Genomic DNA, 72,089 nt, shown 5'->3' on the forward strand with positions numbered 1-72,089 from the left:
AATTGTAACTCAGTGAATGTTTGGTGAATGTAAGTACATTCCTCGTCAAGAAACTCAGGACTACAAATTCGGTATGCTCTTAGGAAAAACCCGATGATGATGCCTCTTTTGGTCTTGGTATCTTGACTGGAATAGAAGTGTGTGAGATCATTTTTATTGGTGGGTTTCCGATAAACTTGAAATCTTAGGTTGTTGTCTACTTTGTGAATGAGGACGTCGAGGAAAGGTAGCTTGTCATTGGACTCTTCTTCTAGTGTAAACTGAATCGCTGGTTCAACTGCGTTGAGCCTTGCCTGAAGATCCCGTACATCAAAACGTTTTGGAGTTATTACGAGGACATCGTCCACGTAACGTAACCAAGTGACGCTTGAAGGGATGATGTTGGCGAAGTGTTCAGACTCTAGGTGTTCCATGTATAAGTTGGCTAGGACGGCACTTATTGGGGACCCCATTCCCATGCCGTAGGTTTGTTTGTAGAGCTTGTTATTGAAGGAAAAACAGTTGAAGTTAACACAGAGTTCAATCAAGTCAACAAAATCTCCGGGAGGTAAAGGAAGATTAAGGTCCTGGTTGACTTTACGTCGTAGAACCTCGATGGCTTTTTTGGTAGGTACTTTTGTGAAGAGGGAAGTCACATCCAAACTGCTTAGTTTCTTGTTACGGATGGAGAGGTTACGGATGCGGTTGAGAAGGTCGCCTGAGTGTTTAAGATGAGCGGGGCTGATGGTCCCCAGAAGGCAGGAAAGATGTTTGGCAAGAACTCCGGCTAGTTTGTGTGGAGCACTGCCTATTCCTGACGTGATTGGTCTGAGAGGAATATTGTGTTTATGGGTCTTGGGTAAACCATACATGTGTGCTGGTTTAGGGTTGCTTGGTAACAAGTACAGAAGTTTCTTCCCTTCTCTAGTGCGTTTGAGTATTTGTCTGCTTTTGTATAGAAAGTCTTTGGTGAGCGTCTCCCACTGTTGAGTGCTGATAGGTTCGTATGTAGAATGATCATTCAAAAGGTCCATCATTTTAGTGTTGTAGTCACTGGTGTTGAGTATGACGACTCCACCTCCTTTGTCGGCGGTGGTGACGATAATGTTGGGGTCGTTGGCGAGGTCCTTAAGGGCAGTGATGTATCTTCTAGGAAGATTAGAAGAAGAAGGTTCACATAAAGCTGCAGTGAGAAGGCCCTGTATATAACCCTTCTGGAAGTTGCTGTCACTGTGTCTATGGTTCCTGGTAACAAGATTGAGTTGATAGTTAGGTTTGCGTATGTTGGTGGTAAATTTGAGTCCCAGACTCAGTGCTTGTTTCTCGTAGTCGGTTAAGGTGCGTGACGATAAGTTGTTTATCAGGGATTCGCGTCCCATATCCTTCCACCGACTGTTAGTGCAGAGGTACTGAAGTTTGCGATTGAGTTTGATCTTCTGTTGGAGGTTAGCTGTGGTGACTGTGCTGAGAATATGCTCAGCAGTGTGTTGGTCAATCTGAAGATTGGCCCTCATATTCCTTGCAGTTTCAAAGGTTTCCTTAGCGATGTTAGAAAGTTCTTCGGCACATTCAGTTAAGTAAGCTTGGGTAGCTGGAGAGAAGGGGTGCTTGGAGTTGGAGAGTTGTGCAGGAGTAGACTTAGGGATCACCTTCTCTGCCAGGCAATCTTGTAGGAAGTTGTGTCTGTTGCGATAGCTGTGAGCACGAAGAAGGGTGTCCAAATAACGTCTGCATGAAATGTCCATTATGTTGCGGTGTCCGACAGATTGTAATAAAGTCTACTCCTGCACAACTCTCCAACTCCAAGCACCCCTTCTCTCCAGCTACCCAAGCTTACTTAACTGAATGTGCCGAAGAACTTTCTAACATCGCTAAGGAAACCTTTGAAACTGCAAGGAATATGAGGGCCAATCTTCAGATTGACCAACACACTGCTGAGCATATTCTCAGCACAGTCACCACAGCTAACCTCCAACAGAAGATCAAACTCAATCGCAAACTTCAGTACCTCTGCACTAACAGTCGGTGGAAGGATATGGGACGCGAATCCCTGATAAACAACTTATCGTCACGCACCTTAACCGACTACGAGAAACAAGCACTGAGTCTGGGACTCAAATTTACCACCAACATACGCAAACCTAACTATCAACTCAATCTTGTTACCAGGAACCATAGACACAGTGACAGCAACTTCCAGAAGGGTTATATACAGGGCCTTCTCACTGCAGCTTTATGTGAACCTTCTTCTTCTAATCTTCCTAGAAGATACATCACTGCCCTTAAGGACCTCGCCAACGACCCCAACATTATCGTCACCACCGCCGACAAAGGAGGTGGAGTCGTCATACTCAACACCAGTGACTACAACACTAAAATGATGGACCTTTTGAATGATCATTCTACATACGAACCTATCAGCACTCAACAGTGGGAGACGCTCACCAAAGACTTTCTATACAAAAGCAGACAAATACTCAAACGCACTAGAGAAGGGAAGAAACTTCTGTACTTGTTACCAAGCAACCCTAAACCAGCACACATGTATGGTTTACCCAAGACCCATAAACACAATATTCCTCTCAGACCAATCACGTCAGGAATAGGCAGTGCTCCACACAAACTAGCCGGAGTTCTTGCCAAACATCTTTCCTGCCTTCTGGGGACCATCAGCCCCGCTCATCTTAAACACTCAGGCGACCTTCTCAACCGCATCCGTAACCTCTCCATCCGTAACAAGAAACTAAGCAGTTTGGATGTGACTTCCCTCTTCACAAAAGTACCTACCAAAAAAGCCATCGAGGTTCTACGACGTAAAGTCAACCAGGACCTTAATCTTCCTTTACCTCCCGGAGATTTTGTTGACTTGATTGAACTCTGTGTTAACTTCAACTGTTTTTCCTTCAATAACAAGCTCTACAAACAAACCTACGGCATGGGAATGGGGTCCCCAATAAGTGCCGTCCTAGCCAACTTATACATGGAACACCTAGAGTCTGAACACTTCGCCAACATCATCCCTTCAAGCGTCACTTGGTTACGTTACGTGGACGATGTCCTCGTAATAACTCCAAAACGTTTTGATGTACGGGATCTTCAGGCAAGGCTCAACGCAGTTGAACCAGCGATTCAGTTTACACTAGAAGAAGAGTCCAATGACAAGCTACCTTTCCTCGACGTCCTCATTCACAAAGTAGACAACAACCTAAGATTTCAAGTTTATCGGAAACCCACCAATAAAAATGATCTCACACACTTCTATTCCAGTCAAGATACCAAGACCAAAAGAGGCATCATCATCGGGTTTTTCCTAAGAGCATACCGAATTTGTAGTCCTGAGTTTCTTGACGAGGAATGTACTTACATTCACCAAACATTCACTGAGTTACAATTTCCTTCTTTTTTCATCAAAGACTGCAAGAAAAGAGCTCTTCAGATCATCAATTCTCCACGCATCAACACCGCTCCCAACAAAGTTATAATTCTTCCCAACAGCCAGGTTGCACTAAACGTCTCAAAAGTACTTTCACAAGCTAACACCAGAGTCGCCATCGCTTCTACCACTTCAATAAAGGATCTAACCAGGACAAAACCCAAGCACCACGAACCAGTCAATGCAGGAGTTTACACTATACCCTGTGGAGGCTGTGACAAGATCTACGTAGGTGAAACAGCAAGAAACCTCGACACCCGCCTCAATGAACACATATACGCATGTAGGAACGACAACTTAAACAACGCCTGTGTACAACACCGAAATTCCACCAATCATCTTATGAAATTCAGAGACGCCCAATTAGTGATAAAAGAAACTAATTTCCGCACACGCAAGTGCCTTGAATCAGCACTGATCGCTGTTTCGAATACAATTAAACAAAACAACGGCAGCTTCACCATCTCCGAAGTCTTAGCAAGAATCCTCCTGAAAACAGTAAACCCTGCCATCACATAGTCTCTCCTGTTATACTACACAAAGCACAGAGAGTGAACACTGAAACAACCTGTCTCATTCCAGTTTATATTTGTCCAACCTATTTTTATGTTACCCAAGTAATAGCTTTTATATCCTTTTACTCATGTACGAATTAATTGCTCACTACCATACTACTACTACCACTAGTGAACATCGAAATTTTAGTATTCACCTCACTCACTACATGTATTGTTTGTAATGGCTTGATAAACTGGAGAGCGAAACGTTACTACTACTACTAGTTGCACTAGTGAACATCGGAAATTCTACAACTCACTAGTATTCACCTCACTCTGAGCCTTTATATACCCTCTGTGTCCATGTATTGTTTGTAATGGCTTGATAAAGCTCCCCCTGGAGAGCGAAACAGTTGCCCCACAATAAACGTGCTGTCACATTAGTTGCACTTGTGTCCTTTTGCTTTTACATATTGTCGGTACTAGTTCTACCAGGTATATTAATCATGTACTGCGTACATTTTCTAGGTCAGCAATTTCACCTGCCCTGAAAGGTGCTGTTAGTGTGCAGCAATATTCCAGCCTAGATAGAACAAGTGACCTGAAGAGTGTCATCATGGGCTTGGCCTCCCTAGTTTTGAAGGTTCTCATTATCCATCCTGTCATTTTTCTAGCAGATGCGATTGATACAATGTTATGGTCCTTGAAGGTGAGATCCTCCGACATGATCACTCCCAGGTCTTTGACGTTGGTGTTTCGCTCTATTTTGTGGCCAGAATTTGTTTTGTACTCTGATGAAGATTTAATTTCCTCGTGTTTACCATATCTGAGTAATTGAAATTTCTCATCGTTGAACTTCATATTGTTTTCTGCAGCCCACTGAAAGATTTGGTTGATGTCCACCTGGAGCCTTGCAGTGTCTGCAATGGAAGACACTGTCATGCAGATTCGGGTGTCATCTGCAAAGGAAGACACGGTGCTGTGGCTGACATCCTTGTCTTTGTCGGATATGACGATGAGGAACAAGATGGGAGCGAGTACTGTGCCTTGTGGAACAGAGCATTTCACCGTAGCTGCCTCGGACTTTACTCTGTTGACGACTACTCTCTGTGTTCTGTTAGTGAGGAAATTATAGATCCATCGACCGACTTTTCCTGTTATTCCTTTAGCACGCATTTTGTGCGCTATTACGCCATGGTCACACTTGTCGAAGGCTTTTTCAAAGTCTGTATATATTACATCTGCATTCTTTTTGTCTTCTAGTGCATCTAGGACCTTGTCGTAGTGATCCAATAGTTGAGACAGACAGGAGCGACCTGTTCTAAGCCCATGTTGCCCTGGGTTGTGTAACTGATGGGTTTCTAGATGGGTGGTGATCTTGCTTCTTAGGACCCTTTCAAAGATTTTTATGATATGGGATGTTAGTGCTATCGGTCTGTAGTTCTTTGCTGTTGCTTTAGTGCCCCCTTTTTGGAGTGGGGCTATGTCTGTTGTTTTTAGTAACTGTGGGACGACCCCCGTGTCCATGCTCCCTCTCCATAGGATGGAAAAGGCTCGTGATAGGGGCGTCATAAGTAAGTTTATTCAGGTACAGGTGCACATAAACACAGTTACATAAATTATCGTGCATAGCATATGTGTAGATTATCTGGTTTAACTCTCAAAAAAGTCAGTGACTTATTTCCATTGCATTGCGGATCTTGAATGTTACTGTCACCGAGGACTGTCTCTCTTATTTCCATTGTGGTCCTGTCCTCCATGACGCTACCCACACCAGTCCACTAACACCCAGGTACCTACTTACCTCTAGGTGAACAGGGACGGCAGGTGTAGGGTAGCAAACATCCGGGTACGCACTTACTGTTAGGTGTACAGTAACAGCAGGTGTAAGGTGACTAACACCCAAGTACCTACTTACTGCTAGGTGAACAGAGACATGTGTAAGGAAACCTGCCCAAGGTTTCACCCGTGCCCGGGATTGAACCAGGCACACGTGAGGCGAGTGAGTTACAGACCCGTCCTATACCAACTTAAATTTAAACCAAGGACTAGATATTAGTAGTTAAGAAACCTTATTATTAATTGATTTGAATTGTATTAGTATAATTAAATGTCTTAACTCTACCTTTCTGATAACCAACCTAGGCAAATTACTCCAAGACACTACCAAAATTACCTTCAGACTACATAAGGAGACAGCTATTAATACCTTTATAACAGCAATGACGAACATAGACTGACACAACGAGCTAGAAATCTATACAGACACTGATGTGCACTTAACAAACTCATGGACAAGGGTAACACTGTTGACATTGATAAGGTCTGCCATTTATATGAACAATTTTTTCATTATGCTGAGAAACTCAACAAGATCCCAGGACTACTATAATGGATCAAAAATCTTATAAACTTTCTATATTAAGCTGGAATATTGCATCACTTAGAAAAAGACTTCCTGACCTTCATCACAAAGTAACCACTGAACCCATTGATGTTGTGTGTCTACAAGAGTGCAGAGTCCCTGAAAAATCCCAACCCCCTAAATTACCATCATTTGTTGCATATAACCTCAAATCTACTAACTCTTGTGTTCTATATATTAAAAAATCACTTCCACATCAACTTCTTGCACATAAGAAAACAGAGGGGCTACAATACCACGGTGTTAGGATTTATATAGGGAACTCTGCTCTCAACATATTTAACTTGTACGCTCCAGCTGATAAGTTTAATTACTTGGAGCTCCCAACTTGTGCTCATTCTGAACCTTCTCTTATTATTGGCTATTACAATGCGAGACACAAAAGCATTGGAAACTCACAGTTTGGTAATCGTAATGGCAATCAACTGTTGTCACTCTTAAACAGTCATGATAATGTGCAAATTGTAGGTGACCTTGAACCCACACATATCTATGGAGGTGTCCTTGATCTGTACGTGGGCTTCAACATTACTTCTGCCAGCTGTGAGTCTTCCATTGTAACAGATATAGCGTCTGATCATTTCCCTAGGCTAACCTCACTAGATATTGGTAATACTACCCTTCCTGGTGGGATATTCAAACGGAAACGTTTTAATGTTCCCACTGATCAGCATGATGACTTTGTTGAACATGTGACTGACTGGTATAATTCCTATGAGTGTTCCTCTGTAGAGACCTTTAACAATGACAAAAAAAATGCAGATGTAATATATACAGACTTTGCAAAAACCTTCGACAAGTGTGACCATGGCGTAATAGCGCACAAAATGCGTGCTAAAGGAATAACAGGAAAAGTCGGTCGATGGATCTATAATTTCCTCACTAACAGAACACAGAGAGTAGCCGTCAACAGAGTAAAGTCCGAGGCAGCTACGGTGAAAAGCTCTGTTCCACAAGGCACAGTACTCGCTCCCATCTTGTTCCTCATCCTCATATCCGACATAGACAAGGATGTCAGCCACAGCACCGTGTCTTCCTTTGCAGATGACACCCGAATCTGCATGACAGTGTCTTCCATTGCAGACACTGCAAGGCTCCAGGCGGACATCAACCAAATCTTTCAGTGGGCTGCAGAAAACAATATGAAGTTCAACGATGAGAAATTTCAATTACTCAGATATGGTAAACATGAGGAAATTAAATCTTCATCAGAGTACAAAACAAATTCTGGCCACAAAATAGAGCGAAACACCAACGTCAAAGACCTGGGAGTGATCATGTCGGAGGATCTCACCTTCAAGGACCATAACATTGTATCAATCGCATCTGCTAGAAAAATGACAGAATGGATAAAGAGAACCTTCAAAACTAGGGAGGCCAAGCCCATGATGACACTCTTCAGGTCACTTGTTCTATCTAGGCTGGAATATTGCTGCACACTAACAGCACCTTTCAAGGCAGGTGAAATTGCCGACCTAGAAAATGTACAGAGAACTTTCACGGCGAGCATAACGGAGATAAAACACCTCAATTACTGGGAGCGCTTGAGGATCCTAAACCTGTATTCCCTGGAACGCAGGAGGGAGAGATACATGATTATATACACCTGGAAGATCCTAGAGGGACTAGTACCGAACTTGCACACGAAAATCACTCACTACGAAAGCAAAAGACTTGGCAGACGATGCACCATCCTTCCAATGAAAAGCAGGGGTGTCACTAGCACGTTAAGAGACCATACAATAAGTGTCAGGGGCCCGAGACTGTTCAACTGCCTCCCAGCACACATAAGGGGGATTACCAACAGACCCCTGGCAGTCTTCAAGCTGGCACTGGACAAGCACCTAAAGTCAGTTCCTGATCAGCCGGGCTGTGGCTCGTACGTTGGTTTGCGTGCAGCCAGCAGCAACAGCCTGGTTGATCAGGCTCTGATCCACCAGGAAGCCTGGTCACAGACCGGGCCGCGGGGGCGTTGACCCCCGGAACTCTCTCCAGGTAAACTCCAGACATAATGAGACTAGTCACGAGGGAGCATTCACCAAATTAAACTTCAATAACAAAAACATAAAGTGGGACCAAGTAAACCAAGTCCTAACCGATATAAACTGGGAAGATATACTAAGCAACACAGACCCCAACGTATGCCTAGAACAGATTAACTTGGTGGCACTCGATGTATGCACAAGGCTTATTCCTTTAAGAAAAAGAAGGAGTAGATGTAAAATAGAAAGAGACAGGCGCTCCCTTTACAGGCGACGGAAAAGAAAAACAGAGCGGCTAAAAGAGGTCAATATATCTGAAATGCGTAGGGAGACACTGGTCAGAGAAATAGCAAGCATCGAACTCAAGCTAAAGGAATCTTATAGGAGTCAGGAATCGCGGGAAGAACTAAAAGCCAGAAATGAAATCGAAAGAAACCCAAAGTATTTCTTCTCCTATGCCAAATCAAAGTCGAGAACAACATCCAGTATTGGGCCCTTACTTAAACAAGATGGGTCCTACACAGATGACAGCAAGGAAATGAGTGAGCTACTCAAGTCCCAGTATGACTCAGTTTTTAGCAAGCCGCTAACCAGACTGAGAGTCGAAGATCAAAACGATTTTTTTATGAGAGAGCCACAAAATTTGGTTAACACAAGCCTATCCGATGTTATCCTGACGCCAAATGACTTCGAACAGGCGATAAATGACACGCCCATGCACTCTGCCCCAGGGCCAGACTCATGGAACTCCGTGTTCATCAAGAACTGCAAGAAGCCCCTATCACGAGCCTTTTCCATCCTATGGAGAGGGAGCATGGACACGGGGGTCGTCCCACAGTTACTAAAAACAACAGACATAGCCCCACTCCACAAAGGGGGCAGTAAAGCAACAGCAAAGAACTACAGACCGATAGCACTAGCATCCCATATCATAAAAATCTTTGAAAGGGTCCTAAGAAGCTAGATCACCACCCATCTAGAAACCCATCAGTTACATAACCCAGGGCAACATGGGTTTAGAACAGGTCGCTCCTGTCTGTCTCAACTATTGGATCACTACGACAAGGTCCTAGATGAACTAGAAGATAAAAAGAATGCTGATGTAATATATACAGACTTTACAAAAGCCTTTGACAAGTGTGACCATGGCGTAATAGCGCACAAAATGCGTGCTAAAGGGATAACAGGAAAAGTCGGTCGATGGATCTATAATTTCCTCACTAACAGAACACAGAGAGTAGTAGTCAACAGAGTGAAGTCCGAGGCAGCTACGGTGAAAAGCTCTGTTCCACAAGGCACAGTACTCGCTCCCATCTTGTTCCTCATCGTCATATCCGACATAGACAAGGATGTCAGCCACAGCACCGTGTCTTCCTTTGCAGTTGACACCCGAATCTGCATGACAGTGTCTTCCATTGCAGACACTGCAAGGCTCCAGGCGGACATCAACCGAATCTGTCAGTGGGCTGCAGAAAACAATATGAAGTTCAACGATGAGAAATTTCAATTACTCAGATATGGTAAACACGAGGAAATTAAATCTTCATCAGAGTACAAAACAAATTCTGGCCACAAAATAGAGCGAAACACCAACGTCAAAGACCTGGGAGTGATCATGTCAGAGGATCTCACCTTCAAGGACCATAACATTGTATTAATCGCATCTGCTAGAAAAATGACAGGATGGATAATGAGAACCTTCAAAACTAGGGAGGCCAAGCCCATGATGACACTCTTCAGGTCACTTGTTCTATCTAGGCTGGAATATTGCTGCACACTAACAGCACCTTTCAAGGCAGGTGAAATTGCTGACCTAGAAAATGTACAGAGAACCTTCACGGCGCACATAACGGAGATAAAACACCTCAATTACTGGGAGCGCTTGAGGTTCCTGTACCTGTATTCCCTGGAACTCAGGCGGGAGAGATATATGATTATATACACCTGGAAAATCCTAGAGGGACTAGTACCGAACTTGCACACGAAAATCACTCACTACGAAAGCAAAAGACTTGGCAGACGATGCAACATCCCCCCAATGTAAAGCAGGGGTGTCACTAGCACGTTAAGAGACCATACAATAAGTGTCAGGGGCCCGAGACTGTTCAACTGCCTCCCTGCATACATAAGGGGGATTACCAACAGACCCCTGGCAGTCTTCAAGCTGGCACTGGACAAGCACCTAAAGTCGGTTCCTGACCAGCCGGGCTGTGGCTCGTACGTTGGTTTGCGTGCAGCCAGCAGCAACAGCCTGGTTGATCAGGCTCTGATCCACCAGGAGGCCTGGTCACAGACCGGGCCGCGGGGGCGTTGACCCCCGGAACTCTCTCCAGGTAAACTCCAGACGGTGTGCCTGGCAATTTAAGTTATAGCACAGTCTTTCCTGTACTGAAGAGGGACACATTTCAGGGTGAAAAAGCTTACAGGAAGGGCGTTTGCATTTTCCTGTTGTTATATGGGCACGGCATTTTCTAGGGTGTGGTCATAGTTGCACGTCCCATCTGTTTTTCCAGATTTCCCATGCCAGCAGATACCAAGTGCATAGTATGTGCACAGGCTTGGTTTCCGTTTGCCTTGGGTTTCTGTGACTGTATTCCCTGTTGGTGCATGTTTCCCTGTCTTACTTCTATCATCCCTAGCACCAACAATGGAGCTCCCACCAGTTGTTTTTGGTAATATATCCTCACTATTGCTAGTGGAGTCCTCTTGTTTGCTGTTTCCTGTGGTATTTCTAGTTTGCAATATTGGTTTTATCTTATCTTTGACTACACTTGTTTCCCCACTACGGCTCCTGCCCCTTATGAGGTCATTTATATGTATTCCTTCCTGCGTATATATATATATATATATATATATATATATATATATATATATATATATATATATATATATATATATATATATATATATATATATATATATATATATATATATATATATATATATATATATATATATATATATATATATATATATATATATATATATATATATATATATATATATATATATATATATATATATATATATATATATGTCGTGCCGAATAGGCAGAACTTGCCATCTTGGCTTAAATAGCAACGCTCATCTTGGCATATAGGACAAGCGAAAATTTGTGTATGCAATAATTTCGTCAAAATCATTCTGAACCTAACGAGAAAAATATATTTCACTGCGTTTGTTTAGTATTAAATTATTGTAAACAAATCTAAAATATATTTAGTTGGGTTAGGCTAAAATAAATTGCGCTTGTAATAATAAGGTTAGGTAAGTTTTCTAAGTTCCTTTTGGTGCAAAATTAAAAATTTTTACATCAACATTAATGAAAAAAATATATCTTTAAACGTATAAGAGAAAATTTTAGAAAGGACTTAATTTTGAATGAGTTCTTGCTAATTGACCAGTTTTACATATTCGGCACGACATATATATATATATATATATATATATATATATATATATATATATACTTCCTACAGTATGTCAACTACATTGTAAACTTGCAAAGAAATGAAAAATCTAAATCCTGGTGGTTAACGCTCTCGCTTCACACGGCGAGGGTCTGGGTTCGATTCCCAGCCAGAGTAGAAACATTGGATGTGTTTCTTTACACCTGTTGTCTATGTTCCCCATCAGTAAAATAGGTACCTGGGTGTTAGTCGACTGGTGTGGGTCGCATCCCGGGACACTGACCTAATTTGCCCGAAATGCTGAGTATAAGAAGGGACTTTCTATATAGTAGTATGTCATTGTTGTCAGCTAGGACTGTATACCTTGTTCATGTACTTGTAGTAAATAAAGATATATTGTACAGTCAAATTATAATCTGAGTTATATAATCATCAAACTCAAATTGTATTCATTTTGAATGCAACTACTGTTTTTATATGGCTCTTAAAAACAAGTGATTTAAGTTATATTTTACTTTTTCATTACTAAAAAAATAAGTAATGAAAACAGGTTGAAATTCAGCTAATGTGAAAATTTATATATGTGATCCCTCAGAGAGGCGGCAGCAGCAGCAGCCTGTGTCAACACTACGGTACCTGCTACCATCTTTATGGTAGGTATGGTGCTACCATCTTTATGGTAGGTATGGTGCTACCATCTTTATGGTAGGTATGGTGCTACCATCTTTATGGTAGGTATGGTGCTACCATCTATGGTAGGTATGGTGCTACCATCTTTATGGTAGGTATGGTGCTACCATCTTTATGGTAGGTATGGTGCTACCATCTTTATGGTAGGTATGGTGCTACCATCTTTATGGTAGGTATGGTGCTACCATCTTTATGGTAGGTATGGTGCTACCATCTATGGTAGGTATGGTGCTACTATCTTTATGGTAGGTATGGTACTACCATCTTTATGGTAGGTATGGTGCTACCATCTTTATGGTAGGTATGGTGCTACCATCTTTATGGTAGGTATGGTGCTACCATCTATGATAGGTATGGTGCTACCATCTTTATGGTAGGTATGGTGCTACCATCTTTATGGTAGGTATGGTGCTACCATCTTTATGGTAGGTATGGTGCTACCATCTATGGTAGGTATGGTGCTACCATCTTTATGGTAGGTATGGTGCTACCATCTTTATGGTAGGTATGGTGCTACCATCTATGGTAGGTATGGTGCTACCATCTTTATGGTAGGTATGGTGCTACCATCTTTATGGTAGGTATGGTGCTACCATCTATGGTAGGTATGGTGCTACCATCTTTATGATAGGTATGGTGCTACCATCTATGGTAGGTATGGTGCTACTATCTTTATGGTAGGTATGATACTACCATCTTTATGGTAGGTATGGTGCTACCATCTTTATGGTAGGTATGGTGCTACCATCTATGGTAGGTATGGTGCTACCATCTATGGTAGGTATGGTACTACCATCTTTATGGTAGGTATGGTGCTACCATCTTTATGGTAGGTATGGTGCTACCATGTTTATGGTAGGTATGGTGCTACCATCTTTATAGTAGGTATGGTGCTGCCATCTTTATGGTAGGTATGGTGCTGCCATCTTTATGGTAGGTATGGTGCTACCATCTTTATGGTAGGTATAGTGCTACCATCTTTATGGTAGGTATGGTGCTACCATCTTTATGGTAGGTATGGTGCTGCCATCTTTATGGTAGGTATGGTGCTACCATCTTAATGGTAGGTATGGTGCTACCATCTTTATGGTAGGTATGGTACTACCATCTTTATGGTAGGTATGGTACTACCATCTTTATGGTAGGTATGGTGCTACCATCTTTATGGTAGGTATGGTGCTGCCATCTTTATGGTAGGTATGGTACTACCATCTTTATGGTAGGTATGGTGCTACCATCTTTATGGTAGGTATGGTGTTACCATCTTCATGGTAGGTATGGTGCTACCATCTTTATGGTAGGTATGGTGATACCATCTTTATTGTAGGTATGGTACTACCGTCTTCATGGTAGGTATGGTACTACCATCTTTATGGGAGGTATGGTACTACCATCTTTATGGTAGGTATGGTGCTACTATATGGTAGGTATGGTGCTACCATCTTCATGGTAGGTATGGTGATACCATCTTTATGGTAGGTATGGTACTACCATCTTTATGGTAGGTATGGTACTACCATCTTTATGGTAGGTATGGTGCTACCATCTTTATGGTAGGTATGGTGCTGCCATCTTATAGTAGGTATGGTGCTACCATCTTCATGGTAGGTATGGTGCTACCATCTTTATGGTAGGTATGGTAATACCATCTTTGTGGTAGGTATGGTACTACCATCTTTATGGTAGGTATGGTACTGCCATCTTTATGGTAGGTATGGTACTACCATCTTTATGGTAGGTATGGTGCTACCATCTTTATGGTAGGTATGGTGCTACCATCTTATGGTAGGTATGGTGCTACCAACTTTATGGTAGGTATGGTGCTACCTTCTTTATGGTAGGTGTGGTACTACCATCTTCATTGTTGGTATGGTGCTACCATCTTCATGGTAGGTATGGTGCTACCATCTTTATGGTAGGTATGGTGCTGCCATCTTTATGGTAGGTATGGCACTACCACCTTATGGTAGGTATGGTACTACCATCTTCATGGTATGTATGGTGCTACCATCTTCATGGTAGGTATGGTACTACCATCTTCATGGTAGGTATGATGCTACCATCTTTATGGTAGGTATGGTGCTACCATCTTATGGTAGGTATGGTGCTAGCATCTTCATGGTAGGTATGTTACCATCTTCATGGTAGGTATGTTGTTACCATATATGGCATGGTGCTACCATGGTGGTAGCATGGTATGTATGGGGTAGCATGGTATGTATGGGAGTAGCATGGTGCTACCTTGGTATGTATAATGGTAGCATGGTATGTATGGGAGTAGCATGGTATGTATGATGGTAGCATGGTATGTATGGTGGTAGCATGGTACATATGGGATAGCATGGTATATATGGTGTTAGAATGGTATGTTTGGTGGTAGCATGGTGTGTATGGTGGTAGCATGGTACGTATGGTGGTAGCATGGTATGTATGGTGTTACATGGTATGTATGGGGGTAGCATGGTATGTATGGTGGTAGCATGGTATGTATGGTGTTTGCATGGTATGTATGGTGGTGGCATAGTATGTATGGTGTTTGCATGGTATGTATGGTGTTAGCATGGTATGTATGGGGGTAGCATGGTATGTATGGGGGTAGCATGGTATGTATGGGGGTAGCATGGTATGTATGGTGTTACATGGTACGTATGGGGTAGCATGGTGTGTATGGTGGTAGCATGGTATGTATGGCGTTTGCATGGTATATATGGTGGTGGCATGGTATGTATGGTGTTTGCATGGTGTATATGGTGATTGCATGGTATGTATGGGGGTAGCATGGTATGTATGGTGGTAGCTTGGTATGTATGGTGTTACATGGTATGTATGGGAGTAGCATGGTATATATGGTGTTACATGGTATGTATGGTGGTGGCATAGCATGTATGGTATTTGCATGGTATATATGGTGTTAGCATGGTATGTATGGTATTTACCTGGAGTTTACCTGGAGAGAGTTCTGGGGGTCAACGCCCCCTTCGGCCCGGTCTGTGACCAAGCCTCATGGTGGATCAGGGTCTGATCAACCAGGCTGTTACTGCTGGCTGCACGCAATCTAGCATAGAAACCACAGCCCGGCTGGTCAGGTACATGTGTGTTTGTGACAATATAAGAACTTAAGAACATAATAACGAAGGAACACTGCAGCAGGCCTACTGGCCCATGCAAGGCAGGTCCAAGTCTCCTACCGGCTTAAGCCAATGCAACCAACCTAGTCAGGTCAGGTCACCTTGACTTAAGGGAGGAACACGGCAACCGTCCTGGTAGCACAAGCTAATCAGGTCCAACTCACACCCACCCACACCCACTCATGTATTTATTCAACCTATTTTTAAAGCTTCATAACTTTCTGGCCTCTATAACTGTACTTGGGAGTTTGTTCCACTCATCCATAACTCTGTTACCAAACCAGTACTTTCCTATATCCTTCCTGAATCTGAATTTTTCTAACTTAAAACCATTGCTGCGAGTCCTGTCTAGGCTAGATATTTTCAGCACACTATTTACATCCCCTTTATTTATTCCTGTCTTCCATTTATACACCTCAATCATACCCCCCCTAATTCTACGTCTTTCTAGAGAGTGAAGATTCAGAGCCCTTAGTCTATCCTCATAGGGAAGGTTTCTGATACATGGGATCAACTTTGTTATCCTCCTTTGTACATTTTCCAGAGCATTTATATCCATTCTGTAATACGGTGACCAAAACTGTGCAGCATAATCTAAATGAGGCCTAACCAAGGATGTATAGAGTTGAAGAACAACCTGAGGACTTCTATTATTTATGCTTCTTGATATAAAGCCAAGGATTCTATTAGCTTTATTGCGAACACTTATGCACTGTTGTCTTGGTTTCAGATTACTGCTAACCAGAACTCCTAAATCTTTTTCGCAATCCGTAATATTAAGATCTACATTATTTAGTTTATATGTGGCATGGTTATTGTCCTGTCCAACATTTAGAACTTTGCATTTGTCTATATTAAACTGCATCTGCCACCTCTTCGACCACTGCATCAGTCTACTCAAATCTTCCTGGAGTGCTCTAATGTTAATTAATTATTTATTTCATACATAATATTTGTGTTGAACAATAATTGGCTATCAAATCAAAAGATCTACTATAAAACATTATTATCATACCATAAAAACTGTGAAAATTAAAAAAAAATGGAAAAAACGATAACTACAGTAGACAGTCGTTTAACACAGTTACATTCCTGAGAATGCTGTGTTAGGCAAAACTGTGTTACACAAACTGAAGAACTTATGGGTAAAATAGGGTTGCGTTCCTGGGATCTCCCAAAAAGCCAAACTTTTTTTTAGACCTCCAGATCTTACAAAAATAAAAGGAATATGGAATTGTAGTTCATTGTCGTGATGTATTATGTTGTATTTACTGCTTAAGACTACAAATGCAACAGAAATAATAATATTTCTTACCTTAAATTGTGGGGGCTGGTGTTTGTCGATGATTGTGAAGAGACTTTGTCAATGGTCCAAGTCGGACCGAAACGTCGTCGTAAGCTACTCTCTTTTATGTGCGGGTTATTTGTGTATTGTGAAGAGAGTGGAGAGTTATGCTGTGGCCCTACTTGGCTAAGGTTGATGGTAGAGGTTCTGGTACTGAAGTCGATGGTTGTACTGGAGTGTGCATAAATGAGTCAAGTCATTCAGTTCAGTAAGTCAGTCACTCAGGTAAGTCAGTAAGTCAGTCAAATCAGAAAGTCAAGTTTGTCAGTCATATCAGTAAGTCAGTCAAGTCATTCAGGAGGTCAGTCAGTAAGTCAATTCAATAAGTCAGTCAAGTCAGTATGTCAGTCAAGTCAAGTAAGTCTATAAATCAATCAAGTTCTTAAGTACTGACTCTTAAATTTTTTTTTTTACATTATGTAAAAAAAATATCCTCTTCATTTAATAAAAAAAAAAATTCAAAATATTCGGAGCGCTGGGTGAGAGAATGTAGATCTACGTTTGGACAGTTAAGGAGTTAAGGGCAGTTCCATTGTTCCAGTCTGCTACATTCTTAGCTATTTGCTAGTATGTCTTCCATTCCATTGATTGAGAACAGGAAACTGCCCATTCAACTACGTATTTGAAAGTGATTAGAATTTGGTAATTTGGCCAATTTCACACAAAATTAAAAAAATGCCTTAAAATGATCTATTGTAAATATTGTAGAAATTCCTGGCACTAAAACATCATTTCTGTTCATTAGTCATGTCGCCAGGCTTGTCTTATATTATACTTGCTTTCCATTTTGAATTCTTATTCACACAAAAAAATGAAAGATTTGCTTTATTTCTCAGATAATAATGTATAACTAGGAAAGATTGTTCATAGTTGACAGCATCCCAATAATTGACTCAATCCTAATGAAAACTCACAAAACAGACTGGAAGTTGTAGGAGAGCTCTATCTGTTCTCTGGAATATCATAAAAAATTTTATATGTCTGTTGCTATGAGCTCAATTTCAAGTCCTGAATCCAATCAAAATCATCTCTATATTAGTAATATGCCTTCCAGTCTATGAAAGGATACCAAAAAAACTGAGAATAAAACCATAGAAACCATCATAAAATACACCACAAAATCGTTGTTTTAAACCATATACACAATCACGTGTTTTACACCATGAACTACATGGGGCAGGATTTTTTTTAACCCTTTCAGGGTCCAAGGCCAAAATCTGAAGTGGTGCCCCAGTGTCCAAGAATTTAAAAAAAAAAAAATTGTTATTTTTTCTTATGAAATGGTAGAAAATCTTTTTGTTAAGGTAATAAAACAAAAATTACGAAATTTGATGGAAAATTGACGAAATTATGCTCTCGCGAATTTTGATGTGTCAGTGATATTTACGAATCTGTGATTTTGCCGACTTTGACTCCCATTTTAGGCCAATTACATTATTCCAGTCGGCCAAATTCTTAGCTATTTCACTAGTATTACTTCTATTCTATCGATTGAGCACAAGAAATCGCCAAGTCAATTGTTTCAACTACAAAATAAAGTGACCGGAAATTGGTAATTTGGCCAATTTAACACAAAGTTCAAAATATTCCAATTTCAAAATAGGGTTCAGAATAAACAATGTAGGCAGTCCTGGCACTAAACTAACATTTCCTCTGTTCATTAGTTACGTTTTGAGGCTTTACAAATAAATTCCATTTGATTTTTTATTCACATAATGAATTTTGATTCAAAACAAAAAATAGAAGATTTACTGTTATGCAATATTGTAATAATTGTATAAATATCATCACCACATTTGTGAATACATATTAGACCCACCAGCTGGCGTGTATTAGACGTGTGAGGTCGTTTGTTTACTCTAGAACGTCGGCAAAAATTTAACATTTCCGCTACTTTGAGCTCAGTTTCAAGCTATTTCCAGTTATAAAACCAATCAAAATCATCTCTATTTCTGTAATATATCTTCCATTCTATCAAATGAGACCAAGAAATCGCAAATACAACTATAAAAAACATAAGAAAAAACACTGCAAAGTCGCTGTTTTAATCGAAAATCATGGTCTCAGTTTTTTTTCTCTCATTATACACAGTGTGCTGCAGGATTTGTTTTATGTGGTGCACACATACCACATAGATGTATTCTCTCATATCTAGGCCCAAATTTACCACTCACAGTTTATCAGAGTGAGCTGAGCTCATGGCGTAGATCTACGGTTTGGACCCTGAATGTAAAGCCGTAGATCTACGGGACAGACCCTGAAAGGGGTAAATGGTGCACACTCACCACACACACACACACCTATTCTCTTACATCTAGGCCACAGTTTACCGCTCACAGCTTCTCTGAGTGAGCTGAGCTTATGACATAGTATTATGTGATGGACCCTGAACTCAAAGCCTTGATACTACAGCATGGACCCCAACAGGGTTAATGTTTATTCGCATTCATTTGAGTGTTCTTCTAATCTCTTAATAGTTCTTGTTTTTATAGTGTTTAATTTCGTCTCCACATGTCATAAAAGACTACTAAAAGGTTGGGAACAAGGGGCTAGTAACCCCTTCTTATACATAGGTTACTGAAAGGACGAGGAAACTAGTGTGCATGAACAAATATGAAAACATTAAATCTAGTGTGCTTATTTTGCCAATGGTGCTGATGAGTGATCAATTTTTGTCAGCTTAATCACATCATAGAATAGTAATTTATTTTGTCTCATTTCAATTTTGTTTTCTTAACTTAGAAAAAAACATGCTCTTCAAAATTGAAAGAATTGTTTTTATCAAAATTTTGCCATACACAGGAATTCTTAATTTGCAGGTATGCCACAGTGAAGAGTTAATAACCATTTCTGGCTGACAGTGACCTTATGCCTGGCTATGATCATCATCAGTGAAGGAGGTGTGTTTACACCTGCTTCTGCCACCATCACCAGTAAAGATATACATTTACACTTGCTGCTTGTTGCATGAAACCTCTCAGCAAGTACAGTGGTCCCTTGAGGTACGATGTTCTTGAGTTATCATAATTTTGAATTATAATTTACTCTCATAAAGGAATTCAGTTTTTAGTTGTGATGAGACATTTGAGATAGTACCCAATGATGGTTGGTGGTCTTCAACCCGGAGACAAGACAAGGTAATGAAGCTTTTAGAGTGATGGTGGAGGGTGTGTTGGTGAGTGTGAGGGAGGAGGGGTTTGATGGGTAGGAGGGAGGGTGGAACTGAGGAAGACAGGCAGAGGAGGAAGACAGTCAGGGGAGGGAGGAAGACAGGAAGGGGAGGGAGGAAGACAGGAAGGGGAGGGAGAAAGACAGTCAGGGGAGGGAGGAAGACAGTAGTGTACCAGACATAGGTGGTGGGAGACTGCAACACATGTAAATATTAAATCTACACTTCTTGACTAGTCTCTGCCTGCCTGGCTGCCTGCCTGCATGCCTTCTGCCTGCCTGCCTGTCTTCAGCCTGCCTTATGCCTGCATGCCTTCAGCCTGCCCTGCCCTGCCCTGCCCTGCCCTGCCCTGCCCTGCCTTGCCTGCTCTGGCCTGTACTCACCTAGTTGTGGTTGCAGGGGTCGATTCATAGCTCCTGGCCCTGCCCTATCTGTTCTACCTTGCTCTGTAATGCTTAGTCTGCCCTGCCTGCCTGTCTTCAATGTAGGGATGGTGGAGGGTGTGTTGGAGATGAGTGGGAGAAAGGGTGGCAGTGGGGAGGAGTAGGAGGAAGGGAGGAGAAGCAGAAGGGAGACAGTACATATATGTATTAGGTGGTGGGAGACTGCAACGAGGATGGAAATATTAAGTCAGCAATCCTTTAGTTGTCCGATAGCTTAATCACTAGCGCACTCAGCTCACACACTGAGGTCTGGGGGAATCAATCCTTGGTATGGGTGGAAACATTAGGACATGTTTCTTTGAGATACCTGTTGTCCATGTTCACTTATCAGTAAAATAAGTACCCTGGGTGTTAGTCGACTGATGTAGGTTGCATCTTGGGGACAAAATTGACCTAATTTGATTGAAATACTCTGCATAATAATGGGTTTTTTATATAGTATGTCATTGATGTCAGCTCTGCCTGTATACCTTGTACATGTACTTGTAGAAATAAAGATTATTATTATTATTTTTATTGTTATTATTACAGTGGTACCTTGACTTACTAGTGCCCCAACTTATGAGTTTTCTGAGTTACAAGCCGTTGCTCAGTCAATTTTTAGCTTTGAGTTGCAAGCCAAAATCCGAGTTATGAGCGAGCTTCATATGCTGCCACTAGTTGGCGCAGCGAACGCTACAACATTTGCCCAGCATCCTGCGTCTCAGTCGTTCAGTGCACGTGGTTACCTTGCCAGGGAAGCAGCTCTCTTGTGTTGTGCTTGCATTTTGTGCTTTTTGTGCAGTTGTTTTGCCAAATTTCTTTTTTCTAACCATGATGCTAGGCCACAAACCCATGAAGGATAGGTTAACTCTTGCACTGTGCACCACTGCGAGTGGTGACTGCAAAATCAAGTCGCTGCTCATATATCAACGAGAAGCACTCCAAGGCACTGACGACTGAGGAGTTAAAGGAACTACAGACTCAGTAGTATACGGAGGTTTTGCAGGAAATTGGTACCGTGGCGGAGCCAGATGTGGAGGAGGTTATCTCTACAAGTGAGATAAAGGAAATGTTGGGAATCTGGGAGAGACTTTCATAGTTTATTGAAAGGAAACGCCCAGAAAAAGTTGCAGCTGGTATTGCGTCGGCCCTATTTAACCCCTTGACTGTCACAGTCATATATATACGCCATAGGAGATACCGTGTTTGACGTATCTATACGCATAAATTCTAGCGGCTTCAAATCAAGCAGGAGAAAGCTGGTAGGCCCACATGTGAGAGAATGGGTCTCCATGGTCAGTGTGCACCATATAAAAAAAATCGGGGAGCCAGTGGTGCATTGTGGGAATGCCATTTCAGTCGTCCTTTTTCAGCATGTCCAGCGGTAAGAAATATGTGACTCCCCAGCAAATCTGGGACTCTTCTCTTCCCAAGTGATGCTCTAACACAGATGGAAGTGTCAGTGAAGATCAATTTCATGGTTTCGAGGAGTTTGAGACCAAAAGCAATGGAGGAGGAGGAGGGAGGAGGAGGAGGAAGGAGGGAGGAGGAGGAAGGAGGGAGGAGGAGGAAGGAAGGAGGAAGGAAGGAGGAAGAGGAAGGAGGAGGAGGAAGGAAGGAGGAGGACGGAGGGAGGAGGAGGAAGGAGGGAGGTGGAGGAAGGAAGGAGGAGGAGGAAGGAGGGAGGAGGAGGAAGGAGGGAAAAGGAGGGAGGAGGAGGAAGGAGGGAAAAGGAGGAAGGAGGGAGGAGGAGGAAGGAGGGAGGAGGAGGGAGGGAGGAGGAGGAAGGAGGGAGGAGGAGGGAGGGAGGAGGAGGAGGAAGGAGGAGGAGGAGGGAGGAGGAAGGAAGAAGGAGGAGGAGGGAGGAGGAGGAAGGAGGGAGGAGGAAGGAAGAAGGAGGAGGAGGGAGGAGGAGGAGGAAGAGGAAGGAGGAGGATGGAGGAAGGAGGAGGAGGATGGAGGAGGAGGAAGGAGGAGGAGGAGGAAGGAAGGAGGAGGAGGAAGGAGGAGGAAGGAAGGAGGAGGAGGAAGGAGGAGGAGGAAGGAGGGAGGAGGAAGGAAGAAGGAGGAGGAAGTAGGAAGGAGGAGGGAGGAGGAGGAGGAAGGAGGAGGAGGAGGAGGAAGAGGAAGGAGGAGGAGGAAGGAGGAGGAGGAGGAGGAAGGAGGAGGAGGGGGAGGAAGAAGAAGAAGAAGAAGAAGAAGAAGAAGAAGAAGAGGAGGAGGAAGAGGATGAAGAATAATAATAATACCTAATAATAATAATATAATATGTTGCCTTGAAGCATGAAAAACAGTTCACACCATGACAGTGACAAGATAAGGTGAGATAACATCTGATAAGAGCTGACGTTTGATGAGCGTAAACGAGGGTGGGGGAGGGTGCGGCTGATAAGAAAAGATTAGATGACCATCCCCCTCGCTTTGTTTTTGCTGGTACACAAGCATTTCTGTCTGTCTATTTGTCTGTCTGCCAAGCTCCCTGTCTATCCGTCTAGCTCTCTGTCTCAGAGAGAGCCACAAGACTGTGTCATCATCACGTTTACTCACATCTTCAAGCAGAGTATAGCACTTTGTCTGGATTTTTTGGGTTATCCTAGGTAATTTACACTATGTATACTTGTATTTATGTGTACCTGTGAGACAGAGAGAAAGAGAGAGATAGATTGAAAGAGATAGAATGAGGGAGAAAGATAATTAGATAGAATGGAGGGGAAGCAGCATCCGACCCCATTATTTTGACAGGCGGGAGGGGGAGTGAGTAAAGAGACAATATGTCATTTTGACAGCTGCCGACTCCTGACTCAAAACAATTATAAGCCACACACTCGCACCCAAGACAAGCTTGCTGAATGGAGATAATAGCAGTTATATGAAAGTATCTAGTGACTATATATGTGTATATATATTATAGAAACCAGAAGCAAGAAGGGAAGGCAGGAATGAAGGAAGGACGAGATGAAAGGAAGGAAAACAGTAAGGAAGGACAGGTGAAGGAATGTAGTTAGAGAGGTAGGAAAGGAATGCAGGAAAGGAATGAAGGAAATTAGGAAGGAAGGAATGATGACACACGAACATTTACCTAGGATAACTGCATAACACAACTGCTTGCTAATACTTTGAAAAAACTGCTCAGACGAGGTGTTTTGTCTTTGCACATAAAAAAAACTTCCACAAAAATGCACACACACTGGTTTTATGTGTGAGGAGTGTAAAACACCATTTTGTATGACACCATGTTTCAAAGAGTTACACAAGCTGCAGAACTTCTACGAATATGTCCAGTGACTGTATATTGTATATATATTATAGAACAATAGTAATAAAAAATTTTTTGTATTGTTTGTTTTGTAAACAAGTTTTGTAAACAATATATTGGTAATTATGTTTGTGTGTTTATTGTGTTGTATACAACGAGTGTATATATGTACATTGCATCTTACTTTGGTCTCACAGGCCACATAAGTTATGTGAAAAAATAAAATAGTGAGAAAAACAACAAACCTTTAAATGCAAGTAAACCAAAGTTTACCGGGTGAGCGGCAGTCGCCGCTGTTGCCATATGCGGCTCATTTTCTGCAAACTTCATGCCTCTATATCTGGGTAAGTACTGATGGGAAATTTTTTTTTTTTGGACTAAAACAGTCAGAAAAATAATCTTAACATTTTCATAAGAATTTTTTTTGTTTTTTTTTTTCGAATATTTTGCAACACCAGGAGACACTTCAGGATTGGGCCTTTCGACAGTCAAAGGGTTAGTGACACTTTCCTATCTCATTTCTGAAACATTTAGAAAGGAAGGATGAAACAAACCTCTTTGGACAGGTTTTTCTTGAAATGCCCTGCAGATGAAAGTAAGGAAAGCATGGCAAAAAAGGCAGAAATCAGTGAAAGTGAAGTAAAAAAAAATTGTAGCAATAACTGTAGCATTGAAAGTGTCGCAAGTAAGTTAAGCGATTAAATGATAGAGTTTATGATGAATGAAAGCAACCGAAAAAGCATAAAACGAAACAAACTCCAGTCTCCTCTGCCTATCTTTTCCACCCTCCACCTCCGCCAGCATCTTCCGTTAGCCCAAGTCGTCTGATCTCCAAGGTAAATACACTGTATAAAACCAGTTTATTTCTTTACATTCTCTTTTATAATGTTTTTATACAATATTTCTTATTTATAAATAAATTTTTCTTATTTAAAAACCCGTAACAAAAAAAATTTGGGTGTTTTTTTGGGGATTGGAACGGATTAATGGCATTTCAGCTAATTTCAACGAGGAAAATTGATTTGATATATTAGCAAATTGAGTTACGAGCTCGGTCACAGAATGAATTAAACTCATGTCAAGGTACCACTGTATTATTATAATTTCCAGTTGGACACAAGAGGTGTGTCTTTTCTACCATAGTGTAAATGGACTGGCCTGGACAAAGCCTGGACTTTACAAACTTGGGATTAAACAGTGTTAATCTTGGTACATGTGACTGCACCATGGCAACCAGTTCTTCACTTTTCTGTTTTGCAGTCAACTGAGGTATCCTAGTGCCCCTGTGATGGCATAGCAAAGACACACATAACACTAACATACGTGGAGACCCATAATGACATTAATCAACTGCAGAAACCAACCAAACAGATTTTTTATTGTCGACTAAGAGGACTGTCTGTCACCCTACCTTCTGCCCCTCTGCCAGGCGAAGTGAAGCTTATTACTCATATACATCTGAAACATCTGAAGCAGCAGTCTGGTAAAGGGCCAGCCAAGAAGATGCATCCCTCAACTCTTACTGCCCCCACAACTCTCCCCAAACAGCAACAAACGTGGACACTACCCTTTGTGATGATGACTGCCCCTTCCTCGGATTTAATGCAGTCCTTACAGAATAATTAAGGCTCACTGATATCTTCAGAGCCCAAGGTGAGAGAATAAAAATGCTAACCAAAGACCTTCAGTTGCTTCAAGCTTTCAATGCAGATCTTATGACCACACAAGCCCTCCACTTAAGCAAGATTACTGACTGGGAACTTAGCTTACAATCTGGAACAAGCCAGTGATACCCATATAGACACATAGGCAGCTGTCACCAGTCTCAAGTAATGATTACTTAGTACTAAGGTTGATACAAGCATTTAGGAAGAAGAGTCATGTGTGAACATGCTACTCACTGGCTTGCATCACTATCAAGACCAAAGTGATCAACAACTATTAGATGCTGTTGTAGTTAACAAGCAACTTCTCCCAGATACTATAGCTCAACACTAGTGTTTTGTGACCACTCTCTAAGTGACCAAGGAAAAGCTTCATTTACACAAAAATAGTGGTGAAATTAAAGAAGTTGGTTTGATACATAAACCATCAGGGAAAACCCATGTTGTTAAAATTTCACTCGTGCTCTATAAGGAATGACTTATTACAGTCATGTATGACAGGTAACATTTATATTAATGAGTGCCTTAGAAGGGGAAGACAAAACTAAGGAAACTATGTTAAGAGAAAATCCACCAGTGCTGTGCGAGAGAGGGTAAAGTTGTAGTAAGAAAATCAACCATGGACAAGAGATAATACATTGCTAATAAACATGTTTTTAACAAAATTCTTAGGAGATGCTGCAGCACTGTATGACCCTAGTAGGTTTAGCGCTTCTTTTTGGTTATAATAATTAGGAGATGCTGTCCTATCTGAGATGCAGTTTGTACCAGTAATCTCCACAAACAGTGTTATGCAACCTCACTCTGCAACTGTTATTTTATCATGTTGTATCTTGTTTCAACACTTTATTCTTCTGATACTATTACAGTGGACCCTCCCCTTCCGTTGGGCTCTGTTTTCGCTCATTTCTGTTGTCGCCAATTTTTTCCATAAAATTATTGGCTCCGTTTTCGTTGCTTTCCTTCATTCTCATCGGTGATGTGGTAAAAATATTGGCTCCGTTTCTGTTGCTTTCCTCGGTAGTACAGTACATTTCCGAGTGTGCCATGTACACAACCTCCCACATGCATTCTGAGGAGGCAGTGTTGCTTTATTTATGGATGAGTGAACATTATCCTGCGAGGCCATAGGAAACACTTCGTAATATGTACAGTGGACCCTCGGTTATCGGGTGCAATCCATTCCAGAAGCTCGGCCTAAGACTAAAATGGCCGAAAACTGAAATAATATTTTCCATAAGAATTAATGGAAATACAATTAATTCGTTCCGGACAAAAATATTCACAAAAAAAATTTTTTTTTTAACAATTATGTAAGTATTACATACCTTTATTGAAGGCTATCGCTGGCTTCTGGAAGATAGGGAGGAGGAAAGAGGGAGGAGTTAGTGTTTGGAAGAGGAATCCCCCTCCATAAAGACTTTACATAGCAAAGCCTTCTCTGGGGTTACCTCCCTTCTTTGTCTTTTAATAGTGATATTGACTGTGATTTCCTAGCTCTTGACCATTTGAGTAGCAGTAAGTGAAGAGGAACATTCACCAGTGAAGCGTCAATTTATACGATGCCACGTGCATTCTGGTAGTGTGCCACATGCTATCCCAAGGAGAAGGAGTACATCTTATGGCCCTACACAAGGAATAGACAGTGAAAGTGATGAGGAAATTTCTACAATCAGGATGGATAATATTATGCATGTGGCAGTTGGTGATGGTGTCACACGGGATGAGGTACCAGCAGCACTTCAGTGACATGGCCAAGTTAGCCATGTCACTGACTCGACACGTCCACAACCCAGGTCAGCCTCAACCACACACACACCACAGCATACACAGCCACAACCACCTATCAGTATTCAGTAACCAACGGCAGACCGCATCTGGGATTGGCATGACAGTGCCATTTTGTTGTCACTCCCCATCAATTTGGCAAAACTCAAAGTGGAATCCAGCCATCTTGTACTCTTGGGAACAATGCTTGTGAACTGGAATGAATTTAACTTATTTTTGATCAACCCCCGATGGAAATTATTGTCAGGGGAAAGTAATAGATACTTCAATTTTACCATGGTAAACACACTTGTTTCACCAATATCATAATTACACTAGTGGTAGGAGGCATCTGTGGCTGAGATGTGTCTGTTCCTTGGCACAATAATGCTTATGCAACATATGCATAAGGACAATATCAAATCGTATTGGTCAACAGACCACCTAATTGCAATCCCAGCCTTCATTGATAATATGTCAGTGAACCAATTTCTGTTACTATTACATATGCTACACTTCTCAGACAAAACAAAGCCTGACAGAAATGACAGGTTATACAAGATTAGGAATGTGTTTATGTATCCGAAACAAAAGTTCAGCCTGTATTTTTATCCCTTCAGGAAGCTTGTTATTGATGAGTTTGATCCCCTTCCAAGTTAGATTGTTGTTCAAGCAATATATACCAAGCAAGAGGAAATGCTTTGGTATCAAGCTGTTTGTGCTTTGTGATAGTGATGATTGTGAAAGTGGTCTGTGTTATGCAAAAATGTGGGATAGCTGGGGGCTTGAGCCTGGTCTAAGGGCAAAGGTAAAAGTTACTCACATCTCAAGCCCAAACCGGCCACCCAGGGCTATCCCAATCAAAACAGAAAGCGCTAAACTAGTATGTGTACTTAAAGGGGTTGGGTAACAGAGGGTTAGGCAAAAAAATCCCAATTAGGAAAATATATCTATTTAGTCACCATAACATAACATAACAGAAACACCTTAATCCTAAATGCCCAAATGAGGGTACACAAGCAGCAGCTGGCTTGGTGTCCAGCCACCATAACACCTATGCCTCGTCAGCACCAGGCCCACTTTACTCCACTCCCAACCTCATTTCTTATTTCCTCACTCCTCCCACAGCACCCTGACCATGTCAGAGCCTGGGTGAACATACAGGTAAGCCATATGAGAGCCTATGGCTTGAGTTGGATAAACAAAATGAGTGCACAACTACAAACTTATCTTAAATACACAGCATCTCCGACGCCAGCCTCTACACACCATGCTAACGTCACGTGACCCCCCCAAACCACGCTTACTCCACGTACCCAAACATCCTTGGAAAATAAATCATTAACAGAATTTCTTTATAATTACAGATAGAGTACTTTACAGTACTCCCAAATGCACATTATCAATTATAAAATTACTCTTTACAACTATAATATTCATACTATTATGGCACACTTCTCACATTACGATGTCATGCAGAACTCTGCATAACAGTCTGGTATTAGACATAAGTGTGTACACTCGAAGTGATACAATGAAAGATACCAGGAGTTTATTGGGTATCTCGGGTGATGTGGTTAGAACAATGATGGAACCATATCTTGGTAAGGTGCACAAGCCCCTTACTCAATGATTTCTTGCGAGTGTGGGGTACAGTTCATGTCAATTGTAAACATATGCCCAGGTTCAGTGTTGGCACTTGTAGTGGTGAGGTGCAGGTGTTTACTGCTAGTGACATCATGGCATTACAGTGGCATGACAAATGAAATGTCATATTGTTAACATCAGTTCACCAAAATGAAATGGCAGTGGCAGGCAGAATAGAGACCAACGAACCCATCGTAAAACCTGTGGCTGTGATGGACTACACCCTCAATATGCATTTAGTGGACAAATGTGAAATGCAAATTGGGTTTGCTGATTGTGTTCACAAGAGTTAAAAGTGGTACATGACTCTCTTTTTCCATCTTGTGGACATTTCCATGCTTATTGCTAATGTATGAGATGAGGACCGGAAATAGATCACCATATGGAAAATTTTGTTTGTCATCGGATGAATAATATTCAAGTACCAGGTAACAACACCTGCAATACAAAACTGCCTAAGAACTGATCACCAAATACACTCTTGTTTGAGGCATGGTGATCACTATTTAGTAACACTTCCTCCTAAAAGGAAATGGGCTCAGAAGAAATGTTTTGTCTGTGCATATACAACAAAATGCCCACAAAAATGTAGAGACACTCGGTTCATGTGCGAAAGTGTAAAACACCACTGTGCATGACACCATGTTTGAAAGAATTCCACAGACTGCAGCAGTTCCAGGAACATGTTCAGTGATTGAATATGTGTAGTATAGCAGACCGTCATTTAGCACGAGTTTATTTGGCACAATTTGGGTATTGCATGATTGAAGAATTGCAGCACAATTTTATGTAACACGTTGTATAATTAATTTAACATGGTTCAGTTTGTGGGAAGGAAAAAAAAATTTCTCTTTTGTTCAAGCTTCTGCCTTGTTGTGGAGCAGCCTGGGAGCCCTCCCGCCATCCCCTGCCACTCCTCGGCACTACCCCACCATTCCAGCGTTCGTAATTCACACATGTCCAGTCCAGTCTTCCTCTGCTACAAGGCAGCTGTGTTTGTGAATTATGATATTTTAATTACTATATCTTGTATCTAGTAGGTAGTAGGTTGGTAGACAGCAACCGCCCAGGGAGGTACTACCGTCCTGCCAAGTGAGTGTAAAACGAAAGTCTGTAATTGTTTTACATGATGGTAGTATTGCTGGTGTCCGTTTTTCTGTCTCATAAACATGTAAGTTTTCAGGTACGTCTTGCTACTTCTACTTACACTTAGGTCACACTACACATACATGTACAAGCGTATATATACACACCCCTCTGGGTTTTCTTCTATTTTCTTACTAGTTCTTGTTCTTGTTCATTTCCTCTTACCTCCATGGGGAAGTGGAACAAAATTCTTCCTCCGTAAGCCATGTGTGTTGTAAGAGGCGACTAAAATGCCAGGAGCAAGGGGCTAGTAACCCCTTCTCCTGTAAATATTACTAAATGAAAAAGGAGAAACTTTCGTTTTTCCTTTTGGGCCACCCCGCCTCAGTGGGATACAGCCGGTGTGTTGAAAGAAAAAAAGATCTTGTATCTGCCAAGCAATCATGACACCCAGTAGTCATACCAGTGTTGCTGAAAGTGGCACGAAGAGGTATAAGCACTTCAGTCTTTGAATTAACTAAGAAACAAAGATATTAGACAAGAGATAACCTGTAGCCATAATGAAGTGTTACTTTGTACACAGAAAAGAGGTAAACATAAGTTTGTGACTGACTGAATGACTGACTGACTGAATGGCTGACTGACTGAATGACTGACTGACTTACTAAATGACTGACTTACTGAATGACTGACTGGCTGAATGACTGACTGGCTGAATGACTGACTGACTGAACTGACTTACTGAGTGATGTGACTGACTTGGCTGACTTACTGAGTGACTTGACTGACTTACTGAGTGACTTACTGAATAACTTGACTGGTTTGACTGACTTACTGAGTTACTTGACTGACTGAATGACTTGACTGACTTACTGAGTGACTTGACTGGCTTAATGAAGGGCTTGACTGACTTACTGAGTAACTTGACTGACTGAATGACTTACTGAGTGACTTGACTGATTGACTTACTGAGTGACTTGGCTGACTTACTGAGTGACTTGACTGACTTACTGAGTGACTTACTGAATAACTTGACTGGTTTGACTGACTTACTGAGTTACTTGACTGGCTGAATGACTTGACTGACTTACTGAGTGACTTGACTGGCTTAATGAAGGGCTTGACTGACTTACTGAGTAACTTGACTGACTGAATGACTTACTGAGTGACTTGACTGACTGAATGAAGGACTTGACTAACTTATTGAGTGACTTGACTGACTGAATGAAGGCCTTGACTGACTTACTGAGTGACTTGACTGACTTGACTGACTGAATTACTTGACTGACTGAGTGATGTGACTGACTGAATGACTTAAAGTTAGACACTCCAGTACAACCATTGACTTCAGTACCAGAGCCTCTACCATCCTCAGCCCAGTAGGGCCACAGCATAACTCTCCACTCTCTTTACAATCATCCACAAACACCAGCACCCACAATTTAAGGTAAGAAATACTATTATTTTTGTTATATTTGTAGTCTTAAGCAGTAAAAAATGACAATACATCACAATAATGAATTAAAACTACATATTCACTTTTAGTTTTGTAAGATGTGGAGGCCTAAAAAACATTTGTTTGGCTTTTTGGGGGTTTCCAGGAACGTAACCCTATTTTTCCCATAAGTTCTTCAGTTCATCTAACACAAGTTTTTACCTAACATGGCATTTTCAGGAACGTAACTGCCTTGCTAAATGATGGTCTGCTGTATATGTATGATAGAACATTAGTAATAAGGAACATTTTTGCCTGTTTGTGTAAACAAGTTTTGTAAATAATATAATGATGACAATATTAGTGTGGTTATTTTATTGCATACAAGAAGTGATATATATATATACAGCCTTTCCTCACTTAACGACATCAGTAAACGAATTCATCACTAAGTGAGGAGCATACTATAATGGTACTGGGTTTATGTCAACCATCCATCTTTGTTATTGTTTTAATGTCACCTTTGCACCATTTATAACATTTCTGGTATATTTTTGAATGTTTATTGTGTACTGTATACTGTAATAAACGAATAGAGGAAATCAGCTCTAATATACTACATTAGTGGAACCCCGAGTTTCGTCCTTAATCCATTCCAGGAGCTAGGACTAAAGTCGAAACGTCCTAAAGTCGAAGCAGTATTTCCCACGAGAATTAATGTGAATACAATTAATCCATTCCAGGGAGTTGGAATACCCCTCCATAAGGACTGCAGGTATCAAAGCAGGAAGAGTGTTATTTCCCTTCTTTGTCTTTTACTGCTGCAGTACATTACTTACCTTAAAATATTTGCAGTCTTAATGTAGAGCGAGAGGTGAGTAATATTTATTTGTAGGCATTCAGTGTAGGTAGCCTGTTGATGTAGGTACATGTATGTAGCCCCCCCATCCTGGGCTACACTACACAGCCATATTATTACACCACACAGCCACATTATTACACTACACAGCCATATTATTACACTACACAGCCACATTATTACACTACACAGCCATATTATTACATCGACATACCATGTTCACTGAGTTTAATTGTTTCTAACAACTACCTTTAGATGTGAGTGAATTTAAGGCCAGCAAAGGTTGGTTTGAAAGATTTAAGAATCGTAGTGGCATACCTAGTGTGATTAGGCATGGTGAGGCTGCCAGTTCAGACCACAAAGCGGCTGAAAAATATGTGCATGAATTCAAGGAGTACATAGAGGCTGAAGGATTGAAACCTGAACAAGTGTTTAATTGTGACAAAACAGGCCTGTTTTGGAAGAAATTGCCAAGCAGGACCTACAATACTCAGGAGGAAAAGCTACCTCAAGTCCTAATGGAGGGGGATTCCCCTTCTAAACAATAGGTTCAACACTCTCCCCTCCTCCCATCCCATCAATCATCACCAGATCTTCATTAAAGGTAAGTGTCAATTACAGTGGACCCCCGCATACCGGATGCATTGCATAACGTACAATCCGCATACCGGACGCTTTGATCGCTAAAATTTTGCCTCGCATACCGCCCAAAAACCCGCTCACCGCCCTTCGTCCGAGACGCGTCCAGTGTGCAGCCTGAGCCAGCCTCATATGTTCCGCCGGTGGCATTGTTTACCAGCCAGCCTCCGCGGTAACATCCAAGCATACAATAGGAATATTTCGTATTATTACAGTGTTTTCGGTGCTTTATCTGGAAAATAAGTGACCATGGGCCCCAAGAAAGCTTCTAGTTCCAACCCTACAGCAATAAGGGTTAGAATTCCAATAGAGATGAAGAAAGAGATCATTGATAAGTATGAAAGTGGAGTGCGTATCGCCGACCTGGTCAGGTTGTACAAGAAACCCAAATCAACCATCTCTACTATTGTGGGCAACAGAAAGGCAATCAAGGAAGCTGTTCTTGCCAAAGGTTTAACTGTGTTTTCGAAACAGAGATCGCAAGTGATGGAAGATGTTGAGAGACTCTTATTGGTGTGGATAAATGAAAAACAACTAGCAGGAGATAGCGTTTCTCAAGCGATCATAAGCGAAAAGGCTAGGAAGTTGCATGAGGATTTAATTAAAAAAATGCCTGCAACTAGTGATGATGTGAGTGAATTTAAGGCCAGCAAAGGTTGGTTTGAGAGATTTAAGAAGCGTAGTGGCATACATAGTGTGATAAGGCATGGTGAGGCTGCCAGTTCGGACCACAAAGCGGCTGAAAAATATGTGCAGGAATTCAAGGAGTGCATAGACAGTGATGGACTGAAACCTGAACAAGTGTTTAATTGTGATGAAACAGGCCTGTTTTGGAAGAAAATGCCAAGCAGGACCTACATTACTCAGGAGGAAAAGGCACTCCCAGGACATAAGCCTATGAAAGACAGGCTTACTTTGTTGATGTGTGCCAATGCTACTGGTGATTGCAAAGTGAAGCCTTTATTAGTGTATCACTCTGAAACTCCCAGACCGTTCAGGCAAAAGAATGTCCTCAAGGAAAATTTGTGTGTGCTGTGGAGGGCAAACAGTAAGGCATGGGTCACTAGGGACTTTTTCTATGACTGGTTACACCATGCATTTGCCCCCAATGTGAAAGATTACCTAACTGAAAAGAAATTAGAACTTAAGTGCCTCCTGGTGTTAGACAATGCCCCTGGTCATCCTACAGACGTGGCAGAGCGACTTTATGGGGACATGAAATTCATTAAGGTGAAGTTTTTGCCTCCTAATACCACTCCTCTCCTGCAGCCCATGGACCAGCAGGTTATTGCAAACTTCAAAAAACTGTACACAAAAGCTCTGTTTGAAAGGTGCTTTGTAGTGACCTCAGAAACTCAACTGACTCTAAGAGACTTTTGGAGAGATCACTTTAATATCCTCAATTGTATAAACCTTATAGGTAAGGCTTGGGAGGGAGTGACTAAGAAGACCTTGAACTCTGCTTGGAAGAAACTGTGGCCAGAATGTGTAGACAAAAGGGATTTTGAAGGGTTTGAGGCTAACCCTGAGAGGAGTATGCCAGTTGAGGAATCAATTGTGGCATTGGGGAAGTCCTTGGGGTTGGAGGTTAGTGGGGATGATGTGGAAGAGTTGGTGGAGGAGGACAATAAAGAACTAACCACTGATGAGCTGATAGATCAACTTCAAGAGCAAGAGGCCAGACCTGAGGAAACTGGTTCAAAGGAGGGGAGAGAGAAATTGAAGAAATTGCCTACTACAAAGATTAAGGAAATCTGTGCAATGTGGCTGAAAGTGCAAACCTTTATGGATGAAAATCACCCTCACACAGCTATTGCAAGCCGTGCTGGTGACTATTACACTGACAATGTTGTGAAACACTTTAGGGAAGTCATAAAGGAACGAGAGGTACAGGCCACTATGGACAGATATGTTGTGCGAAAGAAGTCCAGTGACTCTGAAGCTGGTCCTAGTGGCATTAAAAGAAGAAGGGAAGTAACCCCAGAAAAGGACTCGACACCTCAAGTCTTAATGGAAGGGGATTCCCCTTCTAAACACTAACACTCTCTTCCCTCCTCCCATCCCATCAATCATCACCAGATCTTCAATAAAAGTAAGTGTCATGTAATTGTGCATGCCTTTTTCAGTTTGTGTGTATTAAAATTAACATTTCATGTGGTAAAAATTTTTTTTTTCATACTTTTGGGTGTCTTGCACGGATTAATTTGATTTCTATTATTTCTTATGGGGAAAATTCATTCGCATACCGAACATTTCGCATAACAGCCAGCCCTCTTGCACGGATTAAGGTCGCTATGCGGGGGTCCACTGTATTCTATTGTTATTATTCTATTGTTATTGTTGTTATTGTAGTTATTCTATTGCATTAAACTTAATATTTCATGTGGTAAAAATTTTCTTTTTCATTCTTTTGGGTGTCTTGCACGGATTAATTTGATTTCCATTATTTCTTATGGGGAAAATTGATTCGCTTTCCGATAATTTTGGTTTACGATGAGCTCTCGGGAACGGATTAATATCGCGAACCGGGGGTCCACTGTACTCATAAATTCTAGCGGCTTCAAATCAAGCAGGAGAAAGCTGGTAGGCTCACATGTGAGAGAATGGGTCTGTGTGGTCAGTGTGCACCATATATAAAAAAATCCTGCAGCATGCAGTGCATAATAAGAAAAAAAGCTCCGACCGTTTTTTTTAATTAAAATGCCGACTTTGTGGCCTATTTTCGTATAGTATTTATGATTGTATTTTTGTTTTCTTGGTCTCATTTGATAGAATGGAAAACATATAGAAATTGAGGTGATTTTGATTGGTTTTACTATGAAAAGAACCTTGAAATGGAGCTCAAAGTAGGGGAAATGTTTGATTTTTGCCGATGTTCAAAAGTAAACAGATGATGTCATTTTCCAGTAAATGTCCAAGTAGCCATTCTAATATGCAGTTATGAATGGGTTGACATTATTTATACAATTATTACAATATTGCAGTAGTCTGCATAACAGTAAATCTTCTAATTTTTTGTTTGAATAAAAATTCAAAATAGAAAGCAAGAGTAATATCAGAGGGGCCTGGAGACGTGACTGATAAACAAAGAAAATGTTATTTTAGAGCCAGGAGTGTCTACATTGTTCATTCTGGACCCTATTTTGAAATTGTCATATTTTTTAATTTTCGTGAAATTGGCCAAATTGCAAATTTCTGACCACATTATTGGGTAGTTGAAATCTGTAAATGGGCAGTTTCCTGTACTCAATCGATAGAAAAAATGGAGTTCTAAAGAAATAGCTATGAATTTGGTCGACTGGAACAATGGAATTAGCCGAAAATAGGGCTCAAAGTGGGCAAAATCGGCAATTCGTAAATATTGCCGAGGTCGCAAACTTCGCGAGAGCATAATTCTGTCAGTTTTCCATCAAATTTCATTCTTTTGGTGTCATTACAATCTGGAAAAGATTCTCTGTCATTTCATAAGAAAAAATATTTTTTTTGGGGGGGGGGAAATTTTGCGACACCAGGAGACACCTCAGGATTTGGGGTTGCAACAGTCAAGGGGTTAATTGAGCTGAGTAGTGGCATTGGTGAGTATCAGATACTTTTTATGGTAGTATCGGTTTTGGCCTAAACTGATTATAACCTCTTCTCACTTAACAAAGGAGTTCCGTTCCTAAGACCATGTTAGTAAATGAATTCGTCACAAAGTGAGGAGCATACTTTAATGGTAATGGGTTTGTGTCAGCCATCTTTGTTATTGTTCTGATGTCACCTTTGCACCATGTATAATATTTCTGGTATATTTTTAAATGTTTATACAGTAGTCTACTGTATATTGTAATAAACAGAATAGAGGAAATCAGCTCTAATATACATTATTTAGGTATGCATACTGGTCAGATAGCCTGTGTCTATTCCAAGTCGTCAATAAATGAGTATGGCGCTAAGTGAGGAAACGGTGTATTAGTCAGTTTTGGTGGTACTGATATTGGCCTGAAATTGAACATGGTACAGTGGAACCTTGGTTTTCATCTTTGATCCGTTCAAGTAGGTCAGCCGAAAACCGATTTGTACGAAAACTGAAGTAATATTTCCTATAAGAAATAATGTAAATCCAATTAATCTGTTCCAGACATCCAAAAATATTAACAAAAATAAATTTTATAGAGAATAACTAGTTTTTCATACAGAAAACAATGAGAAATACACCTACCATCCGACTTACGACCTGCTCGACTTACGACCACTCGGCTTACGATCGTGTTTTTTATGCCAAATTTCTGGGAAATTAACAACTATTTGTGTTGTACACAGTGTTTATCCTAAACCTTACAGTATAAAATACTGTAAGGGGACGTGACTAATGAACAGAGGAAATGTTATTTTAGTGCCAGGAATGTCTTTCTTGTTTATTCTGGACCCTATTTGGAAATTGGCATATTTTGAAATTTGTGTGAAATTGGCAAAATTGCTAATTTCTGACCACTTTATTGGATAGTTGAAATCAGTAAATGGGTGGTTTCTTGTACTCAATCGATAGAAAAAATGGAGTTTTAGTGAAATAGTTATGATTTTTGTTGACTAGTACATCGTCAAGACCGCTAACTTCACGAGAGCATAATTCCGTAAGTTTTCCATCAAATTTCATACTTTTGGTGTCATTTTGATCAGGAAAAGATTCTCTATCTTTTCATAAGAAAAAATAATTTTTTTTTTTAAATTTGTCGACCCTGAGAACAAGTCTGGGAGAGGGCCTGTTGACCCTGAAAGGGTTAATACCATTTACATTAAACCTACAAAAATTTGTGTTTTTGCTTGCTATTTTAATTTGTTTGTCTTCAGTGGCCTATTTTGCCTTTCCTGTGTATACTCATTATTGTGTAAGTAAGTGTTCCTCTCCTCCTTTCAGTCGATTATTTATTATATTATTTTATTTTTTTTTATTATCACACTGGCCGATTCCCACCAAGGCAGGGTGGCCCGAAAAAGAAAAACTTTCACCATCATTCACTCCATCACTGTCTTGCCAGAAGGGTGCTTTACACTACAGTTTTTAAACTGCAACATTAACACCCCTCCTTCAGAGTGCAGGCACTGTACTTCCCATCTCCAGGACTCAAGTCTGGCCTGCCGGTTTCCCTGAACCCCTTCATAAATGTTACTTTGCTCACACTCCAACAGCACGTCAAGTATTAAAAACCATTTGTCTCCATTCACTCCTATCAAACACGCTCACGCATGCCTGCTGGAAGTCCAAGCCCCTCGCACACAAAACCTCCTTTACCCCCTCCCTCCAACCTTTCCTAGGCCGACCCCTACCCCGCCTTCCTTCCACTACAGACTGATACACTCTTGAAGTCACTCTGTTTCGCTCCATTCTCTCTACATGTCCGAACCACCTCAACAACCCTTCCTCAGCCCTCTGGACAACAGTTTTGGTAATCCCGTACCTCCTCCTAACTTCCAAACTACGAATTCTCTGCATTATATTCACACCACACATTGCCCTCAGACATGACATCTCCACTGCCTCTAGCCTTCTCCTCGCTGCAACATTCATCACCCATGCTTCACACCCATATAAGAGAGTTGGTAAAACTATACTCTCATATATATTATCGATTATATTATCTTGTTTTGTTATACCAATATTGAGTACAGTATCTGGTGGTAAGAGACACCTTCTTAACCTTAGAACATTTCCCTTCTCTTCTGCTCTTCACTCTTGGCATTCTTGTCCACTTTTCTCACAGCAGGTTACCTTTACTCAGAAGTTACAATTGTTTCACCACCAAGTGTTCACTGCCAGTAGATGTTGGTGTTGTCATTAGGTGAACATGTATGTAACATTTCTTCTGTGTCTTTGATGAAGCTAGCACTCTCCTGAAATATTGCACATTACAAGCTTGTCCTCTCAGTCTCTCTGGATTTCCACCAGTTGTTGGCACTGTTTCATATTTTTATTGTTTTGTGCACTGTTATTCTTTAACCTTGTTTCTTACAATGCTTTTCCAATTTTTCCCATGACAGGAGCATTCATGCTCACCATATGACAAGCAATTGTGCATCAACAGCAAGTAAATCAAGCTAAAAGAAGAGAAACTATACAATATATTTTTCTCCAGTATTATAAGAAAAAAATGATTAATGTTCGACGTAAGAATTCTTAGAGAAGAGGAATGCTTATCAGTGATCATCATTTAAAATAATTATAAATAAATTTTTCATTAGTAACACATACGAGCATTTATAAACAGGTATCATCAGTGTTGTCTAAAATATTGTAAACAGTAATCTTCATTAATTACATATATGAAGGTTTGTATAGAGGAGGGGGACACATCATTGTTTAGTGTATTTAAAATTTAACACTAAAACTCAACACCACTAGCAAATATGGAACTTGATACAGAAGACAGAAATTATCACTGTCCAGAATGTCTAGAAGACTTTGAACAAGAGTCTGCTCTTATTAAACATCTTAAAAATCATAAAAAAGAGAAGCTTTACCAGTGCTCAGTGTGTTTTAAAACGTTTCCAACTAAATACAAATTAGAAAGACATTCAAAAATTCATACAGGTGAGAAGCCTTATCTGTGTTTTGTATGTCTAAAAGTTTTTGCAGAAAAATCAAATCTATTAGGTCATTTGAGACTTCATACAGGAGAGAAGCCATACAAGTGTTCAGTGTGTCCAAAGGCCTTTCCAAGAAAATGTGATTTAATAATACACACGAGAATTCATACAGGAGAGAAACCATATCATTGTCCAGTATGTCTAAAAGAATTTTCAGAGAAAACTAATCTAACAAAACATATGAGGACTCATACACAAGAGAAAAATTATCAGTGTTTACAATGTTTAAAGACCTTTACCCAAAATATTTCCCTTGTAACACACATGAGAATCCATACAGGAGAAAAACCCCATCATTGTTTAGAATGTCCCAAAGATTTTTCACGTAAGTCTGATTTAGTGAGACACATGAGAGTTCATACAGGAGAGAAACCCTATCAGTGTTCAAAGTGTGTGAAAGGGTTTTCACAAAAATCACATCTGGTAAATCATTTGATTGCTCATAAAAGAAAAACAATTTAAAGTTCGCCGTGTCTAAAAGAATATACAAAATCCAAATTTGCATAGCACACTAGAGTTCATGCAGTAGAGAAGTTATACCAGAGATCATTGTCTGTAAAAGATATTCAACTTCAATAATTTCTACTAGTGCATGAGTGCTAGTACAAGAACATAACCATATCAGTATTCTGTTTGAAAGACTTCACATAAAACTAAATATCTTTGAGAATGTCAAAATAAAAACAAACCATTAAATCTGTTTAACCCTTGTGTATGGTGTATAAGTGTGAGTAAGAATAACCATTAACAGCATAATTTTTGTTTATTCCACATAATACAGCAAGCATCCAAATGAATAGTGTCATTAATTTATGCTACATCAAACATCATCATGAACAGTATCATTTTTTAGACTTCATTCCATAGGAGATTTAAGTGCTTCCATCTAGTGGACAGACAGTGGAATGTTCCCACCTTTGTGCTCCCACTAGCATCATCCATGTATACTGTATGTTCTTGTTTTATACCATAAATGCAAGATATTAAATTTTTTTCCATTCAGGTATTATTTATTGTTTGCTTAAGTCAAATAGCATATATTAATGCAGTATATTGCATTTATATGGTTAATCAAGCATAAATTTGGTTGAATATTTATTTTGATGTACATTGTCATCAATTTGCAGCATCGGTATGAATAGGATGCTTAAAGCAGAAGAGACAATGTGCAATAGTATTATTTAAATATCCAGCACATTCAGATAATGTATACCTGTGAACTAACCTACAGAGTGGCAGTTTTATAAGTATAAACACATATATATTACCATACAAATAGGAATGTATAATGAATATTATTGAGTACAACATGAAAGATAACCAATTATTGAGAAAAATGATGTTGAGTCATAGAAGAGAAGAAAGTGAACCCTGATCAAAGGTAAACACTGTGTCTCAAAGAGAGTAATAGATTTGTTGAGCTTTAACAAAGATCCTGTGATAAAAATTCAGAGAAAAAATTATCATCAACATATAAGCTGTGTGACCATCACCGAACAAGGTTTGCAAGAATACTAAACAAAAATTGGAAACACAAGTTGATGGTGATGTCTGCCATGCTAGTGTAATCACCAGAGATGAGCAGCGCTGAACATCTCTGGAGGATGTTACTTTTATGCAAATAAGTATATGTTATGTTTGTAATTTTGAAAGGAAATACAATATTTTCACGTTGTGAAGATCCATTACTTGTATTCAGTGTATCTGTGTAGAAGCAATGCTGGGCATAAAATAAATTACTGATAAGTTCTAAAAGTCTAGTAAATCATTACTTGTTTTTGTGTTCTATGATATGTCTAGTGAAGCCTTCAGCTTTTTTATACCCACATGCTGATTTACTCTAACCAAATATAACTTCATATATTAATGAAATCATAAAACAAGTGATTTTGAGCCATTAACAGAACTGTGGCTAGCCAGGATTCAGTCCTGCATCGCCATGCCCAGCCCCGTAAGAACCGGACAATGTATGCATCACTCCATCCACTGGTCCAGTGGATCAATGCACATCATTCTATCCACTGGACTAGTGGATAGAGTGATGCATATTTAGTTATGTTCTCACAGGGTTGGGCATGGCAATGCAAGATTGAATCCTGGCTAGCCACAGTATTGTTAACAGCTTCATGTAAAAAAGTTATATTTGGTTAGTGATTAGTTGATCACTACCTTTAAAAAATGGCAAAGGATCAGAGCGAGGGTTAAACTCATGTGCTAGTTTGAGCTGGAGATCTCTTGTCTAAAGATAAGTAGTGAAAGAATGTAGACTTTGTAATAGTGGAAATTTGTTGACATAAGATGTGGATACTATAAAACACACACACACATGACCAAATTGGAGTATGCAGCACCAGGATAGAACCCATACCTGGTTAAGCATGTCAAGAAATTAGAGAAAGTGCAATGGTTTGCAACAAGTCTAGTCCTGGAGGTAAGGGGTATGTCCTATGAGGAGAGCTTAAGGGAAATCAACCTGACAACACTGGAGGACAGGAGGGACAGGAGGGATAGGGGAGACATGATAACGATATAGAAAATAACGAGAGGAATTGACAAGGTGGATAGGGATAGAATGTTTTAGAGATGGGACAGCAACAAGGGGTCACAAATGGAAGTTGAAGACTCAGATGAGTTACAAGGATGTTAGGAGGTATTTTGTCAGACATAGAGTTGTCGAGAAGTGGAACAATCTTGAGAGTGATACAGTGGAAGCAGGATTCATATATAGCTTTAAGAAGAGGTATGATAAAGCTCTTGGAGCAGGGAGAGAGTGGACCTAGTAGTGACCTGTGAAGAGGTGGGGCCAGGAGCTATAACAACCCTTGCAACCACAAATATGTGAGTTGCATATGCACACACATGCACATGCGCAGTCTCTTACTCTACTCATGTTGTACTGAAGGATAAATTATGAATATAATTGTTGTTTTTGACCAGATGAATAACTACTTTGTTGATGTTAATTTCATGTGTGTATAGTGCTCACACTGGTAGAGAGTGCTCAACAACCATGTTAATATTGTGTGTATAGTGCTCACATTGGTAGAGTGTGCTCAACAACAATGTTAATATGTGTATAGTGCTCACACTAGTAGAGAGTGCTCAACAACAATGCATTTAATAATTATAACTTTATTATGAATTATATGTTTCCTTGATTACGTATGTGTTTTTGAGGTGCACTCATATTTTGTACGAGGTAATGTCTTGCTTGTATAAAACTCACATTTCTTGCTTAGAAAATGGTCAAGAACTATACATTTAATATTTACGAAATTCTTAAGATTATATTAGCCACACTAGGTCCTGGTTCAGTGTCAGTGTATGTTGCAGGATGTTGCTGGTTCAGTGTGTCAGTGTATGGTGCAGGATGTTACTGGTTCAGTGTGTGGTGCAGAATGTTGCTGGCTCAGTGTGTCAGTGTATGATGCAGGATGTTACTGGTTCACTGTGTCAGTGTATGGAAATATAAACACATATGCAGTATAATGTGATCCTTTATTGACAACGTTTCGCCCACACAGTGGGCTTTTTCAAGTCACAAACAGATCTACCTGGGTGGAAGGTACGCGAGTATTTATAGTCAGGTTCAGAATGCTGGATCAGGTGGAGAATGCTGCATCTGATGATCTACCAAGTGGGGTTATAGAGTCTGAAATCTTGGGTAGCTTGGAAGGGAGATTGGATAAGTTTGTGAGCAGACCTTCTGCAGTGTTCCTCCATTCCTATGTTCTTATGTGGGATAGCGATGAAGAAGTTTCTTGGCAAGTGGTTCAAGTATGTTATAGAAGCCATTGTTCTGGTTGAAGTTGTCGGATATAGAGATAAGTGATGATTCCAGGGTTCTTCGGTATTGAGTGTTGTCTTCTCTGGCAAAAAGTCCTGGAATCGTCGCTTGATCTCTATATCCGACAACTTTAACCAGAACAGTGGCTTCTATAACATAGCTGAACCACTTGCCAAGAAACTTCTTCATCGCTGTCCCACATAAGAGCATAGGAATGGAGGAACACTCCAGAAGGTCTGCTCACAAACTTATCCAATCTCCCTTTCAAGCTACCCAAGATTTCAGACTCTATAACCCCACTTGGTAGATCATCAGATGCAGCATTCTCCACCTGACCTCAGCATTCTGAACCTGACTATAAATACTCGCATACCTTCCACCCAGGTAGATCTGTTTGTGACTTGAAAAAGCCATACTGCATATGTGTTTATATTTCCATTGTGTCAGTATTTTATACCATTTATTTTCATCGTGTCAATGAATGTTGCAGGATGTTACTGGTTCATTGTGTCAGTGTGTGGTGCAGGATGTTGCTGGTTCAGTGTGTCAGTGTATGGTGCAGGATGTTACTGGTTCAGTGTGTGGTGCAGGATGTTGCTGGTTCAGTGTGTCAGTGTATGATGCAGGATGTTACTGGTTCAGTGTGTCAGTGTATGATGCAGGATGTTACTGGTTCAGTGTGTCAGTGTATGTTGCAGGATGTTGCTTGTTCAGTGTGTCAGTGTATGGTGCAGGATGTTACTGGATCAGTGTGTGGTACAGGATGTTGCTGGTTCGGTGTGTGGTGCAGGATGTTGCTGGTTCAGTTTTTCAGTGTGTGGTGCAGGAAGTTAATGGGTCATTGTGTCAGTGTATGATGCAGGGTGTTTCTGGTTCAGTGTGTGGTGCAGGATGTTGCTGGTTCAGTGTGTGGTGCAGGATGTTACTGGTTCAGTGTATCATTGTATGATGCAGGATGTTGCTGGTTCAGTGTGTGGTGCAGGATGTTGCTGGTTCAGTTTTTCAGTGTGTGGTGCAGGAAGTTAATGGGTCATTGTGTCAGTGTATGATGCAGGGTGTTTCTGGTTCAGTGTGTGGTGCAGGATGTTGCTGGTTCAGTGTGTGGTGCAGGATGTTGCTGGTTCAGTGTGTCATTGTATGATGATGCAGGATGTTGCTGGTTCAGTGTGTGGTGCAGGATGTTGCTGGTTCAGTTTGTCAGTATGTGGTTCAGGATGTTGCTGGTTCAGTGTGTCAGTGTGTGGTGCAGGATGTTGCTGGTTCAATGTGTCAGTGTGTGGTGCAGGATGTTGCTGGTTCAGTGTGTCAGTGTATGTTGCAGGATATTGCTTGTTCAGTATGTCAGTTACTGGGCCAGTGTGTGGTGCAGGATGTTACTAGGTTAGCGTGTAGTGCAGGATGTTACTGGGTTAGCGTGTGGTGCAGGATGTTACTGGGTCAGTGTGTGGTGAAGGATGTTACTGGGTCAGTGTGTGGTGCAGGATGTTCCTGGGTCAGTGTGTCAGTGTGTGGTACAGGATGTTTCTGGTTCAGTGTGTAGTGCAGGATGCTGCCCCATATGACTTTCTTTACCCAAACATAAATACACTGTATTGCAATATATTCTTTAACTTTTCCATTAATTGCCTAACTATATAATGAATATTGATTTGTTTCGACCTTTTCCATTTTATGTAATAAGCATTTGATGTATATTGAGGATTAAATTTTGTTAATTGCATGAATTGTGTTTGGAATACTTTCAGCACCATACTAGTTCTATGATTAATAATTCATAGTTGCATAGAAAATAATTTTTCATACTTTATAAATTGTTTTCTACAATATGTTTATTAAAAATTTTGTGTTCTTTTGAATGGTTCTCACCTAGTGGAGAGGGAGAGGGGGTATTAAGGTCCACTGCTATTGCCATGCATGTGGAGGCTAAACCGTGGGTTTGCCATACTCAGTCACCCACGAACTCCGTGTTTTTCCTTGCCTAGAAGTTGAGTTGGCTGCTGGAGGTCCAGTCTGCAGATGGGCAACAACACTCTTCATTGGTAAAGGGATACAGGTCATATGGAAGGCATGGTACTAGTCCTACTGAAGTCAGTTGGCTGGTCAAGCATTGCTCTTCCCATTCTTTCCCCACTCCTTCCCATTCTTTCCCTACTCCATCCCATTCTTTCCCCACTCCATCCCATTCTTTTCCCACTCCTTCCCCACCCCACCCCATCCCATTCCTTTCTCACTCTTTCCCATTCCTTCCCCACCCCACCCCATTCTTTCCCCACCCCACTCCATTCCTTCCCCACCCTATCCCATTACTTCCCCAACCTATCCCATTACTTCCCATTCCTTCCCCACTATCCCATTACTTTCCATTCCTTCCCCACCCTATCCCATTAATTCCCATTCCTTTCTATTCCTTCCCTACTCATTTGGCCCTTGGGGATTTTATTTTCTAAATTGCAGCACCTAGGTTGAGGGAAAGGTGGATGTCTGTTACATTTAGTTGAGGATGTCAGTGGTGATGCTTTCCATGGAATTTAGATCATCTAGGGATGTGCTGAGGTGCCCTCCTGGCCCTCTTGAGTTCTGGAAGGTGGGTTTGTGTGTACTTTAGGTGACAGGCATATATATCTTTGGAGGCTCCCTGTCAGTTCTGGGAGATGGCAGTCAAAGTGTGGGGGGGGGGGATTATGCCACTCGGCAGGTTTCTGGTCACCTCTTTTGTCTGCTGAGGTGGCTTGGTGATGTGAGGTTGCTATCCTGGATCTTTGGTTTACTGGTATGGAGCAGGTTCCATGCAGCATCGCCATAATGACGTACTCTTTGATACAAAGGGATTTTATAGTCTCTTGTTTCTCCTTGGTACTGTCTCCCTTTTCCCATTTCTTCCCTTATTTTTGAAAAGAGAAAAAGGAAAAAATCTTAATGAGAGATCATATCCATAATTTGCCTCCTTACACACCCCTTCTTCCCTTAGTGGCACTTTTACCTGACTCTGGCATGCCGACAGACCTTTCTATGCACCCGGCACCCGCTTTGGACAATGCCTTGTTTGACCTTTGCTCAACTTTGACCATGTTCTCGGCTTCTCCCATGATGGAGCATTGATTTTTGGTTCGTTTGCATGTCCTGGGAGGGACAGGCTTGAGGCTTCTGTCCAAGTGACCTCCACCTGTAATAGTCGATACTGATGAGTGAATATTATATACAGCCTGTCAGTATTGTATACATTGCTGACAGGTTTGTAAGTAAGACACATGTGCAATAGTTGGGCATCTTCATTCCAAAACGTTTCGCCTACACCAGCCGGGCTGTGGCTCGTACGTTGGATTGCGTGCAACCAGCAATAACAGCCTGGTTGATCAGGCTCTGATCCACCAGGAGGCCTGGTCACAGACCGGGTCGCGGGGGCGTTGACCCCCGGAACTCTCTCCAGGTAAACTCCAGGTACACAACATGTTTCTTTAGTTGAGTACAGAAAAGTTGGCAGAAGCAAAAGAGATGTGAAGATGATGTAATCAGCCCATTACCTGTTTCTGCCAACTATTCTGTGCTTGACTGAGGAAGCCTGCTGTGTAGGCGAAACATTTTGGAATAAAGATGCTTAACTGTTGCACTTGTGTCTTACTTACCAACCTGTCGGTACTGTATACCATTTTAATATTCACTCTGTCAGACACTGCAGCACAATGGTATCTTGGTACTGAACAGAAAATGCCTTGGACAACTTTTTCTAGTGAGAATTGTTGGAAAACGCAGCCCCACACCTTTAACTTCCACAGCAAGTGTCTACACCATCCTCTGTGGATTCTGTCCCATGAAATATGTAAGCAAAACAGGCGGAGATCTTTCGGTTCACCTGAACGAACATCAAAACACCAGCAATAGACACGACTTAAGGTACGCCCGTGTCTTCCACAGGGACTCCATAGGGCACTTGATGAATTGGGATGAGAGACAGCGCGTCCTTGCCGAACAAGACCTTAGACGCCGATGATATCTGGAAGCCTCACTAATCCCCATCATTGACACTACAGAATGTAATATGTACTGGAAACTACAAAATTTCTTAAAACATTAGCATACATGATACTCAGCCAGGCAAAGCACCACCAACTCAACAACACAGGAGTCACATGATCTCATTGTCTACCCGTCCTCGTCTCAATATTGCATTCTTCGGGTCACTATGCGTCACTCACGCATCACTCTCCGCCTATATATAGTCTCTTTAATCTCTGCATGTTAGAAGTGATCAAGGTCCCAGGACCGAAACGTTTTCTTATAAATATATCGTAGTGTTTGGTTACGTGTTTTTCTAAATCAACTTGTTGGTATCTATTTCCAAGGTTTATACCATACCTTTGTCTGCCAATAGTGGGTTTAGCGCTTTGGTTTGATAATAATAGTTTGTCTGCCAAGGTGACTCAATGGATGTGAGGTTATAATGGATTGCTGGATTATTGGCATGATGGGTAGGGTATGGCATGGTTTCCGTGTTGCATCTTCACTACTGGCTGCATGGAAGGTCCTCTTAGGCATGAGCCATTTCATTTTCCCTGGGAGCTATCTCTATATATTCTTTAAAAAAATAATAAATGAAACCTTATCAGGGAGTTACATATCCATGAAATCCCTCCTCCCAGCTGCATTATTCCCAAGACCTTGGCACATCCTCTGACCTTCAAACCTCTCAAAGAACCCACCACTTCTTTTGGGTAACATCTCATTACCTTCATTTGGTACTGAGGTTCCGACTGACTTTTGGTAAGTCTCATCTCCGCAATCCGCATAAACCTTGACAATGATTCCGGCTTCCCTCTCTATACAGTGCGTCGATTTTTGGATGGTCCACATATCTCAGGATGCCCCCTTCCCTCAAGGAAGGTTCCACGATGCTGGTGAGGGGCTCTTGATCTAGGGAATTGGTTCTGTGCTCCAGTTCCCCGAATTAAGCCTGAATACCTTCCACATCCATCCCCCTCACAGGCGCTGTATAATCCTATGGGTTTAGTGCTCCCCCCTGGATTATAATAATCATAATGGTCCACCTCTGGTTCCTTGTTCTAACAATCCCAACCTGTCACACGATACTAACCCGGTTACTTCTCGTTCTACTTAAGAATTTTAATATCAAAGTTGTATTTAGAAATCCTGATACAGTTAAAAAAAACTTTTGATAAAATATTCCCCCAGAAATACTGATGGTTGTGTCAACAATATTCCTTTTAAAATATGATAAAGTTTATTACAGTCAAACCGATAAAATTTGTGAACTAAGATTAAAGCAACATAAATATAGCATTAGAAGTGGGCGAGATTCTAATGCTCTGTTTATTCATGTGACAGATTTTAACTATCCAATTGATTTTCAAAAAGCCAGGCTGTATAGCCCTTGTGGCTTAGCGCTTCTTTTTGATTATAATAATAATAATTCAAAATGCTGGGCCACCAGGGTGATCGGCGGCCTGGTGGCTGAAGCTCTCGCTTTACACACGGAGACCCCGAGTTCGATTCCCAGCGGGTGGAAACATTTCGATGTGTTTCCTTAAACCTGTTGTCCTGTTCACCTAGCAGCAAATAGGTACCTAGGTGTTAGTTGACTGATGTGGGTTGCATCCTGGGGGACATGATTGAGCCCCCCAGTGGAAATAAGTGACGCTCTGACTTATCTTGGGTGGCTAACCCTCTGGGGTTAGAAATCCGAAGAAAATCTTATCTTGCCTTATCTCTTTAAGTTCATGGTCGAAAGATCATAAGAAAGAAGAAACACTGCAGTAGCCCTACTGGCCCATGCGAGGCAGGTCCAAGTCACCTACTGGCTTATGCCACTGACCCAACGTAGTCAGGTCCAGGTCACATCCACTAAAGGAATGAGCACGGCATCAGACCTACTATCACAAGCTAGTCAGGTCCAATTCACACCCACTCATGAATTTATCTAACCCATTTTTAAAACTGCACAATGTTTTAGCTTCTATGACGGAACTCGGGAGTTTGTTCCACTCATCCACAACTCACCAAACCAATGATTTTCTATATCCTTAATGAATCTGAATTTTTCTAACTTGAAATCATTGCTGCGAGTCCTGTCTTGGCACGCTATCTACATCCCTTTTATTTATTCCTGTTTTCCATTTATACACCTCAGTCATATTCCCCATACTTCTACGTCTTTCTAAAGAGTGTAGATTCAGGGCCCTCAGTCTGTCCTCATAGAGAAGATTTCTGATACATGGGATTAACTTTGTCATCCTCCTCTGTACGTTTTCCAGTGCATTTATATCCATTCTGTAATACGGTGACCAGAACTGAGCAGCATAATCTATATGAGGCCCAACCAAAGATATATAGAGTTGAAGAACAACTTGATGTCTCCTATTATTTATGCTTCTTGATATAAAGCCAAGGATTCTGTTAGCTTTATTGCGAACACTAATGCACTTTTGTCTTGGTTTCAGATTACTGCTAACCAGAACTCCTAAATCCTTTTTACAATCAGTAATATTAAGATCTACATTATTTAGTTTATGTGTGGCATGATTATTTTCCTTTCCAACTTTCAGAACTTTGCATTTGTCTACATTAAACTGTATCTGCCACTTCTCCGACCATTGCATCAGCCTATTCAAATCATCCTGGAGTGCTCTAATGTCCTCATTAGAATGAATTGGACGGCCTATTTTGGTGTCATCAGCAAATTTGCTTATGTTGCTATTTATTCCCTCATCTATGTCGTTTATGTAAATTGTGAACAGCAGGGGGCCCAACACTGACCCCTGTGGAACACCACTCGTGACATTTCCCCACTCTGATTTCTTCCCATTTATGCATACTCTCATTGCTTATTTGTCAACCATGCCTCTACCCAGGAAAAAATGTCTCCTCCTATTCCGTGTGCCTTAAGTTTCCAAAATAGCCTCTGATGTGGAACTCTATCGAAAGCCTTATTGAAGTCCATATACACAATATCATATTCATTACCATGATCTGCCTGTTCGTAAGACAGGAACGCCCCTTCGTAAAACCGTGTTGAGAGTCATTAATCAATCTGTGCCTATCAAGATGGCTACGAATTGCTTCGGCAATTATTGATTCCATAAATTTTCCCACTATGGAGGTAAGGCTTATTGGTCTATAGTTCGAAGCCAAGGACCTGTCACCTGCCTTGTAAATAGGTATTACATTTGCCATTTTCCACTTATCAGGCACTATGCCAGTTTCTAGTGATAAGTTAAAAAGATTAGCCAAAGGTATGCTAAGTTCCTCTTAACACTCCTTTAACACCCTTGCAAACAGTTCATCAGGACCTGACGATTTGTTAGGTTTTAGTTTCTCTATTTGTCTGAGGACCATGTCACTAGTTACCGCAATCGTAACTTTAACTGAATATATTGAATATACTGATTTTTTAACTGCTCATCCCCTCTTTTGATACTCCTATATATGCCTTTTTATAGGTCAAAAGAGAGGCATATATAGGCATATCAAAAGAGGGGATGGGTAATTAAGAAATTAATATATTCAATTTATTAAAGAGAGAAATATAATGGAATCAAGTTTCATAAAAAAAATTGAAAACAATATGAATATTGCTTTTGGGTTATACACATTGGATTCATTTATAATTAATAAGATTTGGGTAGAATATTAGCTGTGTTTCAGGGATCCTTGACTACCTACAGCATTATAAAAAGTCAAGTGTCGATGAAGTGCTGCGAGGTGCAGTCTCGTCCCTATATGCTTTCTTGGTAATCTTTCATTTTTATAGTTCCTTGTTAATGTGAGATATTATGAAAGCGCTTGGAATTCCACTATTTTTTCACGGTGATTATTCTACACACACACACACACACACACACACACACACACACACAGCACCTGTTTGGAACCCGCACTTGATAAAGCACGTCAAGAAACTAGAGAAAGTACAAAGGTTTGCGACAAGGTTAGTTCCAGAGCTAAGGGGAATGTCCTATGAAGAAAGATTAAGGGAAATCGGCCTGACGACACTGGAGGACAGGAGGGCCAGGGGAGACATGATAACGACATATAAAATACTGCGTGGAATAGACAAGGTGGACAAAGACAGGATGTTCTAGGGAGGGGACACAGAAACAAGAGGCCACAATTGGAAGTTGAAAAGACAAATGAGTCAGAGAGATATTAGGAAGTATTTCTTCAGTCATAGAGTTGTCAGGCAGTGGAATAGCCTAGAAAATGACGTAGTGGAGGCAGGAACCATACACAGTTTTAAGACGAGGTTTGATAAAGCTCATGGAGCGGGGAGAGAGAGGGCCCAGTAGCAACCGGTGAAGAGGCGGGGCCAGGAGCTAGGACTCGACCCCTACAACCACAAATAGGTGAGTACATACATACACACACACACACACACACACACACACACACACACACACATGGGATGCAATGGGAGTCACAGTGGGAGGTGGAAAGGGAGAGATCCGTGTTTGTCTATGGGCTAGACGAAGCTGAAGGGGAAACTTATGATGAAAGAAAGCAAGAGGAGAAAAAAGCGATTGAAGATATCATGAAGGTGATAGGCGAGGGGGACATGACCCAGGTGGCAAACTTTCGGAGAAGTGGGTGGTTCACAAAGAAAAGGAATCGGCCTCTCAAAGTAATTTTCAAGGCAGAATCAACCCGAACCATGATCCTGCAGGAGAAAGCACGGCTGAGAGGCAAGCAGGAGTTCCGGAGTGTGTACCTCGATCGAGACAGAACACAGGACGAAAGGAAGACGATGAAAGAGAGAGTTCAAAAATGAAAGGAGAAATGGGAGGAAATGAAAAAGGAGAGCAGAATAACCCAGGATCAAATGGAAGGACAAGCACACCCCCCAGAAACACCTGCAGAAGGACTCCAGCCACGACACCCCCAAGGCAACTGAACAATCCAAACCAACCATCACACACCGATCCCTCTGTTTCCACCCCCCCGCACCACAGTTACAGTATTAGAACAGAAGTTGAACAGAAGTGTTCACCCTGGGCAGCTCAGACATTGAGGACATCAAGTATGAGAGTCCCCTAGGAGCTAGCGACCACGTGGTTCTGTGCTTTGAATACATAGTAGAGCTGCAAGTGGAGAGAATAACAGGAGTTGAATGGGAAAAGCCTGACTATAAAAGAGGGGACTACATAGGGTTGAAGAACTTCCTGCGGGAGGTCCAGTGGGACAGAGAACTGGCAGGAAAGCCAGTAAATGAAATGATGGAATATGTAACAACAAAATGCAGGGAGGCAGTGGAAAGGTTTATTCCCAAGGGCAACAGTAATAACGGGAAGACCAGAACGAGCCCCTGGTTTACCTGACGGTGTAAGGAGACAAAAACAAAGTGCAATAGAGAATGGAAAAAGTACAGAAGGCAGAGAACACACGAAAATAGGGAGATCAGTCGCAGAGCCAGGAAGGAGTATGCACAGGTAAGGAGGGAGGCCCAGCGACAGTATGAAAATGACATAGCATCGATAATCAAGACTGACCCGAAACTGTTGTATAGCTACATCAGGAGGAAGACAACAGTCAAAGACCAGGTGATCAGATTAAGGACAGAAGGTGGAGAACTCACAAGAAATGATCAGGAGGTATGTGAGGAGCTGAGCAGGAGATTTAAGGAAGTTTTTACAGTAGAGACAGGAAAGGCTGTGGGAAGACAGCACAGAAGGGAACATCAAGAGGGAATATACCAACAAGTGTTGGATGACATACGAACAACTGAGGAGGAGGTGAAGAAGCTCCTAAGTGACCTTGACACCTCAAAGGCGATGGGACTGGACAACATCTCCCCATGAGTCCTTAGAGAAGGAGCAGAGATGCTGTGCGTGCCTCTAACCACAATCTTCAACACATCCCTTGAAACTGGGCAACTACCTGAGAAATGGCAGACAGCTAATGTAGTCCCCATATTTAAGAAAGGAAACAGAAACGAGGTGCTAAACTACAGACCTGTGTCTCTGACATGTATTGTGTGCAAAGTCATGGAGAAGATTATCAGGAGGAGAGTGGTCAAACACCTGGAAAGGAACAAGATTATAAATGAAAACCAGCATGAGTTCATGGAAGGCAAATCTTGTATCACAAACCTCCTGGAGTTTTATGACAAGGTAACAGAAGTAAGACACGAGAGAGAGGGGTGGGTAGATTGCGTTTTCCTAGACTGCAGGAAGGCCTTTGACACAGTTCCCCACAAGAGATTAGTGCAGAAGCTGGAGGATCAGGCACATGTATAAAGGTGGGGGGGCACTGCAATGGATCAGGGAATACCTGACAGGGAGGCAGCAACGAGTCATGGTACGTGAAGAGGTATCACAGTGGGCGCCTGTTACGAGCGGGGTCCCACAGGGGTCAGTTCTAGGACCAGTGCTATTTTTGATATATGTGAACGACATGATGGAAGGAATAGACTCTGAAGTGTCCCTGTTCGCAGATGATGTGAAGTTGATGAGAAGAATTAAATTGGACGAGGATGAGGCAGGACTGCAAAGAGACCTGGACAGGCTGGATGTGTGGTCCAGTAACTGGCTTCTCGAATTCAATCCAGCCAAATGCAAAGTCATGAAGATTGGGGAGGGGCAAAGAAGACCTCAGACAGAGTATAGGCTAGGTGGACAAAGACTACAGACCTCACTCAGGGAGAAAGACCTTGGGGTGACCATAACACCGAGCACATCACCGGAGGCACACATCAACCAAATAACTGCTTCAGCATACGGGTGCCTGGCAGACCTGAGAATAGCGTTCCGATACCTTAATAAGGAATCGTTCAAGACACTGTACACTATGTATGTTAGGCCCATACTGGAGTATGCAGCACCAGTCTGGAACCCACACCTGGTCAAGCACGTCAAGAAGTTAGAGAAGGTACAAAGGTTTGCAACAAGGCTAGTCCCAGAGCTCAAGGGAATGTTGTACGAGGAAAGGTTAAGGGAAATTGGACTAACGACACTGGAAGACAGAAGGGTCAGGGGAGACATGATAACGACATTCAAGATACTGTGGGGAATAGACAAGGTGGACAGAGATAGGATGTTCCAGAGAGGGGACACAGGGACAAGGGGTCACAACTGGAAGCTGAAGACTCAGACGAGTCACAGGGACGTTAGGAAGTATTTCTTCAGTCATAGAGTTGTCAGGAAGTGGAATAGCCTAGCAAGTGAAGTAGTGGAGGTAGGAACCATACATAGTTTTAAGAAGAGGTATGATACAGCTCAGGAAGCAGAGAGAGAGAGAGGACCTAGTAGCGATCAATGAAAAGGCGGGGCCAGGAGCTGAGTCTCGACCCCTGCAACCACAAGAAATCGTTCAAGACACTGGAGAACTCACAAGAAACGATCAAGAGGTATGTGAGGAGCTCAACACGAGATTTAAGGAAGTATTTACAGTAGAGACAGGAAGGACTCTGGGGGGACAGACCAGATGGGGACACCAGCAAGGAATACACCAACAAGTGTTGGACGACATACATACAGATGAGGTGAAGAAACTGCTAAGGGACATCGATACCTCAAAGGCAATGGGACCGGACAACATCTCCCCGTGGGTTCATAGAGAGGGAGCAGATATGTTGTGCGTGCCACTTACCACAATCTTCAACACATCCCTGGAAACTGGGCAACTTCCTGAGGTATGGAAGACGGCAAATGTAGTTCCCATTTTTAAAAAAGGAGACAGAAAAGAGGTACTAAACTATAGACCTGTGTCATTGACGTGTATAGTATGCAAAATTATGGAGAAGATTATCAGGAGGAGAGTGGTGGAGCACCTGGAACGGAACAAGAGTATAAATGCCAACCAGCATGGATTCACGGAAGGCAAATCCTGTGTCACAAACCTTCTGGAGTTTTATGATAAAATAACAGAAGTAAGACACGAGAGAGAGGGGTGGGTTGATTGCATCTTCTTGGACTGCAAGAAGGCCTTTGACACAGTTCCTCAAAAGAGATTAGTGCAGAAGCTAGAGCATCAGGCGCATATAACAGGAAGGGCACTGCAATGGATCAGAGAATACCTGACAGGGAGGCAACAACGAGTCATGGTACGTAATGATGTATCACAGTGGGCACCTGTGATGAGCGGGGTCCCACAGGGGTCGGTTCTAGGACCAGTGCTATTTTTGGTATATGTGAACGACATGACGGAAGGGTTAGACTCAGAAGTGTCCCTGTTTGCAGATGATGTGAAGTTAATGAGGAGAATTAAATCTGATGAAGACCAGGCAGGACTTCAAAGAGACCTGGACAGACTGGACACCTGGTCCAGCAAATGGCTTCTCGAATTTAATCCTGCCAAATGCAAAGTCATGAAGATAGGGGAAGGGCACAGAAGACCACAGACAGAGTATAGGCTAGGTGGCCAAAGACTGCAAACCTCACTCAAGGAGAAAGATCTTGGGGTGAGTATAACCGAGCATGTCTCCGGAAGCACACATCAATCAGATAACTGCTGCAGCATATGGGCGCCTGGCAAACCTGAGAACAGCATTCCGATACCTTAGTAAGGAATCATTCAAGACACTGTACACCGTGAATGTCAGGCCCATACTGGAGTATGCAGCACCTGTTTGGAACCCGCACTTGATAAAGCACGTCAAGAAACTAGAGAAAGTACAAAGGTTTGCGACAAGGTTAGTTCCAGAGCTAAGAGGAATGTCCTATGAAGAAAGATTAAGGGAAATCGGCCTGACGACACTGGAGGACAGGAGGGTCAGGGGAGACATGATAACGACATATAAAATACTGCGTGGAATAGACAAGGTGGACAAAGACAGGATGTTCCAGGGAGGGGACACAGAAACAAGAGGCCACAATTGGAAGTTGAAAAGACAAATGAGTCAGAGAGATAGTAGGAAGTATTTCTTCAGTCATAGAGTTGTAAGGCAGTGGAATAGCCTAGAAAATGACGTAGTGGAGGCAGGAACCATACACAGTTTTAAGACGAGGTTTGATAAAGCTCATGGAGCGGGGAGAGAGAGGGCCTAGTAGCAACCGGTGAAGAGGCGGGGCCAGGAGCTAGGACTCGACCCCTGCAACCACAAATAGGTGAGTACAAATAGGTGAGTACACACACACACACACACATATATATATATATATATATATATATATATATATATATATATATATATCTATATATATATATATATATATATATATATATATATATATATATATATATATATATATATATATATATATATATATATATATATTTATATATATATATATATTTTTTTTTTTTTTTTAAACAAGTCTGCAGTCTCCCACCGAGGCAGGGTGACCCAAAAAAGAAAGAAAATCCCCAAAAAGAAAATACTTTCATCATCATTCAACACTTTCACCACACTCGCACATTATCAGTGCTTTTGCAGAGGTGCTCAGAATACAACAGCTTAGAAGCATATACGTATAAAGATACACAACATATCCCTCCAAACTGCCAATATCCCAAACCCCTCCTTTAAAGTGCAGGCATTATACTTCCCATTTCCAGGACTCAAGTCCGACTATATGAACATAACCGGTTTCCCTGAATCCCTTCACTAAATATTACCCTGCTCACACTCCAACAGATCGTCAGGTCCCAAGTATCATTCGCCTCCATTCACTCCTATCTAACATGCTCATGCACGCTTGCTGGAAGTCCAAGCCCCTAGCCCACGAAACCTCCTTTACCCGCTCTTTCCAACCCTTTCGAGGACGACCCCTCCCCCTCCTTCCTTCCCCTATAGATTTATATGCTTTCCATGTCATTCTACTTTGATCCATTCTCTCTAAATGACCAAACCACCTCAACAACCCCTCTTCTGCCCTCTGACTAATGCTTTTATTAACTCCACACCTTCTCCTAATTTCCACACTCCGAATTTTCTGCATAATATTTACACCACACATTGCCCTTAGACAGGACATCTCCACTGCCTCCAACCGCCTCCTCGCTGCTGCATTTACCACCCAAGCTTCACATCCATATAAGAGTGTTGGTACTACAATACTTTCATACATTCCCTTCTTTGCCTCCATAGATAACGTTTTTTGACTCCACATATACCTCAACGCACCACTCACCTTTTTTCCCTCATCAATTCTATGATTAACCTCATCCTTCATAAATCCATCCGCCGACACGTCAACTCCCAAGTATCTGAAAACATTCACTTCTTCCATACTCCTCCTCCCCAATTTGATATCCAATTTTTCTTTATCTAAATCATTTGATACCCTCATCACCTTACTCTTTTCTATGTTCACTTTCAACTTTCTACCTTTACACACATTCTCAAACTCATCCACTAACCTTTGCAATTTTTCTTTAGAATCTCCCATAAGCACAGTATCATCAGCAAAAAGTAACTGTGTCAATTCCCATTTTGAATTTGATTCCCCATAATTTAATTCCACCCCTCTCCCGAACACCCTAGCATTTACTTCTTTTACAACCCCATCTATAAATATATTAAGCAACCATGGTGACATTACACATCCCTGTCTAAGACCTACTTTTACCGGGAAGTATTCTCCCTCTCTTCTACACACCCTAACCTGAGCCTCACTATCCTCATAAAAGCTCTTTACAGCATTTAGTAACTTACTACCTATTCCATATACTTGCAACATCTGCCACATTGCTCCTCTATCCACTCTATCTTATGCCTTTTCTAAATCCATAAATGCAATAAAAACTTATATATATATATGTGTGTGTGTGTGTGTGTGTGTGTGTGTGTGTGTGTGTGTGTGTGTGTGTGTGTGTGTGTGTGTGTGTGTGTGTATATATATATGTATATATATACATGTATGTGTATATAAGTACAGTAGTGTCTTTTTAGTCAGAGCGGAGAACTTTGAGTAGGGGGATACGCCCCCTCCCCCTTTTTCCTACCTCCTTTCCGTGCCTTCCTACTCCCGGATCGCCCCCGCTGCTCGGATCGAGATTTTGAGGGTTGCGAAATTTTCCATCCCTGCTCCACTTCCTCGAATCAAGTTGTGGGGGTTGCTAAATTTCATTTTTTCGATTTTTTTTGTTCTTATTAATGGTATATCTAAGGTGAACTCCCTAAGGGCTCGCTCCATCTCCTCAGATCAAGTTGACTGTTGCAGACTGGAGTAAATGAAATGTGAAGTGCGACGTCCATAGATTTATATGCAAATAAATTTAGACTTAATGTACCTTATTCATAAAGGTGACTGCAAAAAATATTTGGGAATTCTTGTTAGCAGTAATCTAAAGCCCAGACAAAGTGTGTAAGTACTTGAAATTAAGCAAATAGAATTCTTGGCTTTAAATCAAGAAATATAACTAACAGGAGTCTGCAGGTTATTCTTCAACTCTATATATCGTTGGTTAGGTCTCATTTGCTGTCCAGTTCTGGTCGACATAAATGCGCTTGAAAACGTACAAAGAATGACAAGATGATCCCACGTATCAGAAATCTTCCCTATGAGGATAGACTGAGGCCCCTGAATCTGTACTCTCTGGAAATGCGTAGAATTAGGGAGGATATGATTGGGGTGTATAAATGGAAAATGGGAATAAATAAAGAGAATGAAAATAATGTGCTAAAAATAATCTAACCAAGACAGGATTCGCAGCAATGGTTTCAAGTTGGAAAAATTTAGATTCAGGAAGGATATAGGAAAGCACTGGTTTGGTAATAGAGTTGTGGATGAGTGGAACAAACTCCCCAGTACCGTCATTGAGGCTAAAACCTTGTGTAGTTTTATCTTTTCTTCAGTTATCAACCTTCTATGTTCACTTAGCATCTAATTTTTCCCTACCCCCTTGGGAAGTTCCAATGGTTCATATCTTTTCTTTCCCACTGCCATGCACGAAAGCCGAACTGCCAACGGTGGCGTTTCCCGCTCTCTTTTTCTTAATCACTTCCGATCTCATTCTCATGCCATTGCAGTGTACATCGATGGTTCCAAGTCTTTCCAAGTGTTTCCGGACAGCATCGTGTGAGTTTATTATCCTCGACTAGCATTATTATGACAGAACTGTATGCCATTCTCGTAGCACTTATCCGTACTGCATCTATATGCTTGTGTCACCATCTGTGGTCTTTCCCTTAGTGCTTTGCAGGCTGTAAAAAAAATTAATGCACCTCATCCCCTGGTTCTTCGTATCCAACTCTGGTTATGCTGTATCTCTAACAAGCACAAAGATATTGCTTTTTGCTGGGTTCCCGGTCATGTTGATGTACAGGGCAATGAACAGGCAGACACTGCTGTGCGGTCAGCAGTACATGACCGCACAGCAAGCACAAGTACAAGGTATACAGGTGTAGCTGACATCAATGTCATACTACTATTTAGAAAATCCCTTGTTATGCAGAGCATACCTGGCAAATTAAGTCAGTTTCGTCCCAGGATGCGACCCACACCAATCGACTAATACCAAGGTACCCATTTTACTGATGGGTGAACATGAACAACAGGTGTAAGGAAACACGCTCAATGTTTCCACCATTGCCGGGAATCGAACCCGGACACTCAGCGTATGAAGCGAGAGCTTTTGCCATCATGCCACTGGCCACTATCATGATGGATCACATGACGACAAGGTGCAGGGAGGCAGAGGAGACGCTCATACTCAAGGGTAAGAGAAACAATGAGAAGACCAGAACGAGTCCATGGTTTACCACGTGTAGATAGGCCAAAAGCTAGATGTGTTGGAGCATAGAAAACGTATAGAAGACCAAGGACCCAGGGGTTATTGACCCCCAAAATACTCTCCAGGTATACTCCAGATACTGCAGCCGTAATTTACGAGTTATGTCACCTTGCAGCCATAATTCATGAGTTATAAGAACATAAGAAAGAAGAAGCATTGCGGCTGGGTAAGCCTTCACACTGTTCACTGGGTACTATAACATCGTGATAATACATTTACTGTTTAATGAGTTCTGTAACATCCCTCTGAAAAATTTATTTGTTATGCCCAGCCCTAGAGAAACCGAATAGGGAACTAGGGTGTCTTCTGTTTGGTAGACCAGACTGTGGCGCTGCTAATGAGACCCCTTTGGAAAATTTATTTGGTATACCCAGCCCTAGAGAAAAGGAATAGGAAACTCCTACTGGTTCATGCTCGGGAGGTCCAAGTCACCTACCGGCCTAAGTTAGTAAGGTCCAAGTCACATCCACTTAAGAAGGAAGAAGCACTGCATTAGACCTAGTGGCCCAAGCTAGTCTGGTCCAATTCATATCCACCAACACCCACTCATGTATTTGTCTAACCAATTTCTAAAACGTTTTAGTTTCAATGACGTTTCTCGGGGGCTTTCGTATATTATTTTTAAATCTAAATTTTTCCAACTTGGACCAATTGCTGTGAGTTCTGTCTTGGTTAGATACTTTTAGCAAGTTGTTGACATCCACTTTATTTATTCCTGTTTTCTATTTATATACCTCAGTCATATCCTCCCTAATTCTATGCCTTTCTTCTCTGTATGTTTTCCACAGCATTTATATCGATTCTGTATTATGGTGACCAAAACTGTGCAGCATAATCTAAATGAGGCCTAAGCAACGCTATATAGAGTTGATAAATTAAACATGTGTAACACTTGGGTATCTTTAACGAGGAAACGTTTTGCCACAGAATGGCTTCATCAGTCCATACAAAGGAGAATGGTGAAGAACAGGAGGAGTTTGAGGTAATCAGTCCCTCAGCCTTGAGTCGATGTAATCAGTCCATCAATCTTATACTGTATTCTTTTCAAGATTGATGGACTGACCACATCGACTCAAGGCTGAGGGACTGATTACCTCCTCCTCCTCCTTTTCTTCACCATTCTCTATTGTATGGACTAATGAAGCCACTGTGTGGCGAAACGCTTCCTCTGTGAACCATTCATCTACGATATATAGAGTTAAAGAATAACCTGAGGATTCCTGTTATATATATTTGTTGATGTGAAGCCAAGAATTCTATTCGCTGTATTGCGAATATTTTAGCACTGTTGTGTTAATTTTAGATTACTGTTTACTAGAACTCCCAGATCTTTTTCTCAGTCAGTGAAATTAATATCTACATTATTTAGTTTATAAATATCATGGTTATTTTCCTTACCAAAGCTTAAAGCTTTGCACTTGTCAATATTAAGCTGCACGTGCCACTTCTCCGACCACTGCATCAGTCAGTCGTGGTTTATGAGTTATACCACCTTGCAGCCATAATTTATGAATTATGTAGCCTTGCAGTCGTGATTTATGAATTATGTCACCATATATGCACAATGTCCTGTGATATACATTGTTGGGGAGTAATATCTGCAGGCTCTAGAGAGGCTGTTCACCCTCTTCCAGATCATACGCCCACGCGCGGGTAATTTTAGCTTATGTTAGGTAAGACACATATGCAACAGTTAGGTATCTTTATTTCCAACCTGTCGGTATTTTATACCATTTTAATGTTCAATTTTAGCTTATAAACAATTCATAAATATAGTCTAGGCAGGTGATGTCTGCCACACTCTGTATTAACAATCAGGTCATCACCTAGGTCTGACATCACAAACATTACTGAATTCACCAGTGAATCGTTGTTCAAATAACTAGATTGCACACTCACCTCTAAATCTTTTTTACACACTTCATACAATTGTATATCGAAGAAGCTGCAACGTCGCCAAGGTTTGTAAACAGAAATGATCACTCCAAACATCAGTGATGGTGGGAGTACATGGCTACTCAAAAAACAACCTCTGGTTTATGCTTTTACTCTTCACGTTATTCAAATGCTTCACTGATTGATCCCTTGCTGGTATATCATTGACGTTAGGTACTGCAGGATCTTTAACAATACCTGTGTTCGTAATAGTTGTCTTCCTTCTGACGTGACTGCATAGCATGACGTAATTCGTAAGTGGAGTGACATGGATAAGGAAGTTAGATGGAATGAATGAAGTGAAGGAATGTGTAGGTGGAATGTGATGTGAGACAGAGGACAAATTCATTCCCTGAAGAAGATAAAGTTAAGAACAGTGATCCAATGGTTCACTCAGAGGTGCGGAGAACCAGAAGCTAAGAAAGAAAGCGGTTCACTCAGAGGTGCGGAGAACCAGAAGCTAAGAAAGAAAGCGGTTCACTCAGAGGTGCGGAGAACCAGAAGCTAAGAAAGAAAGCGGAATATATATAGAGAACAGAATTCATGATAATGTTGAAGTGAGCAGAAAAGCCAGAAATGAATATTCATGGGCAAGAAGGGATGCAGGACGAAAATTTGAGAATGGCGTACCATCGACAGCCAAATCTGAACCAAAGTTGTTATGCAGCCACATCATAAGGAAGACAAAAAGGGAATGATCAGGTAATAAGACTAAAGAATGCAGGGGGAGAGATGGAAAAAAAACAAATACAGTATAATGTGATCATTTATTGACAACGTTTCGCCCACACAGTGGGCTTTATCAAGTCACAAACAGATCTACCTGGATGAAGAGTACATGAGCATTTATAGGATGGAGAGTCAGATGGAGAAAGCTGGGTAGGTTGAATCTGATCTGAGTCGTTATTTTACCATTTAGAAGTTACTGGGTAATTCTGAGATGCTGAATAAAATATTTATGGAGGCATTCTCATAGGAAACTGAGAACAAAGATCACGTAGGAAGAGTGAACTAACGAGTTATGGTTGCTGTGAAGAGCTGGAAAAATTACTGTGAACTAGATTCCTCAGACTACGAACTCAAACAACATCTCTCTGTCTCACAAATCTGCAAGAGTTCTAGAACATGACAGTGAGGGAGGCAACTCAGAGAGAGAAGGATGGATGAACTCCATATTTTTGGGCGGTACCAAACCAACGACTGGGATAGAAGCAAGAGGAGCAGGCAGCAACAACAGGGAAGGTGCTGCAATGAATCAAGGAATATTTAACATGAAGGAAACAAGTTTTTATGTGGAAAATGTCTGACTGGGCAAGTGTGATGAGTGTGGATCCACAAGAGTCAGTGCGGGAATCAGTAATGTTTCTTGTGTACGTGAATGACTTGACAGAAGAAATCAAATCAGAGATATCCTTGCTCGCATATGACATGAAACTAATAAGGAGAATAAAAACAAAAGCAGACGAGGAAAGACAGCAAAGAGATTTGGACAAGCTGCAGGATTAGTCTGTTATTAGAATTAACCCAAACAAATGAGGTAATGAAAACTGGAAAAGGGCAAAGATGACTGAAAATAGAGTACATGTTGAGGGGAAAAAGACTTCAAACTTCACTGAATAATAAAGATCATAGGATGCGCATAATTCTGAGCATTCAGATGAAACATACATCAACTGAATAACCACTGGAGCAACTGCGAGACTGGCAAATCTAAGGGAGGCTATCAAAAATCTGAACGACGAACCTCTCTCGACATTATATGCCACTTAGACAAGCCTCATCTATGAGTATGCAACGCCAGTATGGATCCCACATCTGATAAAGCATGTTAAATGTACAGTGGCGTCCAACAATACTATTTCTGGATCAGCTATGAGGAGAGGCTAAAAGAGTTAAACCTGAAGGCATTAAAGGACAGAAGGAATCAGGGTAACATGATAATGATAAAATATTGAGAGGATTTAATACGGTGAACAGGGTCAGTCTGTTCAAATGAGGCAGATCAGTTAAACATGGACACGGCTGTAAGTAGAAACACGAATATCATAGAGATGTTAGGAAATTCTTCTCTAACCTTAGAGTGGTCAAGAAGTGGAACGATCTAGTTAGTGAAGTGCTAGAGACAGCATATATAGTTTAAAAGTAGGCCTGGTCACAGACCGGGCCGCGGGGGCGTTGACCCCCGGAACTCTCTCCAGGTAAACTCCAGATAGTGCTCACGCAGCCAGGAGAGGAAACCCAGCTGTGGCCAGCGGAGAGGCGGAGCCAGTACCCTAACATGACCCTTGCGACCAAATTTGAGTATATGTGGGCGAGTATGTATGTATGCATACATAAAAGTGTACATATATACGTGCTTACAAGCATAACATGTATACATATTTTCATATATTTTGACGGATTAGAATTTAATAGTTACTCTGCACTATTATTTTTGCGTCCATCTAGTTAGAGACGGCTGGCATCATGGTACATGACGGCTGGCATCATGGTACATGACGGCTGGCATCATGGTACATGACGGCTGGCATCATGGAACATGACGGCTGGCATCATGGAACATGACGGCTGGCATCATGGAACATGACGGCTGGCATCATGGTACATGACGGCTGGCATCATGGAACATGACGGCTGGCATCATGGAACATGACGGCTGGCATCATGGAACATGACGGCTGGCATCATGGTACATGACGGCTGGCATCATGGAACATGACGGCTGGCATCATGGAACATGACGGCTGGCATCATGGAACATGACGGCTGGCATCATGGTACATGACGGCTGGCATCATGGAACATGACGGCTGGCATCATGGTACATGACGGCTGGCATCATGGTACATGACGGCTGGCATCATGGAACATGACGGCTGGCATCATGGAACATGACGGCTGGCATCATGGTACATGACGGCTGGCATCATGGAACATGACGGCTGGCATCATGGTACATGACGGCTGGCATCATGGAACATGACGGCTGGCATCATGGAACATGACGGCTGGCATCATGGAACATGACGGCTGGCATCATGGTACATGACGGCTGGCATCATGGTACATGACGGCTGGCATCATGGTACATGACGGTTGGCATCATGGAACATGACGGCTGGCATCATGGTACATGACGGCTGGCCTCATGGAACATGACGGCTGGCATCATGGAACATGACGGCTGGCATCATGGAACATGACGGCTGGCATCATGGTACATGACGGCTGGCATCATGGTACATGACGGCTGGCATCATGGAACATGACGGCTGGCATCATGGAACATGACGGCTGGCATCATGGAACATGACGGCTGGCATCATGGAACATGACGGCTGGCATCATGGTACATGACGGCTGGCATCATGGTACATGACGGCTGGCATCATGGTACATGACGGCTGGCATCATGGAGCATGACGGCTGGCATCATGATACATGACGGCTGGCATCATGGTACATGACGGCTGGCATCATGGTACATGACGGCTGGCATCATGGAACATGACGGCTGGCATCATGGTACATGACGGCTGGCATCATGGAACATGACGGCTGGCATCATGGAACATGACGGCTGGCATCATGGTACATGACGGCTGGCATCATGGTACATGACGGTTGGCATCAAGGTACATGACGGCTGGCATCATGGTACATGACGGCTGGCATCATGGTACATGACGGCTGGCATCATGGAACATGACGGCTGGCATCATGGTACATGACGGCTGGCATCATGGTACATGACGGCTGGCATCATGGTACATGACGGCTGGCATCATGGTACATGACGGCTGGCATCATGGAACATGACGGCTGGCATCATGGTACATGACGGCTGGCATCATGGTACATGACGGCTGGCATCATGGTACATGACGGCTGGCATCATGGAACATGACGGCTGGCATCATGGAACATGACGGCTGGCATCATGGAACATGACGGCTGGCATCATGGTACATGACGGCTGGCATCATGGAACATGACGGCTGGCATCATGGAACATGACGGCAGGCATCATGGTACATGACGGCTGGCATCATGGTACATGACGGCTGGCATCATGGACCTACTTTGGCGTTTATGTTTATTTGATAATATAAATTTAAAAATAAGGAAGTGACCACACACACACACACACACACACACACACACACACACACACACACACACACACACACACACACACACACACACACAACAATATTCAATACATCTATCGAAACAGGGAGATTGCCTGAGGCATGGAAGACGGCAAATGTGGTACCAATCTTTAAAAAAGGAGACAGACATGAAGCATTAAACTACAGACCAGTGTCACTGACATGTATAGTATGCAAAATCATGGAGAAGATTATCAGGAGAAGAGTGGTGGAACACCTAGAAAGGAATGATCTCATCACCAGCAGACAACATGGTTTCAGAGACGGGAAATCCTGTGTCACAAACCTACTGGAGTTCTATGACATGGTGACAGCAGTAAGACAAGAGAGAGAAGGGTGGGTGGATTGCATTTTCTTAGACTGCAAGAAGGCGTTTGATACAGTACCACACAAGAGATTAGTGCAAAAACTGGAGGACCTAGCAGGAATAACAGGGAAGGCACTACAATGGATCAGGGAATACTTGTCAGGAAGACAGCAGCGAGTAATGGTACGAGGAGAGGTGTCAGAGTGGGCACCTGTGACCAGCGGGGTCCCACAGGGGTCAGTCCTAGGACAAGTGCTGTTTCTGGTATTTGTGAACGACATGACGGAAGGAATAAACTCCGAGGTGTCACTGTCTGCAGATGACGTGAAGTTGATGAGAAGAGTTCATTCGATCGAAGACCAGGCAGAACTACAAAGGGATCTGGACAGGCTGCAGACCTGGTCCAGCAACTGGCTCCTGGAGTTCAATCCTACCAAGTGCAAAGTCATGAGGATTGGGGAAGGGCAAAGAAGACCGCAGATGGAGTACAGTCTAGGGGGTCAGAGACTACAAACATCACTCAAGGAAAAAGATCTTGGGGTGAGTATAACACCAGGCACATCTCCTGAAGCGCACATCAACCAAATAACTGCTGCAGCATATGGGCGCCTGGCAAACCTCAGAACAGCATTCCGACATCTTAATAAGGAATCGTTCAGGACCCTGTACACCGTGTACGTTAGGCCCATATTGGAGTATGCGGCACCAGTTTGGAACCCACACCTAGCCAAGCATGTAAAGAAACTAGAGAAAGTGCAAAGGTTTGCAACAAGACTAGTCCCAGAGCTAAGAGGTATGTCCTATGAGGAGAGGTTAAGGGAAATCAACCTGACGACACTGGAGGACAGGAGAGATAGGGGGGACATGATAACGACTTACAAAATACTGAGAGGAATTGACAAGGTGGACAAAGACAGGATGTTCCAGAGACTGGACACAGTAACAAGGGGACACAGTTGGAAGTTGAAGACACAGATGAATCAAAGGGATGTTAGGAAGTATTTCTTCAGCCACAGAGTAGTCAGGAAGTGGAATAGTTTGGGAAGCGATGTAGTGGAGGCAGGATCCATACATTGCTTTAAGCAGAGGTACGATAAAGCTCATGGTTCAGGGAGAGTGACCTAGTAGCGACCAGTGAAGAGGCGGGGCCAGGAGCTTGGACTCGACTCCTGCAACATCAACTAGGTGAGTACAGACACACGCAGACACACACACACACACACACACACACACACACACACACACACACACACACACACACACACACACACACACACACACACACACACACACACACACACACACATACACACACATACACACACACACACACACACACACCAGGAGCTTGGACTCGACCCCTGCAACCTCAACTAGGTGAGTACACACACACACACACAAGGTAACAGAAGTAAGACACGAGAGAGAGGGGTGGGTAGATTGCGTTTTCCTAGACTGCAGGAAGGCCTTTGACACAGTTCCCCACAAGAGATTAGTGCAGAAGCTGGAGGATCAGGCGCATGTAACAGGGAGGGCACTGCAATGGATCAGGGAATACCTGACAGGGAGGTAACAACGAGTCATGGTACGTGAAGAGGTATCACAGTGGGCGCCTGTTACGAGCGGGGTCCCACAGGGGTCAGTTCTTGGACCAGTGCTATTTTTGATATATGCGAACGACATGATGGAAGGAATAGACTCTGAAGTGTCCCTATTCGCAGATGATGTGAAGTTGATGAGAAGAATTAAATCGGACGAGGATGAGGCAGGACTGCAAAAAGACCTGGACAGGCTGGACATGTGGTCCAGTAACTGGCTTCTCGAATTCAACCCAGCCAAATGCAAAGTCATGAAGATTGGGGAGGGGCAAAGAAGACCGCAGGCAGAGTATAGGCTAGGTGGACAAAGACTACAGACCTCACTCAGGGAGCAAGATCTTGGGGTGACCATAACACCGAGCACGTCACCGGAGGCACACATCAACCAAATAACTGCTGCAGCATACGGGCGCCTGGCAAACCTGAGAATAGCGTTCCGATACCTTAATAAGGAATCGTTCAAGACACTGTACACTGTGTATGTTAGGCCCATACTGGAGTATGCAGCACCAGTCTGGAACCCACACCTGGTCAAGCACGTCAAGAAGCTAGAGAAAGTACAAAGGTTTGCAACAAGGCTAGTTCCAGAGCTCGGGGGAATGTCGTACGAGGAAAGGTTGAGGGAAATCGGACTGACGACACTGGAGGACAGGAGGGTCAGGGAAGACATGATAACGACACAAGATACTGCGGGGAATAGACAATGTGGACAGAGACAGGATGTTCCAGAGAGGGGACACAGAAACAAGGGGTCACAATTGGAAGCTGAAGACTCAGACGAGTCACAGGGACGTTAGGAAGTATTTCTTCAGTCATAGAGTCGTCAGGAAGTGGAATAGCCTAGCAAGTGAAGTAGTGGAGGCAGGAACCATACATAGTTTTAAGAAGAGGTATGAAGAAGCTCAGGAAGCAGAGAGGGAGAGGACCTAGTAGCGATCAGTGAAGAGGCGGGGCCAGGAGCTGAGTCTCGACCCCTGCAACCACAATTAGGTTAGTACACACACGCACACACACACACACACACACACACACACCAGTGAAGAGGCGAGGCCAGGAGGTTGGACTCGACCCCTGCAACCACAATTAGGTGAGTACACTACACACACACACACACACACACACACACACACACACACACACACACACACACACACACACACACACACACACGACTAGCCAAGGATTCGAACCCATGCTGCTTTGGCTTGCCTCATGGTGGGCGAAAACTCATGACGATTTAATCCACTGGACCAAACAATCCTTATGAGTAGCGCATCCAGCGGAACTGGATGTTGTACTCGCTACCCAAGGACATACGTTGGTGTGGGTGGCTCTAGGCTAATTTCATTCTAGTCCCTGTTTGGTGTACTAGTGCAACGAGCAGTATTTTATATTATTGTGCCCACGAACAAGTGGGAGTAGAGGTAATGCTGGTAGTGGATGTAGTAATAGTATGACTCACGAAGTCGTTATGACTCCACCCGTGGTATGGTTAGTAACAGTAGTAGAAGTGGTAGTGGTGGTAGTAGGTAGGAGAAGTAGTAGTAGTGACACAAGAAAAGGGAGCGAAGCGAGGCAAAAGTAGTAGTAGTAGTAGTAGTAGCAGCAACAGTAGTAATAACAGCAGTAAAGTAGTAGCAATAGAAATGAAGTCTAAGAACAAGACAAAGGAGCACTGCAGGAGAGCTAATGACCCACGAGGGTGGCACCAAAAACGCAGAGGTAAATAACCGAAGGACAGAACACACCTAGGCAGAAGAAAGGAAGACAAAAAAAAAAGAAAATGTAGGAGAGGAGGAAGGTCAAGTCACAAGTGATCTAAAGTTTGGAGCATTTGGCAATGTGATGAGAAAGGAAGGAATAAATTCTCTGGAAAATGTACAAAGGAGGATGACAAAGTTGATCCCATGTATCAGAAACCTTCCCTATGAGGATAGACTAAGGGCCCTGAAACTGCACTCTCTAGAAAGACGTAGAATTAGGGGGGATATGATTGAGGTGTATAAATGGAAGACAGGAATAAATAAAGGGGATGTAAATAGTGTGCTGAAAATATCTAGCCTAGACAGGACTCGCAGCAATGGTTTTAAGTTGGAAAAATTCAGATTCAGGAAGGATATAGGAAAGTACTGGTTTGGTAATAGAGTTGTGGATGAGTGGAACAAACTCCCAAGTACCGTTATAGAGGCCAGAACGTTGTGTAGCTTTAAAAATAGGTTGGATAAATACATGAGTAGATGTGGGTGGGTGTGAGTTAGACCTGATAGCTTGTGCTACCAGGTCGGTTGCCGTGTTCCTCCCTTAAGTCAATGTGACCTGACCTGACTAGGTTGGGTGCATTGGCTTAAGCCGGTAGGAGACTTGGACCTGCCTCGCATGGGCCAGTAGGCCTTCTGCAGTGTTCCATCGTTCTTATGTTCTTATGTTCTTAACAGAGACAAAGCCAGGACTAAGATTCGTATTAGGAAAGTTGTGTATAAGGGATGATTTAACAAGACAGCGTCTGTGAAGGCTAGTAGAAGGATTGACAGATTTGGCAGAGGACCAGTCAACACGATGACTGTCATCTCTAACATGATAAAAAAAGACCACTATTGGTGTCAACAGGTCTAACACTTTTTGTGCTCTCTAAGTCTGTCAGAAAGAGAGCGGCCAATTTCTCAAAAGTTTGGAAGAGGACAAGAGAAGCATGAAACAGAGTAGACTCTAGAAGCATCAATAGCAGGGAAAGAGGTACGTACAAGATAACTGTGAAGGATGTTAGTTTTGCGAAAAACAAATTTGATATCTAAGGAACGGAGAGAGTTGTGGAGGTTAGAAAGACAGGAAACAAAGGGCTGGCAAAGAACAGGTTATTTGTGTATAGTCAGTATGGCTTAATGCGATGACGCATTGTTGATGTTGGCTACAGTACTGAACAATATTTTACTCTCTGTTGAAGAAGACGGTCAACTCAGATATTTATTTGATAGGTTTGCAACACATTGAAGAACTAGTATATGGTCTCTCCATCACTCTAGTAGATTTTCTTTAGGCAAAAACGTCATTACCACATACTTGCCTATTTTTGGTTTTACACTTGAGTTAACGTGAATACCAGCGTATTTGTTTCTGATGATGTTTTTTTTTTGTGATTAGAAAAAAAAAATAATCCAGGGGTAGATGCCAGTGATGTGCTGTTGTTTGGAATTCGGGTTACAGTGACGTGCTGTAGTTCGGAACTCGGGTTACAGTGACGTTCTGTTGTTGGGACTGCTGGTTACAGTGACGTGCTGTTTTTGGGAACGCTGGTTACATTGACGTGCTGTTGTTGGGACCGCTGGTTACACCCACCACCGATCTTTACAGTCTCTCTGTAATCATTCATCTCCAGTCTGACGTCTCTTTCCTGACATTCTTTGTTTCGGTCCCCTAAGATATTCTTTGATCCACTGGAGTTTGTTCCATGTTATTCCAACCTGAATCTCGAGTTTTCAGCTCATCCTTTTGAAGAACTCCATCAATATAGTAAGACAAGGTTTGCCATCACTTAACCCATGCTGGTTATTATTTATGGAACTGCAAGTGTTAAGAATATAAGAAAGAAGGAACACTGCAGCAGGCCTACTGACCCATGCGAAGCAGGTCCATGTCCCGCTGTTCCTCTGATAAAGTCTTGTATTACCTTGCAAGGTATGCATGCCAAAGAAACTGATCTATAGTTTAATGCCTGTCTGTCTCCTTTCTTAAATATTTAGACTACATTTCTTGTTTTCCAGTTCTCTCGTAACTGTTCTTTATCCACTAAGTTATTATTTATCATAGCTAGTAGTTTAGGCAATATTTTCGAAGTTTCTGGTAGAATCCATGGTGACACGTTATTAGGTCCCATTGTATCCAGATCCATCAAACGTTTCTTTACCACTTTCCCCAGTTGTGTGGATGGCAGCCATTACCTGGTGTCCCAGTTGTGTGGATGGCAGCCATTACCTGGTGTCCCAGTTGTGTGGATGGCAGCCATTACCTGGTGTCCCAGTTGTGTGGATGGCAGCCATTACCTGGTGTCCCAGTTGTGTGGATGGCAGCCAGCAGTACCTGGTATCTCTTGTTCCTTAGTCTCTTTGGTATTGCTATAGTTTCACTCACCAGCATGTACTCACCAGCATGTACT

At 42.0% G+C, this 72,089-nt stretch overlaps 1 long non-coding RNA gene across 2 annotated transcripts; it reads left to right on the forward strand.

Moving 5' to 3' along the window:
• Positions 1-12,288: 12,288 nt before the first annotated feature.
• LOC138853080 (uncharacterized) lies at positions 12,289-44,967 on the forward strand. 2 transcript variants are annotated; one of them, XR_011392329.1, is made up of 3 exons: positions 12,289-12,379; positions 19,709-19,891; positions 38,855-44,967. It is a non-coding gene; the product is annotated as an uncharacterized lncRNA (long non-coding RNA). The 2 variants fall into 2 exon arrangements; XR_011392330.1 differs by having other exon boundaries at positions 12,323-12,405.
• The last annotated feature ends 27,122 nt before the right edge of the window (positions 44,968-72,089 follow it).

This window comes from Cherax quadricarinatus, chromosome 22 (genome assembly GCF_038502225.1).
Source record: "Cherax quadricarinatus isolate ZL_2023a chromosome 22, ASM3850222v1, whole genome shotgun sequence".
NCBI classification, from domain to species: Eukaryota; Metazoa; Arthropoda; class Malacostraca; order Decapoda; family Parastacidae; genus Cherax; species Cherax quadricarinatus.